This window comes from Propithecus coquereli, unplaced genomic scaffold, assembly GCF_000956105.1.
Source record: "Propithecus coquereli isolate 6110/MARCELLA unplaced genomic scaffold, Pcoq_1.0 Scaffold2, whole genome shotgun sequence".
Lineage (NCBI taxonomy): Eukaryota > Metazoa > Chordata > Mammalia > Primates > Indriidae > Propithecus > Propithecus coquereli.
This window is the reverse complement of record NW_012144966.1, coordinates 850,213-922,301: the sequence shown is the minus strand read 5'-3', so window position 1 is coordinate 922,301 and position 72,089 is coordinate 850,213. Positions and strand designations below refer to the sequence as shown.

Genomic DNA, 72,089 nt, shown 5'->3' with positions numbered 1-72,089 from the left:
CAACAAAATACTGAAATCTACCATCTTTGCAGAAGTGGAGGAGAAGGGAGAATTCTGAAGAAAAATCAAACTTGTGGAAGTGAAGCCATTAGGCAAGTAGATGTAGGAATAAAGAAAACCAACCTTTCTCCAATCCTGTGAAACATCAGGAGTGTCAAGTGGTCTCCATGATCATCAGATTCAATATAGTCCAGCCTTATGTCCATTAAATGCACTGTAGATTTCAGTATAGAGTGTATTTATGACAAAGCCCCAACATAATTTGCTCCATGAAGAATTCAGACATAAGACAACTGTGATGAGCTTTCATCTTCCTCAGCAGACTCACCCCAATCAGTTTACTAACCCCACAATAATGCAATCCTGCATTTTACATGACTGAAATTTTTGAACCCCACTTGTGGAACTATAGTGGAGATTTACGGGTATGTGTAATGAAAGTTACCTTTATATCAGTGGTTTTCAAACTTTAGTGTGTGTCAAAATCACCTGGGGGCTGGAGGGCTTCTTAAAACACAGCGTGCTGGACCCCAGCCCCAGAGTTTCTCATTCAGAAGGTCCTGGGCAAGGTCTGAGAACTTGAATTTCTAACAAGTTCCCAGGTGCTACTGATGCTGCTCGTCCAGGGACCACTTTTGAGAAAATTTGCTTTAGATTATGGTAACATAAGTGAAAGGAAACAACGGCAAAATATTCATCAGTTTTTTCCTTTGGTTTCTTGTGCTTTAGGTGTCATATCTAAGAAACCATTGCCTAACCCAAGTTCATAAAGATTTACTCCAGTGCTTTCTTCTAAGAGTTTTATGTCTTTAGCTCTAACACAGGTCTTTGATCCATTTTGAGTTAATTTTTATGTATGGTGTGAATAGGGGTCCAAATTCATTCTTTTGCATGTGGATATCCAGTTGTCAGTTTTTGCTTTATGTATTTTGATATTCTGTTGTTAGTTGAGTATGTTTATAATTATTGTAGCTTCTTAATAGATTGACCCTTTTATCATTATGTGATGTCCCCCTTTTTCTCTAATAATACTTTTTTGTTTTAAAGTCTATTTTGTCTAATAATAGTATAGCTAGCCACTCCAGTTCCTTTATGGTTGCTGTTTTCATGGTATATTTTTATCCTCATACTTTGAGCTATTTGTATCTTTGAATCTAGTGTGTGTGTCTCCCGTAGACAGAATATAGCTGTATATTGTTTTGTATTCAATCTGCCAATTTCTGCCTTTTTTTGGGGGGTCAGATTGTTTAATACATTCATGTTTTAATTTCTTTAATAATTTTTTTAGTTTCTTTCTAAAGTTGTGTTTTCAGCAGTTGTTTTATGGCTTACAATATATATCTTAACTTATCAGAATCTACTTTAAATTTATACTGACTTGATTCTAAGAAAATACAGATATTTTATTCAGATATAGCTCTAATCCTTGTCCATATTTTTGTGCTATTACTGTTATAACTATTATGTCTACATATGCTACAAATTCAACAATAAATCGGGGCCAGGCATAGTGGCTCACACTGTAATCCTAGCACTCTAGGAGGCTGAGGCAGGAGGATTGTTTGAGCTCAGGAGTTTGAGACCAGCCTGAGCACAGTGAGACCCTGTCTCTATCCAAAAGAAAGGGAAAAAAACCCAGCCGGGCATTGTGGCGAGTGCCTGTAGTCCCAGCTACCCGGGAGGCTGAGGCGGAGGATTGCTTGAGCCCACGAATTTGAGGTTGCTGTGAGCTACAATGACGCCACTGCACTCTACGCAGGGCAACAGAGGGAGACTTTGTCTCAACAAAAACAAACAAGGCAACTGAACACCCCTCCTCACAACCCTCCAGCCCTTAAAAAACATAATAAATGGGTATAATTATTACTATTTTAACTTTATGTTTTTTAAAGAAGCTGAGAGATGAAAAGAAAACAAGCATATCTTTATAGAGTTTGTTACCTTAACTTTCTTATTGCCCTGATTCTCTTCATTCTTTTCCCGTGTATTTGAGTTACTATCTGGTGCCATTGTCTTACTCCAATACAACTTTGTTCCTACCTGCCTTCTCTGTGCTGTAATTGCCATATATATTACATTTATGAATATTATAGTCCCCCAAATATAATTACATACAAATTGTTTTATGCAATTTCTTTTTAAGTCAGTCAAGAAAAAAGAGGAGATGAAATATGCAATTATACTATCTTTTGTAATTGACTACATAATTACCTTTATTGGAGACTTTTGCTTTTTTTCATGTGGATTTGAATTACTGTCTTGTGTCGCTTGATTTTAGCCGGAAGAAATTACTTATTTCTTGTATGGTGTATGTACTAGTAACAAATTCTCTCAGTTTTCATTTATCTGGGAATGTCTTTATTTCATCTTCATTTTTGAATAATAGTTTTGGTTGATACAAGATTTTTGGTTGACAGGAGATTTTTTTGTTGTTTTGGGAGGTTTTTTTGTTTGTTTGTTTTTACTTTCAGCATTTTGAATAATGTTGTCCCATTGCCTTCTGGTATCCATTGTTTTGGTGAAAAGTTGGCTGTTAATCTTATTAGAATTTCCTTGTATGTAATGAGTTATTTTTCTTATGCTGTTTGTAAGATTTTCTTTGTCTCTCCACATTTTAAAAGTGGAAAGTGATTGTGTTTATCTTACTTGGAATTCATTGACCTTTTTGAATCTGAATGTTTTCCATCAAACTTGGGACATTGTCAGCCATTATTTTTTAAAATATTTTTTCTGTCCTTTTCTTTCTCTCCTCTCATTCTTGGACTCACATTAATGTATATGTGAGTGTCTTTAATTTTGTCCCACATTTTTCTGAGGTTCTGTTTCTTTTTCTTTCTTCTCTCCATTCTTCAGATTGTATACTCTCAAAAGATATACCTTTAAGTTAAATGATTCTTTCTTCTATTAGCTCAAATCTACTGTTGAACTCCTCTACTAAATTTTTTTATTTCAGTTATTATAATTTTTGACTCCAGAATTTCCACTTAGTTCTTCTTAATAATGTCTACATTTTTATTGATATTCTCTATTTGAAAAGACATTGTCATCATACCTTCCTTTAATTCTTTAAAGGTATATTTTCCTTTAGCACTTTGAATATATTTATAATAACTGCTTTGAAGTCTTTGTTTAGTCTATCATCCGGGTCCCTTCAAAGGCAGTTTCTATTTCTGCTATTTTTTTTCCCTGTGTATGGGTAACACTTTCCTATGTCTTTGCATGTCTCATAATTTTTTGTTGCCCCATCAGTGCTTCCCACTGACACTGGAGTTTATTGAAAGAAAATCTTGTTTACAGTATCTAGAATTCAGCCCTGTCCAGTGGAATTTTCTGCAATGATGGAAATGTTCTATAATCTGTGTCATCTGATATAATAGCCATTAGTTACATAGGGACTATTGAGTATTTGAAATGAATCTGGGATGACTAACAAATGAATTGTAAATTTATTTAATTTTAAATTAGTTTAATTTGAAGATACACATGTAGCTAGTTGTTTCCATGTTGGACAGGAGAGATTTAGCACCTACAATGCATAGCAGATCATAGAAGGGCTAGATTGGAGCTAAAAGCATGCAGGCAATCCTCAAGCACATGATCAACGCTCAGACAGACTTGGTTCCCACCCTGGCTCTGTGACACACCAGCTTTGTCACCTTGAGCTAGTTACTCTATTTCTGGAAGCCATTTGTAAAAATTACAATGATAAGAAAACTTACCTCCTAGAGTTATAGAGTTATTGGCAGAACTAAATGAGATGATGCAACCATTCAGCAAATGCCTGACTCATGGTAACTGTTTAATAAATGTTCATTATAATTATCATCTAAAATAAATATTTTCAAACCTTTGTGGGGGGAGGAATAAGATGTAGGAAGTCTACGGAGAAATTGTAGTCCGATTTGTTTCTTTTAGCTATAATTCTGTGAATACATTTGCCAAACATTTTCTTTCTCCCTCTTTTCTATATTATTCTTTGTCTAGCAAGTGATTTCAGTGCCTCTTTATTCTTCTTATAGTACAGACTTTTTTTTTTTTACTTGACTTAACTATTATACTCTTATAGCCATACTATTATGGAAGACTTACTTAATTATCATATGCTGTGGAAGTTCAATTATGTCAAAATAATGTTTGTTTCACCTTATGCTGTGATACAAGTTTTTTTGCTATTTACTATTTTGTTCCCATGGTGATTTTTCTGATACCACTTTGACGTGCTAAGAGGCTTCAACCATAACATATTGCACTATATGTTTATGTCTGACTTTTCCTTATCATATTCTTAAAGACAAGAAAGACTTATAAATGTTTACAAATATTTTATAATACTTGTAATACTATGCAGAGGCTTAATTTATTATGAAATGTCATATTTTGTGCCAAACCTAGCCATCTCTCCCACAATCTCTTCTGCTGTCTCAATGGTTTAGGAGAGCAAACTAGCATCTGGAGACTTATCTCTTACACATATAATGTTGATACAGCCTATATATTGTTGGCTGCTTAAAGAACAATATTCCAATTGAAATGACAGGAATTTCACAAGACAGAACCATTCTTGCAACTGCATTGAAGGAGCATCTTATCTTGGTTCAAGTCAGAAACTGCTAATGAGACACACCTGGGAGTGAAATAATTCTCTCATGGGGATCAAAAAAACAACAACTAGATATTTTCATTGCTCAACTACATTGTTGGACATGGTACATTTCTTAGATAACTTATAAGGGAGCCTTTAGAGGAAAGTGTAAACATAAAAGAAATGCTGAGGCCAAGCGCAATGGCTCATGCCTATAATCGTGGCCTCACTCTGGGAAGCCGAGGTGGGAGGTTCACCTGAAGTCAGGAGTTTGAGGCCAGCCTGGGCAAGAGCAAGACCCCCATCTCTACCAAAAATAGAAAAAATTAGCCAGGCATGGCGGCTCGTGCTTGTAGTCCCAGCTACTCAGGAGACAGAGCCAGGAGAATCGCTTGAGCCCAGGAGTTCGAGGCCACAGTGAGCTATGATGACACCACTGCACTGCAGCCTGGGTGACAGAGTGAGATTGTTTCAAAAAAAAAAAAAAGAAATGCTGAGTCCTAAACAGAAAGGAACAGTAACAAGATTAGCCTGCACGTAGCTATAATGGGCTGCTGTTAGTAATGTGTGATGGCACATCAAATCTTTCACCAAAGCCAGGCAACGTCGTGTATTGCTCTGAATTTTTTCTGTGGATATGCTGTTAACACTAGTGGGAGCTCTTTACATTAAAAAAAAAAACAAACACACAAGGCCTATGATTGTTCTGCAATCCTCTCCCTTTCATATTAGATCTACTCATGTGTGGGGAGTTATCTTTAAGGGAATCATTTGCCAAGACTTGGATTAATTTTTTAAAAAACATTCTAAGGCACTAGAACATGGAAGTGAATAACTTGCTCCAATCTTCCTTTCCACTCCTGAACAATATTTATGTTGGTGAAAGGAAATAAGCCCCAGGTCATGAGTTAGTGCTTTCAAAAACAGACTATCCAGCTGCCTATCCTTTCAGTTACAGCTGCTATGAAGTCCCATACTCTAACACCATATAAAACTCCTGGCATAATACCTGGACAAAGAGGGCAATTTCTGCCCAACTTTGACTTTCTAGATAGTGAAACTTGATCATCTAGGACAAAGTGGCCTGGCATATTCTTGTGGAGCTGAGACTCTCACAATTATGGGATTATTTAATCTGGAAAGGCCTTGAATTTCCATTTTCATGCACATTCTACAGTCACTCCAACACTCTTACATAATCCCATTTCTGATAAAAGGAGTAAGGAAACAACTTAGAAAAAGTTGGAGTTAACTAATAATGTGTACACATGGAAGCAGAGTGTGGAACAATGGACAATGGAGACTCGGAGGGGTGGGGGTGGGCAGGAGGGGTGGATGATAGGAGGTTGCTTGGTGTGTACAATGTGTGTTGCTCCAGTGATGGATGCACTGAAGGCCCTGACTTCACCACAAGGCAATGTATCAATGCAGCAAAATAGCACTCGTACTCCATAAATATATACAAGTAAAAAATAAATGGGAAAAAAAGTAAAGAAAATTACTTTGTTAAAAGTGAAAAAAAAAATAAAAACACCAAATGAATAACAAATACATAATGTTTTGTTTTGCTCCAAAAGGTAGAACTGGGACAAATCAGTGGAAATTGCAGACTTTCTGTGGCTTCCTGTACAGGAATCTGGCTTCAAGAAGTCCATTGCCTGAATGACCTTCAGTTCTGTGATTCAAAGATTCTATGCGAGTCAGTGTCTCCACAGAAGCACAATAAGAACATTCCCACAATGAGAGTTGCCTAGTAAAACAACGACCTGCCTGTTTTTTAAGATGTTCCAGATACATGACCACCTGCTGGGAATGCTGCAGAAGAAATTATTAAATTGGGTAGTGTAGAAGATTGTTTGCAAAAATGGCTGCAGTTATTATTCCCTTCCCTTTATCCATTCCCCTTTGCAAGATGTCTTTGAAGCTCCTCCCATTGAGAGGTGACATTTCCCCACCACTTGAATCTGGGCTGGGCTGGTGACTTGCTTTGGCCAAAAGAATGCAGCAGAAGCAATATTGTCCCAGTTCTGAATCTAGGTTTCAAAGGGCCTTACATAGTTTGAATCTCCTTCCAGAAACCTTGAGACTACCAAATTAGTGAACCCTAGCTAGGCCAGCCTGCTGGAGGATGAGAAACAACATGGAGAAGAAGTATCCCAGCCAATAGCCAGCCAATTTCTAGAAGTAGAGCCCCCCAGCTGACCTGTAGCTGACCACGGATTCATAAGAGAGCTCAGCAGAGACCAGAAGAATCAACCAGTTGACCTGTAAGTTCATGCACAATAATAAATGGTTGCCATGTGATCTTCAAAAGCACCTCTGAGGGTAGAGATAGTGAATGCCTGATGTCCCAATCAGAATAGTTTATGTCACTGTCATCTGCCTGTATCCCAGAAGGCCTTCAGGATTTTCCTCAATGGACATATTAACAGCCAACATTAATTGGGCATCTTACTACTTGCCAGGTGATAGTCTTAATGCTTTACACAAATTAATTTTTAAACCTCACAACAACCAGTGAGAAATGTATTATTATTACTGAACTGATTTGACAGACATAGAAACCATGTGTAAACTAAAATAAAATCTTAAGCCCCTGAGCCAACCGAATGGACTCTCTCTTGGCCAAAGGGACCCTCCAAAAAACTTAAAGCTGAGTTGCCAGGGCCATGAGAAGGGATATCAGACTCACCTAGTTGCACCCTGTCCCTTCTGGAGTTACTCTTTCTAACAATAAGATAGAAAATCATTAACAGGCCTAAGGCCATATAAGACAAAAGTTAAACCACACCTGCAGGTCATCAATTTACTTAATAGATAACTTGAGTCTCATATATGTCTGGTGGCTTGTCTCTGATTAACAGACTTCCTCATCTTAAAACATTCCAGTCCTTTAGACAAAGCTTCATTTCTTTAACCAATTGCAAATCAAAGAATCTTTAAACCCATCTATAACCTGTAAGCCCCCGCTTCAAGATGTCCTGCCTTTTCGCACCAAACTGATGTATGCCTTCCATGTCTTGACTGATGATTTTACATGTAATTCCCAACTCCCTAAAATGTATAAAATCAAACTGTAACACAACCACGGCGGAACCACTTGCTCAAAGCTTCTTGGGCATGGCTCTCTGGGCCATGGTTGCCTGTATTTAGCTCAGAATAAACCTTTTAAAATTATTTTATAGAGTTTCATTTCTTTTCCATTTTCACTTGGCAGAGAACTTAAGGAACTTACCTAAGGTAAAGAGTTGGTAAATGTCCAACCCAGGATTGGAACCCAGAAAGTCTAAAGCTACAGCCCTTGCTGTTAACCACACTACAGTACCTCTTGCTGTCTTGCCTAAAAGGGAAGACTGTATGCAGGGACTTTATGTATAGGCACAAAACCTAGCAGTTGTAAGTATTTCCTGATGATTTTCACCTGGCTCCCTTTACAGAGCCTGGGATGTCACCAAATACCTCATTCATTTTCCAGGTTTCTCCACCTGAAAGTCATTTTTCTTACTGCCTATTTCTGGGGACTCTCACTATTAAGCTTGAAACGTAGAACCTATGATCAGGAGAAATGTTTTTAAAAACTCATTACCAGGCCAGGCGCGGTGGCTCACGCCTGTAATCCTAGCCCTCTGGGAGGCCGAGGTGGGCGGATTGTTTGAGCTCAGGAGTTCGAAACCAGCCTGAGCAAGAGCGAGACCCCGTCTCTACTAAAAAAAAATATAAACTAAAAATATATAGAAAAAATTAGCTGGGCATGGTGGCGCATGCCTGTAGTCCCAGCTACTTGGGAGGCTGAGGCAGTAGGATCGCTTGAGCCCAGGAGTTTGAGGTTGCTGTGAGCTAGGCTGACGCCACGGCACTCACTCTATCCAGGGCAACAGAGTGAGACTGTCTCAAAAAAAAAAAAAAAAAAAACCTCATTACCAAAAACATGGGAAAAAGTAGAAAAAACACTCCTTTTCCAAAAGAGAACCAATTCTTCAATATGAGTTTCCATCCTATCCAAAATTGGAAATATCTGTAAATCAAGTTTAGAAAAACATATGGCATGGGCTTATGCAAAAGGCTTAAGCATGGAATCAAATGCTAAATAAAATGATAAAAGCAGATTTAATAATCATGCCTAATGTCCGAGACGGGTCAGTTTTTTTCTCCTAGATTATAGTTTTCCTACAGCTCAAGATAGCTACAAAACGTCTAAAATCACTGTTTTTCTTATTTAATAAAAGGGGCTGCCAACACTTAAACCATAGTTAAACCAGTCCAACAGGAAAAAAGCCAAGGAATATGTCTGTTCCAACATTTTCTGCACAGTCTGGTAGTATAGAGCTCTCTGCTATGAGAGCTCTTAAATGGGAATTCCATTTGCCAAACTGTATGAAATATGACCAAATTTTTTCTAGAAATTTCTTCTGCCTTATCAATTTTCCCATTAGAGTAGGCAGTAATACTCATTTCCCTACCATTGCATTGTTGTTGTTGTTGTTTTCCAGATATCTGTTGGAGGTCCTGGTACAGTGCCCCCCCCACACACACCCATATACAGAGCATAGTTTAGTAATTATTGACTTAATTAATGTCAGACAGTGGGACCCCCCTGTCACTCCCACCTCCATCCCACTGCTATGGATTTGACAACTGCTTCTAGGCAGAGTAGTGTAAATGCCTGTGTATCTGCATACAGACCTTCCTTTTATTTCACCCATTGTCTAAATAATGTTTTAGGGCACTTCTGTCATCTCAACTCTTTGTTACCTATAGCTTTTTAAGGCCCTGGTGAGGACCCCCAACCCCACCCCACCCCCTTAAAATTAACCATTGGGCTCTCAAAAGCAAGATACCTGTCTTACTCTGGAAAGTTTTCACAGAACCCTTTTCTCCCTCCCTCCCTCCCTCCTTTCCTTCCTTCCTTCCTTTTTAATAGACTTTATTGTTTAGAGCAGTGTTAGGTTCACAGCAAAACTGAGCAGAAAATATGGAGATGTCCCATATCCCCCTTGACCTCACACATGTGCAGCCTCCCCCACTACACACCTCCCACCGGAGAGGTACATTTGTTACAATCAATGAACCTAAACTGACACAAAGTCCATAGTTTACATTAGGGTTCACTCTTGGTGTGTACGTCCTGTACATTCTGTGGGTTTTCCTTCACTTATCAGTCTATAATACATGCTTATCCCATTTGTGATTTTTTTTTGCATTTCTTTTCCCCTAGCTTTATTGAGGTAAAATTGACAAATAAAAATTGTGTATATTGAAGGTATACGATGTGACGATTTGATATACATATACATTGTGAAATGATTACTACGGTCACGTTAATTAACACATTCATCACCTTGTGTGGGGGAGAGGCAGTAAGGACACTTAGGAGCTACTCTCTTAGCAAATTTCAAGTATACAATACAGTATTATTAACTATTGTCAACATGCTATACATTAGATCCTCAGAACTTATTCATCTTATAACTGAAAGTTTGTACCCTTTGACGAACAACAGCCCATTTCCCTCCTCCCCCAGCCCTTGGCATGGCTGAACTTGGAGGACATTATTATAAGTGAAACAAGCCAGACACAAAAAGAAAAATTCTGTATAATCTCACTTATATTTGTAATCTAACAAAGGCAAACTCCTTGAAGCAGAGAGTAGAAATGAACTCATAAAACTTAATAGCAAAAACAAGCAAGCAAACAAACCCAAATAAAAATGGGCAAAGGACCTGAATAGATATTTTTCCATTATATACCTATACCACACATTTTCTTTATCCATTCATCAATCCACAAATGCTTAGGTTGTTTCCATACTTTGGCTCTTGTGAATAATGCTGCAATGAACATGAGAATGCATGTATCTTCTCAACATACTGATTTTATTTCCTTTGAATATACACCTAGCAATTAGATTGCTAGATCATATGGTAGTTCTATTTTTAATTTTTTGAAGAACCTCCACACTATGGCTCCACATATGGCTGTACAGGCATACCTTGGAGATATTGGGGGTATTGTTCCAGACCACCACAATAAAGGGAATTTTGCAATATAGCAAGTCATACAAATTTTCCCAATGCACATAAAAATTATGTTTACACTATACTATAGTCTATTAAGTGTACAATAGAATTATGGCTAAAAAACAAGGTTACATAGCTTATCTTACATATCATAATTTAAAAATACCTTATTGCTATCTGAGCCTTTAGCGAGTCATAATCTTTTTGCTAAGCAAGGTTCTTGCCTTGATGTGGATAGCTGCTGACTGATCAAGGTGGTGGTTGCTGAAGGTTGGGGTGGCTGTGGCAATTTCTTAAAATAAGACAACAATGAAGTTTGCTACATCTATTGACTTCCTTTCATGAAAGATACCTCTGTAGCATGCAGTGTTGTTTGACAGCATTTTACCCACAGTGGAACTTCTTTCAAAATTGGAGTTGATACCCTAAAATCGTGCCACTGCTTTATCGACTAAGTTTATGGAATATTCCAAATCCTTCGTTGTCATTTCAACAACATCACAGCATCTTTACCATAAATAGATTCCATCTTAAGAAACCATTTGCTTTGCTCATCCATAAGAAGCAACTCCTTATCTGTTCAAGTTTAATTACGAGATTGCAGCAATTCAGTCGCATCTTCAGGCTCCACTTCTAATTCTAGTTTTCTTGCTGTTTCCACCACATCTACAGTTACTTCCTCCACTGAAGTCTTGAACTTCTCAACTCCACAAGGGTTGGAATCAACTTCTTCCAAACTTTTGTTAATGTTGAAGTTTGACATCTGGTGAATCATGTATGTTCTTAATGGCTTCTAGAACGGCGAATTCCTTCCAGAAGGTTTTCAATTGACTTTGCCTGATCCATCAGAGGAATCACTATTTATGGCAGCTATAGCCTTACAAAATGCATTTCTTAAATAATAAGACTTGAAAGTCAAAATTACATCTAAATTCATGTGCTGCAACATAGATGTTGTGTTAGCAGGCAGGAAAACAACATTAATCTCCCTGTACATCTCCATCAGAGCTCTTGGGTGACCAGGTAAATTGTCAACGAGCAGTAATATTTTGAAAGGAATCTTTTTGTCTGAGAAGTAGGTCTCAACAGTGGGCTTAAAATATTCAGTAAACCATGCCGTAAACAGACATGCAGTCACTCAGGCTTTGTTGTTCCATTTATAGAGCATAGGCAGAGTAGATTTAGTATAATTCTTATGGATCCTAGAATTTTCAGAATGGTCATTGAGCATTGGCTTCAACTTGAAGACACTAGCTGTATCAGCCCCTGACAAGAGACTCAACCTGTCTTTGAAGCTTTGAAGTCAAGCACTGACTTCTCTTTTCTGGCTATGAAAGTCCTAGATGGCATCTTCTTCCAACATAAAGTTGTTTCATCTCCATTGAAAATCTGTTGTTTGGTGTAGCCAACTTCATCAATGATTCTAGCTAGATCTTCTGGATAACTTGCTGCAGCTCCATCAGTACTTGCTGCTTCACCTTGCACTTTTCTAGTAGGGAGAGAGCTTCTTTCCTTAAACTTCATGAACCAATTCTCTGCTAGCTCCCACTTTTCTCCTACAGCTTCCTCACTTCTCTCAGTCTCTCATGAATTAAAGTGAGATAGCGACTTGCTCTTGATTACGCTTTGGCTTAAAGGAATGTTGTGGCTGGATTTGATCTTCTATCCAAACCACTAAAACTTTCTCCATATCAGCAATAAGGCTGTTTTGCTTTCTTATTATTTGTGTGTTCACTGGAGTAGCACTTTTAATTTCCTTCAAGAACTTTTCCTTTGCATTCACAACTTGGTTAATCATTTGGTTCAAGAGGCCTAACATTCAACCTACCTTGGCTTTCAACATGCCTTGCTCACTAAACTTAATCATTTCTAGCTTTTTATTTAAAGTGAGAGACATGCCAGCCTTCCTTTCCCTTGAACACTTAGAGGCCACTGTAGGGTTATTAATTGGCCTAATTTCAATATTGTTGTGTCTCGGGGAATAGGGAGGCCCCAGGAAAGGGAGAGAGATAGGGGAATGGCCAGTCAATGGAGCCGTCAGAATACACTCAACATTTATCAATTAAGTGGCCACCTTCTATTGGCAGAGTTCATGGTGCCCCAAAACAATTAAATAGTAAGAACAAAGATCACTGATCACAGATCACCATAACAGATATAATAATAATGTAAAAGTTTGAAATATCATGAGAATTAACAAAATGTGACACAGAGACACAAAGTAAGCACAGATTGTTGGAAAATGGCACCGGTAGACTTGCTCAATGCAGGATTGTCACAAACCTTCAATTTGTAAAAAGCACAGTATCTTCAAAGCATAATAAAAACAATGTACAATAAAATGAGGTATGTCTGTCCTAATTTACATTCCCACAGTTTGCAAGGTTCCTTTTTGTCCACACTATTGCCAATATTTATATCTTGTCTTGTGATTAAAACCATCCTAAAAGGTATAAGGTGGTATCTCATTGTGGTTTTCATTTGCATTTCCCAGATGACTGGTGATGTTAAGTACATTTTCGTATATCTGTTGGCCATTTATATGTATTCTTTGGAAAAATTATCTATTTAGGTCCTTTGCCCATTTTTAATTTGGGTTATTTGGGTTTGCTTGTTTGCTTGTTTTTGTTATTAAGTTGTATGAGTACCTTATATATTTTAGATATTAACTCCATTTCAGACATATACTTTGCAAATATTTTCTCCCTATCTGTAGGTTGCCATTCTATTCTGCTAATTCCTTCCTTTGCTGTGCAGAAGCTTTTCAGTTTGATATAGTCTCACTTACTTATTTTTGCTTTTGTTGCCTGTGCTTTTGGTGTCATATCCCAAAAAAATCATCGCCAAGACCAATATCAAGGATCTTTTTCCCTATGTTTTCTTTTAGGATTTTTACAGACTTATATTTAAGTCTTTAATCAATTTGAAGTTGATTTTTACTGTAATCCTAGCAACTTGGGAGGATTGCTTGAGGCCAGGAGTTGGAGATCAGTCTGAGCAACATAGTGAGACCATTGTCTCTATGAAAAAAAAAATTTTCAAGTTCATTTTTATATGGTATAAGGATCCAGTTTTATTCCTTTGCATGTGGATATCCAGTTTTCCCAACATCATTTATTGAAAAAACTATCCTTTCCCCATTGTATATTCTTAGTGCCATTGTCAAAGATTAGTTGACTGTATATGGGTGGGCTTATTTCTGGGCTCTCTCTATTGTTCCTTTGGTGTATGTATCTGTTTGTATACCAGTATCACCCTGCTTTGATTACAATAGCTTTGCAATTCAGTTTGAAATCAGGAAGTGTGATGCCTCCAATTTTATTCCTTTTTCTCAAGATTGCTTTGGTTCTTCAGGGTCTTCCGTGGTTCCATATAACTTTTAAGATTATTTTTTCTATTTCTGTGAAAAATGCCATTGGAATTTTGATATCAATTGCATTGAATCTATAGATTGCTTTTGGTAGTATGGACATTTTAATAATATTAATTCTTCTAACCCATGAACTTATCTCATTTGTTTTTAATGCAATTTTTAAAATCACATGGTGTTATTAGCGGCTCATAATGTACAATTTGATGTAAAATTAGCTTTGCACATCAAATGGAATTAATTTAGTTATTGTCTAAATCACTAAATTTCTGGCAAGAATCCCTTTCTAGATGCTAAGCTAAAAGCTTTAGGAAAAAAATCCTATTTCTAATATTTGACTTAACATGGCCACTTTGCTAGAAAAAAAGGATAAGATATTAAATATGAAAGATGACCAGATGGTAAGTATTGAAGCCACTAAAAACAAAACTCAGCAGGATAGATTCATCGGCACAAAATGTGACTTAAAACATTAGTAGAGTTGAGGCTGTTTTTCTTTAGCATTATGAATCTTTTTATTTGCAATGATAATACCAGAGCTCCAGAGAGACAATCTTATACATCAAACTGTCATTAAAATATGTGGCTCTTTCCTGCAGTGTCATATTACTATTGCACTGAAAATTTTATTTTTCCAGTAATACTGGAGGTAACAATCAGAAGGTCTATTATTTCTGACCAACCATAACTGATACGAACCATAATGGACACAACCCAAAGGTTAATTGCTATGCCACAAACACTGCAGCAATTAGCTTTTAGAGCAGGGAGTGACAGGTAATGTACTTCAAGTGAAAATTAGTTTTTAAGTAGAGGTTATCTTCTATGTCATGTTCATAGATTCCCCTAAATTAAGTCAATGTGTGATCAAATTCGCAAATGTCACTTGGAGGGACTGTAGCCACGAGTAGAGCTTTTAAGGGTTAGGGAAAGAAGGATTTGACAGAGAACTTCAGGAGCAAAGGGGCCCATGCTGCTGTTCTAACTGCTTTCCTTCCAAATTCCTCTCTTTCCCTCTGTTCTCATCTATGCCTCTGCTCAGCCCAGCCTCCTTCAGTTGTGGTCCCCTTACTGCTGTTTGCCCCTCAAGCCCCTAATGTGTCAGCAGCAGGTCAGTGGTGCAGGCCTACCCCCAGTATGTGTGCGAGACCCAAATAAAACTAGAAAGGAGGACACCATGCTGTATGTCTACAAAGTTAAAAGTCATATATCAAACTAACCAAATGCTACATAAAATATGTTGTATCCTCCTGCCTTGAAAAAAATGTATCTTTATAAAAACAAAAAATATTTTTAAATTTGTAAAGCCATGGTTTAATGAGTAGGCAAAATATCGAACATGAATCAATTCAATTATAATTGCATATGTCTACATAGTCTGGTGATGGGCTAGAGATGTTTAGATAAGCAATAAAATAAAACCTTATACAATTCACAAACTATATATTTAGTCCATAAAATTTATTTTCTCCCTTTCATGTCAGCAAAATCATTTAATTATGTTGCTGTAATCAAAATTTTCAAATCAGTATTCTAAGAACAATATGGTGAATTCCATAACTTTCCTGAGGTGTTGTAGCTCTTGGGATTTTTCAATTTGATTTTAACTTGGAGAAACTTTGTTCTGCTTCAGCAATAGCAACTGAAATTGTCAATAAAATTCTTAAAGTAATACCTATTTTTAAAAATGAGAAATTAGGGTTTCCAGTCTTGCATGTAAGGAACTTAGAAGTTGTTACTTTGTCCTAACAAGTAAAACGTTGAACAAACTGAAAATCAACAACTCTTCTTAGATCTGTTAGAGAAGTGAGGTCACAGGGCAAGCCACTGTCCCAAAATTGGAGAGACAAAGAGGCAGATACAGAGATTTATAATGTACCAGAGCAGAAACCCACCAGCAGAAATCTCCAGGGAAATTAGTACAGGCTAGGAAAACCAGAACTACTGCCGATGATTCCTGGAGGCTCAATGTGGACAAGTCTGAGAGATTAAAATTCCATGAGGTCTGGAATTTGGGGGACACACCCACATTTTTGTGAGTTTTACCTCCAGGAGCTCTCCAGGTTCTCTAAATAAAGATTATAGAAAAATCACCTCCTATGTCCAGCAGGGAGAGAGGAAAAGTAACCATTTTGAAATTATCAAAACATTCTATTCTTCTTAACAAGGCTTGCCCTCAAGAGAAACTACTTTACCAGAGCCTAACCAACCTGGGGAAAGGGAAATATCCAACCCCAGGCCCCTCTAGGTATCCTTCCCTACCTAGAGGTGGGGGGGTAAAAACTGAGAGGCACTTGTAAAGTCCATAGCCCAGGGGCACAGTCTCACTACAACTGAGGCCTAATCACAGGTTTACAGAATGCTCTCCCTCCTGCCAAACTTTAACGCCACTCACTAAAGCCCTATTTACCCCAGCATATTCCACTCACTATATCATGTCTGGCTTTCAACAAAATATTATAAGTCACACTATAAAGCAAAAAACATAGTTTGAAGAGACAGAGCAAGCATAAGAAACGGACTTAGATATGGCAGGAGTGGAATTATCATACCAGAAGCTTAAAATAACTATGATTAATATGCAAAGGGCTATAAAGGGAAAAGTAGACAGCATGCAAAAACAGATGGGTAATGTAAGCAGAGACATGGAAATTCTAAGGAATAATAAATAATAATTACTAGAGATCAAAAAAACTGTAACAGAAATGAAAAATGCCTTTGACAGGTTCATTATTGGACATCACTGAGAAAAGAATCTCTGAGTTTAAGGATATGTCAATAGAAGCTTCCAAAACTGAAAAGCAAAGAGAAAAAAATACTGAAAAAAATGGAATATAATATACAAGAACTATGGGACAACTACAAAAGTATAACATATATATAATAGGAATACTACAAGGAGAAGAAAGAGAAGGAACAGAAAAAATATTTGAAGGAATGACTAGAATTTCCCCAAATTAATGTCAGACATCAACAATGTTAGATCAATTCTCTAAAATCTCTTCCAGATGATAGAAGCAGAGGGAATACTTCCTAGCAGCATTGCTCTAATGCCAAAAGCAGACAAAAACATTACAAGAAAACTACAGAACAAGTATCTCTCATGAACAAAGATGTAAAAATCCTCAACAAAATATTAGCAAATGAAATCCAACAATGTATAAAAAGTATTGTACACCATGACTAAGATTTATCCCAGATATGCAAAAATCCCAGATAGGCAAAGCTGGTTCAACATTTGAAAATCAATTCGGGCAATCCACTACATCAAAATCAATTCATGTAATCTGCCATATCAACTCATGCAGCATATATTTCCTCTAAAGAAAATATTTTTCTTCTAAAGAAGAAAATCACACAATCACATTGATAGATGCAGAAAAAGCATTTGACAAAATCCAACACCCATTCATGATACAAACTCTCAGCAAACTAGAAATAGAGAAGAACTTCCTCACTTGCTAAACAACATCTACAAAAAACCTACAGGTAACATCATACTTAATGGTGAGAAACTTATCTACAGAGGAACAAAGATAAGAATTATATCCAACTTCTTCTCAAAACCTTGCAAACAAGAAGAGAGCGGAGGGAAACACTTAAAGTGTTGAGAGAAAAAACTACCAACCTACAATTCTGTACCTTGCAAAATTATCCTTCAAAAGTAAAAGTGAGAGTCTGCTTCTTCTACTTTGGGTTACCACTATCCACTAGCATAATCCCAGAGGAAAAATGGAAAAGAAAGAGATGGGAAATGGGTAAGTCTAAGGTCAAGAGGGGCTGAGTAATTTGCTCAAGTTCACACAGCTAATAAGTGCTGGAGCTAGGCTTTGAACCCAGGGGTTTTGAACTCCAAAATTTGTGTCCTTAATCTCATACCATTGGGTTGAACTTTTTATATTGAAAGACAAGTGATGACATAGATAATTGCCTAAATGTTCCAAATCTACCCTGACAAAAAAATCATTCTAGTTCACTGCTCACTATATAATTAAATGCAATTAAAAATCAAATAGGCTTTACCTCTGTATAAATCAACTTGTACTATTTTCCCTCCAAATCACATAACATGTGTTCATTTGAATGTCAAAAGCATCATTTTAAAATGTCACTGCCTGGTATTCAAGCCTGATCATAGAAAGGTTCATTAAGTTTGTAAGAACTGGAGAGAAATAATCTTCCTACATAGAAACTTAGAAATTTAGGGGAAATTATTCTTCCTACACAGAAAATTCCTATATAGAAACTTATTCTGCAATACAGAAATTGTCCAGCTGTTAATGATGTTAATTTTTCTTCATCACTACCTCTCTCCCAACATCGGTCCTAAGCTTTTGATAAAACTGGGAAGGCATTCCCCTCTCCAAATTCAACTTTTTCCCCACAGATTTCAGTACTCTTACTCGGGTTATTCAGTGGTGTCCTTCATCCCAGGTACTGAAATCTGACATTCATTTTCTTCAACAGGATGATTTATCTAACGAATATCTCCATTTAAAAGTCACTTTGCATTTTTCAAATGCAACAAGAAACTTGTGCTTCTCCAAGTTCATTTGTTTCTCATATAATTCTGTCTATCTCATAGGAAGGTCCTACAGATTAGATGTAAATGCATGTAAAGAATTTGCATTATCTGACTCATAGCCCATGTGCAATAAAACGTTAACGATCATTGTAACTATTATCATTGCTGTACTGTGAAGAAAGTAAGCTCCTGAAAGATTAGGTAATTTATCTGAGATGTGTGGCAGAGTTGATACTAAAAACTAGATTGACTTCCAAACCAGTTCAATCTTCTGTTAAGTTTGCATCAATAAAACTGTAGGATCCGCCAGGGCTGAAATCCCACCTCCACCTGCGCTTCAAGTTGGTAACCAGATGCCCCGAATTAATGAAGGGGTTTTTTAGAACAGTTATCAAGGAAGCTATCCCCTTTCTAATTCAGATCTCTTGGGCAACTGAGTTTACAGAGCAAACTGGGCCCGTTTTAGGGTCCTTGGCTCCTGAAATCCGCAATGCAGTGGGTTCTTTTTAAAGAGAGTTTTATTTTGAGGATCATCCAGAGCTTCAAAAAATCCTTCTAGGGTGAACCCCTCAGGCCTGGATGAACGAGACAGGGCACAGCCCTGTGCCTCAGGTACCTTAACGGACTGCAAAGTGAGGGACCGGCCCCACGGCTGGACCTCAGCACCCCGACACGGTTCACCGGGCTGGTCCTGGCCTGCGGCGGAGCCAGGCTGGGCCGAGGGAGCACGGGCGGGGCCGGGCAGAGGGCCAGTCCCACCGCCGCCGCAGCCGCCGCGAGCCCAGACCTGCCCGCCCGACCTGGCGGCGCAGTCTCGCGGGATCGCTGAGTTCTCGCTCCCCGTGCGGCTCCGGCGGCGGCTCGAGTCCGGGACACTCCCCGGAGCCGTCTGAGGTCGCGGGGGGGACGGTAGGCTGAACAGGGACGGGGAGGTAAAGTGGCCTTCGACCGTCGCCCAAGGTGAGGCTCCCCCGGCCCCGACTGGGCAGGCGGCCGGGTGGGTCCCGGGGGCAGCGGAGCGGGCCTCGAGGTGTGCCGGGCGTGCTGGGGCCGCGCGCCGGGAGCCACAGGTGCGGGCAGGCGGCGTCGGGACAGTCCGCACCAGCCGAAGTTTCCTCCGGAGTAGAAGCCAGCTCCTGAAAGGCGATGCCAGGTCCCGGCGGCGCCGAGCAGGCCAGGGACGCTGCTGCCGGGATCTAGGCCTGGGGCAGGTGCCGGGGTGTTGGGCGCTGGAAGAAGACTGGGCACCGGTGTGGGCTGGGGCGGCGGGTGGTTTATTGTAATTCGGGGCCCACAGCCTTCCTCCCGCAGAGGACCTCCGTCGCCTTTCCGGGACGGATTTGCTCATTTTCCCTTTCGACGGCATCCCTACTCCTTCCAGCCCGTGAAAACTACGACTTTGTCCTCCGCTGGAGGAAATCCTAGAAGTCTCTCTCTAGTTGGCCTTTTGAAAAACAGGAAAAGTACATCCCCAGAAGACTGCAACAAAACCCGGCGCTCTAGAATCTTGCTTAAGAACTCTTCAGGTCTTAAGGAATTTCCCAGGGCCTCAGTATTCTGTGCGAAATAAGCTTTCCAACAAGGGCCCTTAGATTTTCAGATTGTACCAATCGTTTTTAACTTATTCCTAAGCACCGGCATTCCTATTTATCCTCCATTTTACCCATCTTATGCCAGCGGTCCCCAACCTTTTTGGCACCAGGGACCGGTTTCATGGAAGACAGTTTTTCCACGGACGTGGGAGGTCAGGGGGCGGCGGAGCTCTGCGGCCCGGTTCCCAACATGCAGCGACTGGTCCGCGGCCTGGGGTTTGGGGACCGCAGTCCTAGGCCCCCTTTTAACACTGCGTTCCATTCAGCATCTGCCTTCTATCATGAGTTCCCTAGAGATGAGACTTCCTCAGAAAGTGACATATTCTATGCCAAGGCAGGAGAAGAATATCTCGCTAGGACAGAATTTTCCATTGTTTTTCCAGTGTTAGTTACCTAGGGTGAAAATCTTAACTCTGCACTTTGACGTCTGCATTTGAGTTTATGACACATGTTGCTGATATACCCTCTTGATTGTTTTTACAGTAATTGACCCAGGACCCATTTTCAGGAAAACAGCTTCCTTCAAAATGATAAAATAATGAAATGAGGAATATGAACAGTTTATCTTTGGATGAAAATCTTCTGAGCATAAAAAGAGGGATTAAAACAAACCATGTGGTAAAATCAGAAATTTGAAGAACATGGAAATGTTTTCATTTTTGTTGACATGTATTTTTCTGCCCCTCATAAGAGGGCACAGTCTCTTCACCTGTGAACCAATTACTGTTCCCAGATGTATGAAAATGGCCTACAACATGACATTTTTCCCTAATCTGATGGGTCACTATGATCAGGGTATTGCTGCTGTGGAAATGGAGGTGAGTAATGCTTCATACCTTTACTGGAGAATAGTTTATGCTCTGTTCTAGAATAAACTGTAAATGTGACTTGTATTTTTAAAAACAGCAGGAGATTCCTTTAAGTTATATACAGTCATATTTTGAAAAATCCTTTTGAAAATTAACCCCCTCCCGCTGACTGACTTATGTTTTGTGTACATTTGGGGCCCTGTTTAGTGGATTTGCTTAAGATAGGGTTTGTCTTATGATGGAGTATGGTTACAAATGATTTGTAAGTATCTTGTACCTGAAAAATATTTTATTTTCCTGAATCAAGTATGGTAGTCCCCCTAGAAATTCTGAATTTTTAAAAATTCACTGAACATATAATCTGTTTTGCCTGGACTAAAAGTGAAAAAATCTGCGTGTTTTTATAAGTAGTTGTAATGTTTTCACTTGGCACAGTTCTCCTGAAGCAAATAAGTTATTGGAATATTTTGGGGCTATAGACGGTGTTGTACTAAAAAGGGACTTTGTTTTTTAAGCATAGCACTTAAATATTATTTATACTTGTTAAAAGAAACCACTTGTCAAGGGAGGAGTAGAGTGACACTAAAGATTGCCTTAGGTGCCTCAGTTACCTGCCTCTGGTTTAGAGATACGCAAATTGCTAGGGAGGTGTGGGAAGAAATAGCTACCTGTAGAGACAGGAACCTCCTTCCCATAAGATTTGTCAGGTTGATAAGTCTCTTGAAGGAAAGAAGACAAATGTGTCGTTTTTGTAGTTTTTCTCCAGAAAAACTGTCTGAAGATGATAAAAGCTTTTTTCCCTCAGATTGTTGCTAAGGGATGAAACCCCTACAAATTTAATATACATACAGTTTTTAAAACTGATTAGATTTGATTTTGTAGATTTCAAAGTCTTCCATTGTTTTCCAATTGAATAGTTGTTTGCGTCATTGTGGACTCACGTCTAGAATAGAAAAGCTTTTAAATACTAAGTAGATGTAATTTAAAAGGATATTACAAATTATATTATTGTAATCTTTTCTTTTTTTATTTCAGCATATTATGGGGGTACAGATGTTTAGGTTACGTATGTTGCCCTTGTCCCCCCCCATTGTAATCTTTTAGTGGTTTTTCAAACCAATGCAAGATTGAACACTGAACAGATAATACGGTAACACTTTCATTGTTTAATCAGAATCATTTTGATGGTTTAATCTGATTAAAATATATAGTGGGAATACCATCAAGCAATAATTACATCATTCATTCACATTTTCTCTGGTGATATGTTTTATAACTCATGTTTTAATAGTGTTCTTAAATTTTTTAAAAAATCTGGTTTCCTTTCTATGTAGTAGCTAAATACTTTTAAGTTTGAACGTTAACAATGACCTTATAAATTCATATTATTTAGACTTGAGTTCCGTATCATACAGTATTATTATAAATGTAAGTGAGAAATGCGTCCCTGCTATTAAATGCCTATAATTGTAAGATGGTAACCACTAGCTTTGTTCCACACACATCTTTTTAAAACCGATTGTTTCTGACTAAAAAAAATACATATATGTTTTTTATTTACCTAGCTTCTTTCCCAAGTAGTTTGTGTCTGGATATTATCAAGAATGTTTTTTGTTCTTACCTCCTTCATTTGATTGCTAACATTACCAGTCTCTTCATTATATATCTTTCTCGTATACTAAACGTTCTCATAGCCTTTACTAATGAAGTTTTGTTCTATAAATCATACTTCAGTAAGTTTAAGGATACAAAAGAAGAAAGCCATCAAGCAGTTGCATAATACCAGCATTAATCTAAGTCTACAAAATGGAAAAAGGGAAGGAAGGGGAAATGGAAAGGCAAAAATAATATCAACCTGGGTCAGACTTTTAATCTCTATGTATAATTTTTTTTAGTCTATAGTATTGTGCTTTTCCTACCGCCCCAATCCTATTTGTCCTTGTGGCTAAGCAACATTCTCTGTTAGTTCCTGGATTGAATATTCAAAATCCTGTAATTTGAGAATTGTAAGTGACCCTAAAGGTCGTAGCTAGTTTCTTAACCATTTTTGTGCCATTAACCCCTTCTCAGAATAAGAGAAATGTTTTAAAATTTAAGTAAATAAAATGGGTAAGATTACAAAGGAAACCATTGATATTGAAATATACTTCTGTGTATTGCTCAGGTTAAGAACCCCTAAAGCTGTTATTATACAGGTGAAAAAACTGAAGCCCAGACAAGATATGATTTGTCCAAGGTTTGAAAACTGTGATCTGACACAGTCTTATCATGATCGTCCATGTAGACAGAGAAGACTTTTTTTAAAACTTTTTTTTAAGGCCCTTGACCTCACTGGATAAACAAGATAATATTTCCTATGATCTGGAAGGCAACATGTAAATTTCAGTCCCTTGCTACCTCTTCATAAACTTCACTTAGATAAAACCAAATTGGGTGACTTTTTTATAACTCTGTTTAGCTCTACTTCTCTTTTTTCCTCTCATCAGTGCCTTGAATACAGAGTTTTGTTAGATCAAAAATAATATCCCTAACCTTCAGTCTCTCCCATCTAGTGGTGCCAAAGGATTTTGTTAAAGTGCAAATCCATGCAGTCTACCTTGGGGTTAAAATTCTTCACCATTTCCCTAAAGCTGGAGAAATAAAAGACCTGATTCTAGAGTAGCACCCAAAGCTCTTTATGTGGGACCCTGCCTTCTAGCCTCCCATCTTGTCCCTTCCCACATTGTACAGTCTGCTTCAGCCAGCTGACCTGTTTGTAGAACTGAAATCCGTATTACTCTTTCTCACCTCTGTACCTTTGCATATATTATATCCTCTGGTGGGCCCTCTGCTACCTTTCTGTTACTGCTCAATTCCTACAGGTCTCAGTTCAAGCAATAACTCTTGTTTTTAGTGAAACCTTCTTTCACCTTTCTCCCAAGCATATTTAATCAGCTCACTCTCTACACTCTTATAGTACTTAATATATATAACTGTTCTTACACTTATGCTGTATTATGATTACTTACATGTTTCTCTGACTAGGTTGTGAACTTATTAAAGGTAGGGATGGTGTTTATTCATCTGTATCCCTAATGCTTAGTACAGTGCCTCTGAGCATGGTAGATGCTCAATAAAAGCTAAATAAAGAAAAAGGTGATGTTTCCTGTCCCAATAAGTCAGCAAAGAGAATTTTCTCTTCCAATCTTTACATTCCACCTCTATCTTCTACAGTGTCCGAGTGAAAGGCATTCTGATATTTTTAGGTGGTTTACAGATCATCCTCTTTTGTTCTACCTGAGTAGAAATGTATCAGTTGACACCCTCTATTTTCTTTCCCATATTAGCTTTACACGTATTTGTTAGAATGTGTTTAAAGAATTTGATTTTTAACCATTCTATTTATTTGAAGTGAAGGGATTCTTTTGATTGGACTGCTGGATTATAAACTATAACTGTCATATTTTTTTCTAACATAATTTAGTACTTAAGTTTATAGTCCAGTCAAGCACTAAATTAAGCTGCATGTACCTTGGCTTTTACTAAAAACGTGTTTTATAGCTTCTCTAAAGAACAGATTGGGTTTTATACTTCCAACCCAACTGCCTTTGTTTCCTGCTGGTCCCTGTTGAGTTTCCAGTGTTCACTGAATTGAAGTGTTAGGATGAGAAGAATTGCCTGATGATTATGGCAACCAGTTATACTTTCTTAGCCATCAAGAATTCCGTGTAAGTCAAGAAATCGATCTCCTCATTTGTGCCTCAGTTTTTATTTTATGACAGCGTGTTTTATATAATTTAGGCATTTATGGTCATTGTCAATCTGTGATTATACGAGATGATTTAGAGCAGTGGTTCTCAAAGTTTAGTTCATAGACCAGCAGCTTGTGAGTTTGTTAGAAATGCAAATTTGTGGACTCCTCACCCCAACCTACTGAATCATGATTGCTGAAGAAGGAGCCCAGCTGTGTTTTAACAAGCTGTCCAGGTGTTTCTTGTGAATGTTAAAGTTCAAGACCTACTGGTTTAGAGTAGGGATTACAAACTTTTTCTGTAAAGGGCCAAATATTTTTGGCTTTGCAGACCATACAGTCTCTGTCGCAGCTATTGAACTCTAGAATTGTAGCACAAAAGCCATCATAGATAATATGTCAACAAATGAATGTGGCTGTGTTTCAATAAAACATTATTTACAAAAACAGTCAGTGGGTCATACTCGGCCCGTGGGCTGTTGTTTGCAGAACCTTGGTTTAAAGTACTTGAAAGTGTTTTAAGGATAGTATAGCATATAATAAACATTGTGCATTCTTCTTTGTATGTTACCCGAGTTATATGTTATTTACTTTCCATATACTTTTTTAAAGTCAAATTTACACAAACCAGAAGGATCTAACTGGGATATCCTGTTTTTTTGGTTTTGTCTCAGAGATTGCCTAAAATAAGGGACTTCAGTTTTTTCCTTATTTTATTACCTGAATCTGAAGTCATTTGTATTACAAAGAGTTAATTTACAATTCTGAATAGTAACTTGGGTTTATAATGAAAAGGATGTTGTACAGTCTCACTCTCCCAAATGGGGGGAAAAAAAACCACAAATGGCTGCTGGTTTTCCATTGTGTTCCTTTTGTTTCATGGCTAAACCATTGTTTCTCAAATTGTGAGGTTGATGTCCCTTGAGAGACTGATTTCATCCAGAAAGAGCTGAGACTGATCTAGGGAAAATCGAAACAGGAATATTGTATTTTTCTTTTTGAATTGCCTTCATTGAGATCTAGGCAAAGGCAAAGTCATATATTGTGTTTGGAACAGCATGTGGTCATTCCACTTTTAAATTGTCTAAAGGGAAGTGAGCCAAAAAAAACCTTTCCTTTCCACCTGTTAATATGTACTATTAAAATGTCTGTATTTAATTAAAAATAAGTGGATGGAGAAAAACTGGATAAACATACTTTTAAGAAAAAATCTATTTCTTTTGTGCAATAGTTTTTAACACATTAACTGTCATGTGAGTTGTATTTAATTCATGCTCGTTTTGAGCCTGGGGCCTCATGAAGCAAAACCGGGGAAAACTGTGAAAATCTTACTTGTTGATGTTCTTATTGTTACAATTAATATTGATCATTTATTTCTAAAAACATGGATTAGATGAATAAAGTCAATAAATTTTGTTTTTCACTAAATTAGAAAGAATCATTTTGTTTTTGAAGTTTTTATTCTGTTTTCATAATAAAACACTGTGGCCCCAAGGAACAAAAAAATTTTCTAGTGTGGCAGTCAATGTGTTAGACATTTTCATTTTTCTGCTTCTAGAAGAGTTCAGTGGACCCCTTCCTGCTATTACCTTTCCTCCATATTCTCTGCCTTTTATCCCTCATACACAAGGAAAGAAAATGTTTAGTGTGATTAATCTCTTTGTTTTTCAAGGAAGACTATCTGAAAGTAAGATATTAATCATATAAAATGAAATACATACTGAAAAGTGTTCCAAGTCAGTTGCATATATAGTGGCTACTATTGTGTTGTACATGTAGAAACCACAAGCTTACCTTCCTTTGTGATGTTGTGTTGAAGTAGAGAAAGTACCTTGACTGCTTCTGGATCTGCAGAATAAGGGCAGACTTGTATTTGAACAGAAAGGGTAATATTTCTCCTGGAAGGCTCTGCTGATAGGCACAAAGTTCCTATTCCATTCCTATTAGTTACGCTCTCAGAAGAGCCTGTCCACATGATTCTTTCAGACCATAGGAAGACTTGTGTTGTTGTTGTTTCCTTTCCTTGAAAATGTGGCATGTAGATAATGAAGCATTGTTTGTTAGTTTGTATATTTGGCATGTGTTCATTCATTAATGTTTGTCAAATGTGTACCTTTCCCAGACTTAACGTTTTTAAAGTTATAAGTTTTCATTTTTATTTTTAATTAGTGTATACATAATGGTTATATATCTTTACAGGGTACATGTGATGTTTTTTGATATAGGCATACTATGTGAATTAATCAAATCAGGGTGATTGGGGTATCCATCACCTCAGGCATTTATCAGTTCTTTGTGTTAGGACTGCAGTTCCCAACCACTGGCCTTCAGACCACAGGTTCCATAGCCTGTTAAGAGCTGGCTGCACAGCAGGAGGTGATCACCTGGCAAGCAAGGGAAGCTTCATCTGTATTTACAGCTGCTCCCCATCACTAGCATCACTGCATAAGCTGTGCCTCCTGTTAGACCAGCAGGGGCATTAGATTCTCATAGGAGTGCAAACCCGTAAACTACGCATGTGAAGGATCTAAGTTGCGTGTTCCTTATGAGAATCTAATGCCTGATGATCTGAGGTGGAGCTGAGGTGATGCTAGTGCTCAGGAGTGGCTGGAAATACAGATTATCATTAGCAGAGAGGTTTGACTGCACAATAATTGTAATGCATTTAATTCACCCTGAAACCATCCCCCATGAATCCTCTGGCCCTGGTCTGTGGAAAAATTGTCTTCCATGAAATCATTCGCTGGTGCCGAAAAGGTTGGGGACTGCCGCCCTAACGTATTATTGATTATAGTCACTTTGTTGTGCTATGAAATAGTGTTCATTCTATCTAACTATATTTTTGTACCCATTAACCATTCTCACTTTGTCCCTGCCTCCCTGCTGCCCTCCCCAGCCTCTGATAACCATCATCCTACTCTCTGTCTCCATGAGATCAATGGTTTTTAATATTTTGCTCCCATGTATGAGTGAGGATATGCGAGACTTGTCTTTCTACGCATGGCTTCCTTCACTTAACATAATGTTCTCCAGTTCTATCCACATTGTTGCAAATGCCAGGATTCCATTCTTTTTTGTGGCTATATAATATACCATTGTGTATATGTACCACAATTTCTTTATCCGTTCATCCATTGATGGACACTTAGGCTGATTCCAAATCTTGGGTGTTGTGAGCAGTGCTGCAGTAAACATGGAAGTGCAGGTATCTTTTCCATACACTGATTACACTCCTTTGGATATATATCCAGCAGTGGGATTGCTGGGTCGTATGGTAGTTCTATTTTTAGTTTTTGAGGAAACTCCATACTGTTCTCCATAGTGGTTGCACTAATTTACATTCCCACGAACAGTGTACAAGGGTTCCTTTTTCTCCACATCCTTGCCAGCATTCGTTATTGCCTGTCTTTTGGATAAAAGCCAATTTATCTGGGGTGAGATGATATCTTATAGTAGTTTTGATTTGCATTTCTCTGATGACTAATGATGTTGAGCATTTTTTCATATACCTGTTTGCCATTTGTGTGTCTTCTTTTGAGAAATATTTATTCAGATCCTTTGCCAATTTTTTAATCAGATTATTTGATTTTTTTCCTATTGAGTTGTTGGAGCTCCTTATGTATTCTAGTTATTTAATCCTTTGTCAGATGGGTAGTTTGCAAATATTTTCTACCATTCTGTGGGTTGTCTCTTCACTTTGTTGATTGTTTCCTTTGCTGTGCAGAAGCTTTTTAGTTTGATGTGATCCCATTTGTCCAAGTTTGCTTTGATTGCCTGTGCTTTGGGGGTTTTACTGAAGAAATCCTTGCCAAGACCAATACCCTGAAGCATTTCCTCAATGTTTTCTTTTAGTAGTTTCATAGTTTCAGATCTTAGTTTTAAGTCTTTAATCCATTTTGGTTTGATTTTTGTGTATGGCGAGACATATAGGTCTAGTTTCATTCTTCTGTATGTATATGTGCAGTTTTCCCAGCACCCTTTATTGAAGAGACTGTCCTTTCCACACTGTATGTTCTTGGCACCTTTGTTGAAGATAAGTTCACTACAGATGTGTGGATTTGTTTCTGGATTCTCTATTCTGTTCCATTGGTCTGTGTGTCTGTTTTTATGCCAGTACCATGCTGTTTGGGTTACTGCAGCTCTGTAGTATAAATTGAAGTCAGGTAATGTGATTCTTCCAGTTTTGTTCTTTTTGCGCAGGCTATTCTGGATCTTTTGTGGTTTCATATAAATTTTACTATTATTTTTTCTGTTTCTGTGAAGAGATTGCATTTAATCTGTAGATTGCTTTGGGTAGTATGGACATTTTAACAATATTGATTCTTCCAGTCCATGAGCATGGAATATCTTTCCATTTTTTTGTGTCCTCTTTGATTTCTTTCATCAATGTTTTATAGTTTTCATTATGGAGATCTTTCACTTCTTTGGTTAAATTTATTCCTAGGTATTATAGCTATTAAAAATGGGATTACTTTCTTGGTTTCTTTTTTAGATTGTTTACTGTTGACATACAGAAATGCTACTGATTTTTGTATGTTGATTTTGTATCCTGCAATTTTACTAAATTTGTTTATCAGTTCTAATAGTTATTTGTGGAGTTTTTAGGTTAAAGTTACAAGTTTTAAATTAAAAGATTAATTAATTCTTTACAGATCCTTTCTAGTATCTAGTTAATATGTACATTTGTATAATTTCCAAAGGAAAGCTCTTTTGGAGAAATAGTTTAAAATTTCTCATGCCTCTTGCCAAGACACAGTTTAAAAATAACAAGTTTTCCATTATGGAAATAATTCAAATTCCTGCTTTTTATTCTTGTATTCCAGGCTCCACTTTACATTTTTTAAAGAAGCTGACTTGCCCGAGATTGATCACGTTCATGAAAATAAGCAGTAAAATGTGCACCATTTTCTTATACAGTAGTCCAATGACATTCTCAAAGAATTTACTCAAGACCTTTGTAACCACTTTGACAGTATTTGCTCTGCAAGGTGTAATTGAAAACATTTATGGAGCCCTTTAGCCTTTAGTCTTATTTTGCTAAGGTCCATCCCTTTTTTTCCCAATCACTTTTTAGATTTCTTGACTTTCACTCAGTTTTCATCACTATCACTAGAAGTTGACTTTCTTTTTGGTGCCATTTTAAAGCAAGATATAAAGCTTGTATCACTTCATGGGAGTTAACTGTGTATGTTACCATGAGTAGAAAGCACAAATCCTGAGCCGAGAATCAGATGCTTGGCAGTCATTTGGTCTTGTTCACTGGTAAAGTAACTTACTTTCCTGTACCAGTGAGATTCTGATTTATGCTTCAGAAAAGTGACAAATGTTTATATATTCTGTATTTTCAGTACTAAGGGAAGCAAGGCATAGCCAAGATATTGCTATAGAACCACTCTGCTTAGGCTTAGCTTTATATATTTATTTAAAAAATCAAATAATTCTTTTGTTCTCTTTCAATTAAAATTCTGGCCCAGACGTTCTCTTCAGGATCTTACAGTGCCACCAGCCTCGGGCCCATATCATGGTTCCTTTCGTTATCATATCATTATAGCATGGGGAGCTAGCTGGTCCTTTCCCTATGTATTTTACTGAGACCAACTAGTGTTTGTTTATTCTACAAGTATTTAAGTACCTAAATAATTAGATATTTGAGGCACTAGTCAGGTACTAAGCATACAGTAATGAACCAAACAGAACTCTGTGTCCTCATGGAATTTATATTCTGGTGTAGAAATGTAAGACAACCCATCTGCTTTTGTCATTTTACTTTTAGTTCTAGTTTTTGGCAAAGGCTTGTTTTCTTAGATTACTTTTTTGCCCTTGCCTACTCATTTCCAAAAAACACTTTTAGACCTATCTTAATATTATTTTGCTTTGTTCATTCCTCCATTTATCTTATATAGTTCTTTAATTCTTTTAATTCTGAAAAAGGAGCTTCCTTTTTCAGACTAATTTTCTTCTTTTTCTGTGTCCTTTCCACCTCATATAGAGCACCCAGACTGGTTAAGCAGAAAAGGAATTGATTAGAAGAGTATCAGGTAGCTCACAGAATCAACAGGTAGGCTAGAATTCAAGCTCAGGCTCTAAGGAAACAAGCTACAGCTAAGACCATGACACAGGAACGGTCTACATGGGAGCGTTATAAGCAGGGAATTTCAGCAAGGACAAATCTTGGATGCAAGGGATATGGGGTACTTAACCTGACACAAGATGGATGATCCTTCTGGGATATGGTACCATATTGAAGGCTTAAGGTTGGTTGCTGCTTCTGGCAAATTAACTACTCAGCAACAGCCAGATCAGCCTCAGGGAGAAAAGGTCAATGCTGTTAAATCTGGGCACTCCTTTCTGCCACCCTGGCCCTTTTGTTTCTGAGCCTATTGAGCAAATACTGGTGTAGCTAGAGAAAAGGCTGATTGACATCCACACAGTGGATTATTTAGTCCACATGTTTAAGAGCTGCTTCTGTACTGGGGCCTTTTCGTTGTATTCACATACATCAAAGATATTTTCACATTATGGGCTCCTTTTGGAGAAGTCCAGCCACATACTCCTTTTTCAGATTCTTAATTGCCAGTTCTCCAGTCTTGCTCCTTATAGGTTCCTATCTGGTTCTACCATTAGCTATACCCAGTGAATCAATGTAACCTTGGATCATCTTTTCTATTGATAACCTAGACAAGACATAGTGATTAAAGTTCTGCCTACTAGGGCCACCTCTGAGTGGGGTTATAATCCTATAGCATTTTACTCTTGACTAAGACTAGCTCATGTAAATCAGGCTATAATTGTTTCCTCAGGAGTCATTTGCTCAGAGGGAACTCTCCATCAAGCTATAGGTGTGTTTTAAGGAAAGAATAGTAATATGGCAGAGGTAGGCATTCTAAAAGTGTGAGTAATATGCTCATGCCACTTTCCCATGTTTTTAAGATCTGCTCAGGCAACTCAAAGATGGAATGCTGTTGGTACAATGCTATTAGTAGGTGAGTTTGATAATACTCAGTTCATGAGAGGTAGTTTGGGTTGATGATCTCTAGATGTCCCCTCCTTACGTTCAGTCTTTCCCTAGAGCTAGTAGCAAAACCGAGATGAAAGGTCCCTTTCATTTTTTTATGTAGGGTTAATCTCATTTGTACTTGTGTTTTACTATGGCATCTAGGGTACAGGTAGATGGCTTCATCAGCTTTATGTCCTCAATATGATGGAGCACTGTGATGTCTTGTGAAATGGTGACATGGTTAGGGTCTCTGACAGTGAAATTGAGGCACAGATCTGAAGAGCTGATGTTGCTGTAAGGCATTGGTTCTCACAGTTTGGTGTGCACCAGAATTATCTGAAGGGCTTGATAAAACACAGATCACTGGCCTCACCCCAGAGTTCCTGAATCAATAGGTCTGGCATGAGATAGAGAATTTTCATTTCTAACAAGCTCGGAAACCACTGCTGCTGATTCAGGGATGACTCTTTGAGAACCACTGCTCTAAGGCAAGTTGGTGATGATGTGCTTCTGTCTCTGCTGGGTAAAAGCAAATTGCTTTTGGAGAAAAAAGAATTGACCAGATTAGAGCTACATACCAGGTGCCAAGGCTGTGCTGATTTGCTGCAGCAGAGAGACCACATCTTGAAAAGTACCTTAACCATTTGATGAAGGTTGCTTTAGACAATCTATTAAGAACACATCCAGGCCAGGCACAGTGGCTAATGCCTATAATCCTAGCACTCTGGGAGGCCGAAGAGGGAGGATTGCTTGAGGCTAGGAGTTCGAGACCAGCCAGAGCAAGAGTGAGACTCCATCTCTACAAAACACAGAAAAAATTAGCCGGGCATAGTGGCAAGTGCCTGTAGTTCCAGCTACTGGGGAAGCTGAGGCAGGAGAATTGCTTGAGCCCAGGAGTTTGAGGTTGCAGCGAGCTGTGGTGATGCCACTGCACTCTAGCCTGGATGACAGAGTGAGACTCTGTCTCAAAAAACAAACAAACAAACAAACAAAACCACATCCAGTTGCACTAGAAAGTTAAAATGGGAAAGTGGTAGGAATTACTACCCCTGAATATGTTTTTGATGGTGTCACTGATCTCTGAAAATGCCCTTGATCTGCAGTAGTGCTTTTGCTATTTTATCTTTGTAGGGAGGGAAACCTCTAATGGTTTTTGTTTGGCCCCTCCTACCATAATAAGGTTTATCCAGGAAACCAATATGGTGATTGTGCTTTTGCTAAACACAGTTATTTTAGATATATACACATAGACTTGGGAAATTACAGTGGGTTGGGTTTGGGGTCTCACCCATCAAAAGCCCGTTTATCATCTGATATCCAAAAGCCCAATCTCTGAAGCTAGCACTGAATCTAGAATTTCTTAGAAATAACCCCATATCAGTGTTCTTAGCCCCATCTAAAATTGTGTTATTTTCTCCTTAATCTAGAACCCTCAGAATCCAATATAAATTAAAGGTGCCGTGAAACTAATTTAAAAGCCTTTTTTTCCAGGTGTGATTTTGACTTGACCTTCCCAGGGCATGCTGGAGTAGAACTCTAGTTGTAGGTTGAGACGTTGAGGAGTGGTGGGGATAGAGCATGAGGCTATTTATTTTCTTCTTAAATAGCAAATCTCTGAGATGAAGATCTGCCTTGAGGGCTGCTGGTTCAGAGCACTGTGTGAGTACTCTGAACCTCATCACATATCCCCACTTCAGAGCTCTGGGTCCCACTGCTTCCTAATGACAGTATCACCAGGTCTCTTATATGAAAGGGAAGTGAATTAAACTGATATAATTTGGCAATTTACAGCATCAAACTTTGGGTTTCAACTTCTTGAGCCTTAAGTCCTTTTCGTCCTGTGTTTCACTCCACATCTTGAGTCAAGAATTCAGAGATGCCTGTTATTCCGTTTCTAAACCAAACAGTGCTATTAGAAGCCCTCACCTCACCCCACAGTCTTTGAATAACTCATGCTCTTTGTACTATTGTTTGGTTGTCTGGCAGCAGCCATTTTATCTCTCCATACCTTTGCTGGATACATCTTTCTAAGATATACTTAGAATCTAAGCGATTACAAGGATAACTCTGCCGTTTTCCTGCCATATGCCATGGATTGCCAGATTTCCATCTCCAAACACTAATAGGATATTCACTGCTTTTGGCCAGAAACCCAGTTCTAGAATTCCTCGCATTTTGCTTAGGTCACTTGGAACCCATTCTTTGTGTAATTTCTGTACTAGTCAGTCTTCTTAGTTATAAACAACAGAAACCAACTCTGACTAAGCAGAAAATGTGTGGATATTGGACAGCTTGTAGAATCAATGGGGAGGCTAGAGAACCAGGTTTAGAATAGAGGGAGGAGCAAAGGGAACCAGGGCCTAGCTAAGATCATATCACAGGATCAGTATGTTACCAGTGCTGATGCCATTGGACACATCCTGAGCTATTGTCAATGGAGACTTAATTTGGCACTACAAGGATTATTGATCCCACTGCAGCTGCCTCATATATTCTGACTATATTTGTTCTTTTGCACAACCCTCTCTCCAAGAATCACATTACCTGGAACATCCAAATGGCCGAGCTTAGATTAGGTGCCTATGTTTTTGTTGCCAGGTTGCATCCCTGCATCCCTCCTTAGCTTCTGTAGCATGTCAGTTACCTTGGGATTCCCAAAAATAGGACTCCTGGGCAGATGAAAACAGTAAATATTCACTGCAGAGCTCAATGCAAGACAGAGTTACCTACCAAGGAGAAAATTTCACTGTAGTAGCTACAGTTGTTTTGAAATTTATCTCCAAATCTGTTACTCAAGTCTTTATTATCCTCTTTATAAACTTTTGACCCGTAAGTTCCTTAGAGATCATTCAGTAGTGCATTGCTCTCATTTTACTTATGGATACTGAGACTCAGAGGCAGAGGTGGCACAGGTAGTTAATTAAATAGAGTTAAACTATTAGAATTAAATAGCAGTTAAAATTTAGTTAGAATTAAAATGCTGGCATTATTTCCAGCAAAGGATTATATAAAATACTACAAGTATTTTGGTTCCCATTATCCATGTATCTTACGATTTGGCTCCAGGCTGTTTTTCAGAATAGAGGTGTGAATTGCCTTCTTAATTGTCCTCTTCTTCCAGTACTAATGTACTGCTATTAATATTTCTAGGCATTTTTGCCAGAGACTGACCATTTCCTTAAAGGACCCTACCTTTTATTTTTCTGAGTGTTAAAACTATAATTAACTATTTTGATTATTATTGAATGGTAGAATCTCAAAAGCATTACCGATACTTTGTTGTGGTTATTAGATGAGTTTTTTGGGAATGACATTTGAAAAGGAAAAATGCATGATGAGATCTGAATGCATTCAGTTACTAAGAGACTTGAAGAAAGTGTGTGACTGAGGCGGAGGAAAGGGAACAGACTGAACAGACCAGGAAGTTGGAATATTTGCTCAATTCACGGATTTACACTTTAATTCATGAGTTTAATTCACAGGTTTGGCACATACTGCACTTAGTTTAACAATGTGATGGGATTTAGAGTATAAAATTAAGGATATAAGAAATATCACAGTGGATCAGATTAGTAGTTTTTCCATCTCAAAGTTTGGTTTCTGGGAATGGTACCCAGGACATTTTGTAGAACATAAAAGATTCCTATCAAGATTTTTATTTCATAAGATGAGGGAAATATGCTCATCCCATTTATGTTCTCAACTGATAGGTATGAGTTCATTAATAGGCTTTTTTTTTTTTTTTTTAGAGATGGGATCTCACTATATTGCCCAGGCTGATGTCAAACTCCTGGCCTCAGCTTCCCAAAGTGGGATTATAGGCATGAGCCACCATGCCTGACTGACTACCCATTATTTAAAGTGCTATTATTTGTTCTAAAATTACCTGCTTCAGGAGGTACATACATCATCTGGAATTTGATAAACATAGCTTGAGGTTTTACAGTCTTTGATATGTGTCCTGTGAACATTTTTTTTTTTCAAACTGAAGAGTTTCTTTCATGTAGAAGAGTCCTAGTCCTCTTCTGATATCTTTTCTTCCTTTTATCCTTGTCAGCATTTTTGCCTGTCTGAGTGCTTTGGGAAATGGTAATTTTCAGGGAGAATTGGATAGCAGCATGAGGACATACTCTGGAGTCACAGGGACCCAGGTTCATATCCTAATTCTGCTTCTTACTATTGTTGTGACTATACAAATTGCTTAATCTCTCAAAGCCTCAGTTACCTCATCTGTAAGGTAGAGATGAGAACAGGGTTGTTGTAAAGGTCAATGGTATATGGAAGTATATGAAAAAGCACAGTGCTTAGCTTATGGTAAGTGCTGAATAAATCAAAGCTCTGGTTTATTATCAGTAGCTATAATTGGTAAAAGTAGCATTTAATCAAGAATAAGGACACCTAGATTCTAATCCAGAGCAGATTTTAGAATTTCAGTAACAATTTCTATAAGAAATTGGCTTCAGTTTTCTCACTTGTGTGCTCAGGGTTTGGATCAGGTCAGTGGTTGTCAAACTGTGATCTCTGGAGGTCACAGTAGTGAAGGGGAGCTATGCAAGGTATCTCAGCAGGGAGGGCTTCCTTTTCCACCAGAGAGGCTGTGCCTTCATTTATTTCATACATCGAGCTTCTTCGTAACCTCCTATCTAAAGAAAATGTTGCTTGGCAAAATGTACATAGGTGCGTGCACAGGCACACACACGTACACTTTGAAAATAATTAACTTAAAAAGGTTCTCTCAGGTCCCTTCCGAATCTAAAATTCTTTGAGTCTATTAGGCTGTAACAGAACTTGGAAATTGGTGGCCCACGCTGGATCTGACCTGAAGACGTTTGTTTGTCCTACACAGTGTTTTAAATGTATATATTAAAGTGTTACAATCTAAAATTTGGGAGATTTCACACAAAAATCTAGGTTCTCTTTTCTTGTGAAAAATTGATATACTTGACAATTCTTTGTCCACATTTGCAAATAATAGTCTGCTGGAGTTGAGTGGCAGCTGCTACCCAACTACTTCCTATTGTCTTGAATTTACCTCTCTGGCCTCTGAAAGTATTTGAGTTTTCGACATTTGGTTTATTCTTTACGCAGTACAGGAACATCAGCATTATTGCATTAAGCATCGTTGGCGCTATAGAAGAATTAAATGAGAGAAGTGACTTGTCGTGTTTGCCCTGTAAGAAAAGAAAATTGTTTTTGTATAGCAAAAGTACATGTATTACTTACATTTTGCCTGCCCTTGAACTGGACAATTAGTTCTTAAGCGCTGACCATCAGTTTATCATGGCTATTGCAAAATGGCTTCTGAGTTAGAACTAAACACAATGATTTTAATTCTTTCTCTGAAAGGTTCTGATTACCAGACACTCAAAAAATATAGGAGCTAGGTTTTTGAGGGGTAGTCAACAAAGAAGTAAACACTACCAGTTGTCTGTGGCTCCCCTTCTCTCACCTTAGTCTCAGAGGAGGATTCTCCCACGGTCTGGGCATTCTCCCTCTCAGGATAGAGGAAATTTTGGAAAGTACTGTGCCATTTGCTCTCCAACAAGTTCCTGTTAGGTGGCAAAGGGTCAGGCATCATTCAAATAAGAGAGATACAGTATACCACCTGTGGCAGCCCTGTCTTTGCTCAGCCACATTGCCCCATCAGGGCAGGGTGAACTTTCCACTGGCCCAACATCCTCCAAAGCTACCATCTAATTGTTGGGTGTGGGTTCTGTATGTGCCCTTTAAATAGGACTTACTAATTGTGGTGCTCTAATCAAATCTTATATTTACTTACTAATTTGCTTGACCTTTCATTTACTAAGAAAGATGTATTGATATTTCTCAATATTACCATGGAATCGTATGTTTCTCCTTGTAGTTTTGTCGCTTTTTGCTTTATATATTTTAAGGTGATTTTATGCCGTGTATGCAGTGCTCAACAATGCATTTTAAAGTATGTTTGTTGCAGTTTATCCAGAACTTGAATGTGTTGTGGCAGGAGATATTTAGTTGGCCATACTGCTGAAAGAAGTCCTATTCCTTCTTATCTTCCAGAAATTTCTGAAAGTTGATAGTTCACTAATGAGAACTTCCCTTGGGTTTTTTTTTTTTAATGCAGCTATCGATTTTTTTTTTTTTTAATTTTAAAAGCTTTTCTCTCATTTCAGTGCCATCTGGAAAGGAAGGAGATGCTAATAATATATAGTAGCAGTCCCCAGCCTTTTTGGCACCAGGGACCAGTTTCATCGAGGGGGTGGGGGAGCCAGAGCTCAGGCAGTGATGCCTGCTATGGGTAGCAGCTGTAAATACAGATGAAGCTTAGCTGGCCCACCGCTCACCGCCTGCTGTGTGCCACCACCCCCAACCCCCGCTTGCTAAGTTTCATGGAAGATAATTTTTCCACGGGTGGGGTGGGGGGGTGAGGGTTGGGGGGTGTGGTGCAGAACTCTGCAGCCAGATCCCTAACAGGCCACGGACCGCAGCTATGTGGATTCAGCTCACTCCCCTTGAATCAGAATTTTCTTCTCTTATGCTACATGTTTTCTTTAGGTGATTTCAATCAGTTATTTCAGTGACCATTCTTATACTGATGACTTTCTAATTCATATCCTTAACCTAAGGTCTCTCACCTGCATAGCTCTGTTTATTTAACCTCCTAGTAGTAGATATTCACACTCAGATGTCCCATGGGCTCTTCAGACTGTCCATTAATTAGTGAATGGATAAACAGATACTACTCAGCAATTAAAAGGAACTAACTACTGATATGTGGAATAATGTGGATGAATCCCAAAATAATAATGTTGATTGAAAGAAGCCAGACAAAAAAGAAAACATATTATGTGATTCCACTTACACAGAATTACTAGTAGAAAATACTACTCTGTAATGACAGAAAGCAGATCGGTGGTTGCCAGCGGGTGAGAGGTTACTGAGGAAATGAAGAAGAGGATGGAAGAGAGGGAGGAATTACAAAGAGGCAAGAGGAAACTTTTGGTGGTGATGGGTATTACCTTAATTGTGGTAATGATTTCAAAACTTGTCAAAATGTACATTTTGTACATATTCAGTTTGGTGGATATCAAAAAAGCCCTTAGTACTAAAAGGCTTTTATAGAAACACAATAGGCCTTGCCCACCCTGCATCCCCTTCCCAGTCCTGCTCCTCTGAGGCAGCCACTTTGAACTCTTTTAGGTGTTCTTTTGGTACGTATGTAAGCCATACTCTAAGCCATGCTTACTCTGTCATTTATTGATGCATCAATTTGAACTTCAGGCAGTATCTGTTTAGTTTTTCCTGTTATCCTGGTAGTTGATCATTCATTTCTCTTATTCTGCCACTTTTACTTCTCCTCCTAACCTCCTAATACGATTTTTGGTTAAATCAATAGTCAATGCTAGCATTGCTAGGATTATTAAATATTGTTCACTGCTGAGTGGTGTACTTTGATTATATTTGTTTCTATAATACCTTCCCCCCAACAGTTAGTGCAGTAATTGCATTTTCCCCATTTGCTTTGTTTTTTATGTACCTATAGCTTTTTTCAGATGTGCTAACAGACTTTTCAGGCACCTAGCAGCAATTTTCCCAGATGATCAAAGTATCATATAATCTGTATGTTCCAATCCCCCACTTCCATCTCCTGGAGACCTCTTTCAGCCATTTGTCCTTCTATCAAGTATGTTCTGATTGCTTTCTAAACTAGATTCTTAGTTGTCATGCTGAGGATTTCTCTTGCATTCTCCAATGTTGAAGCAACTAATTCCATTGTCCCATATCATTACCCTTTCTGGCTTATTCATATATTCCTTCAGTATATTTCAGGAATACTATATCTTCTAGTTGCTTCCTAAAAAGAGATGCTCGAAAGTTAAACTTTTTTATTCCTTACAGGGCCCAAAATGTCATTATTTTACCCTCAATTAAATATTTGGCTGGGTATAGAATTCTAGGTTGAAAGTAATTTTCCTTCATTAGCTGGGTGTGGTGGTGGGTGCCTGTAGTCCTAGCTACTAGGGAGGCTGAGTCAGGAGGATGGCTTCTCTTGAGCCCAGCATTTCAAGGTTGCATTGAGCTATGATCATGTCACTGTACTTTTCCAGCCTGGGTGACAGAGACTCTAAAAAATAAAAAAAATAAAAAAAAAAAATTATCCTTCAGAATTTTATAGTTATTTCTTCATTGTCTTCTAGCATCTGATATTATCACATATTCAGAATGTAATATCTTTGCATATGTCCAGAGTTTTTTTCCCCCTCTGGAAACATTTATGTTAGCACTCTGAAATTTTTTATTGACACGACATGTCATTGTTTATTCATTGTTCTGGGAGCCATTCATTTATTCTATAAATATTTATAGAGAAATCGCTATGTAGCAGACACTGTTTTAGACACTGGAGATATAACAGTAAATAAAATAGACAAAGTCCCTTCCCTCATGGAATTTACATTCTAGTGGTAAAGACAGAAATTAAATAAACTAATGTATAATGAAATGTCAGATAGTGATAAGGGCTTAAAAGAAATATAAACCAGAGTAAAGGGAGAAAGAATGACAGGATAATTTTTGGACAGGGTGGGCAGAGACTGCCTCTCTGAGGTGACAGTTGAATGGAGACACAAGTAAATGAGGACATAAGCCATGTGGCTGTCTGGGAGAAAAGCTGAGGGGAACAGAAAATGCAAAGATTCTGAGACAGAAACATATGTGGAATGATGAGAAGCAAAAGTCCCCTTTAGTGGCAATGGAGTGAAAAAGAGAAAGAGTGGTAGGAAATGAAATTGGAGATATAGTCAGGGGCTAAGAAATTTAAGGCCTCCCAGAAGTTGGTAAAGACTTTGGAATTTATTTTATTGAAGTCTTTGAACAAGGACAAACTTACTGGGGAGAGTATAGATTGATACGGAAAATTAACTGTAAGATCAGCAAGAGTGGGAAATAGGAAGACCCGTTAGGAGACCGTTTCCGTAGTCTAGGTGAGAGGTACAGTGGCTTAGACTGAGTGGTAATAGTGGGAAATGGTCAGATTTGGAATATATTTTGAAGGGAAAGCCAACAGGATTTCCTAATGGATTGGAAATGGGGTGGAAGAGGAAAGGAGTAAAGAATGAATCTTAAGATTCTTGTCCTGAGTGACTTGATGAGGATGGCATCACTTACTGAGATGGGGGAGACTGAGGGAGTGTTTGGGGATAGGGATGCAGTGGAACTGAGTTGTGTTTTGGATACGTTGATTTGAGATGCCAGGAAGCAGATGTTCATTCAAGTCTAGGGGTCACTGGAGCATTGGGGTCAGACAAGTTTCCTCTGAGCAGTGAGTGTTGATAGAGGAGAGGTCTGGGGCCTGAGCTCTAAAGCATTTCAATACTTAGAATTGGGAAATGGAAGAGCATCAGAAAAGGAACAGCTGGTGAGATAGATAGAAATCTGGGAGAATTCATGTCCTAGAAGACAAGTGAAAAAAATACCTCAAGAGGAAGATAGGATCCACTGTGTCAGTTGTTTTGTTAAAAGCTGAGTAGAAGGAAGACTTAGAATATACCATCAGATGTGACAGTGTGGAGTTTATCGGTGACTCTGACAAGTTGTTTCACTGGAGTAATCCATGGCTCCTGGAAAAATGTATAATTGAATAAAATAATGGTATTCCACTGTGTATGAAGGGTTCATTATTAGTCTGATAGAGGGAGATTTAAAGATTCTTTTAGAGTATAATAGCATTAAGTGAATTAATTTTCTTCATTTGTTATTAAAATGTTTTCTAACCTTATCTTTCTGTTTTTTCTTAATAGCATTTTCTTCCTCTTGCGAATCTGGAATGTTCACCAAATGTTGAAACTTTCCTTTGCAAAGCTTTTGTACCAGCCTGCACAGAGCAAATTCATGTGGTTCAACCTTGTCGTAAATTTTGTGAGAAAGTATATTCTGATTGCAAGAAAATAATTGACACTTTTGGGATCCGATGGCCTGAGGAACTTGAATGTGACAGGTATGTTATGTTTTTCACAGAAAGCTACTCGTGGTATTTTAATATTGGCATTAGGTCTTCAGAATATTAGCAACAGGCTTTCATTATTTAATTCAGTAAATTTTTATTGCATACTTAATATGTGCTGGGCATTGTGGTGGTAAATTATTACAGACAGAGGTGAGCAAAAAAGAGACTTGATTCTTGCTCTCAGGGAACTTGCAGTAAGGTGGGACAGACAGCTACTCATCAAATAAATGCGAAATTACCACTGTGGTAGATACAACAAAGGGGAAGTACGGTGCTTTTGACCTAAACTGGGGGAAAGGGAAGGAAATGGCTATTGAGCTAAAGTATGAAGGGTAAGACAGAGGTAATTAGGCAAGGAGAGGAGGGAAGGACATTTTGGGTAGTGGGAATAGCTTGTTTGGAGAAATTGTGACATGAGGGCACTTGGCACATTCACGGAATTAAAAAGCCCGTGTGGCTGGATTGATGAGAGTTAGAAAGAATGTGGTAAGATAAGAAAGGAGAGAGAAGCAGCAGACCATTCAGGGCTCATCTTGCATGTTTTTATGCTAAAAGCAATGAGAAGGTCTTCAGGTATTTTAAGATAGGAATGGGTGGCATGATCCTGTCAGCTTCTGTATGGAGCTTGGCACTCGTGTCACGGTCTATTGAGGGGGGCGGTGCTCCTTGGAAGTTCCTTTTAGGAATCCAGGCTGCTTCCGTTGCGCAACTCTGACAGCCGTGTAGATGGCGGGGAGAGATGGTAGAGAACCCACACCTTTTCTTGACTACCTCAAACTGGAAGTATCATACCTTTTCCATTTTCATTTCTGTTGGCAAGATGTCAGTTATGTGGTCACAGTGGAACTAAGAGAGAAAATGGGAAATGTGTGTCCAAAAGAGATGTGTGTCAAGACAGAGAATGTGTCAGGTGCTGCCAGTCGGAAAGAACATCTCATACAGTGTCACTGGAGTGATTGAGGCAAAGGACAGATTGGTAAAGGAGTTAGGTGGAAATTGAAGCAAGACACATAGAGTGTTCTCAGGAAATTTGGCTATAGAGGAGGAAAGTTTACGAGTTTAATGGGAAAGAACTGAATACTTTTTAAACTCCTAGGAAAAAGGAAGAGGCAAGCATTTATGAGGTAGAAGAGAAATAATCAAAGGAAGTTTTCTGAGAAAGAGGTAGGATCCCAAGCACAGATAAAATGTTGGCTGTGGGTAGGAGGAGCCTCCATTATTAGAGTGGGAAAGAGGATGGGATTGCTGTGGATGTAGGTGGGTTTGTATGTTTGGTAATGGTTGTTGCAAGAATTTCTGTCTGATGGTTTCTGTTTCCTTTGTGAGGTAGTAAGAGTCAAGGTCCTCTGGTGAGAGTCTGGGAGCAAGGGTGTAAGTTTGAGAGAAGTGGTAGTTATGGAGAGTGAGTAGACTGGAGAGGCTTCGTAACATATTAGGTAAATCGCGTGAGCCTGAATCGGTAGTGGATCTCATGTGACCCATTGGGACCTTCTCCAGCAGTGGTGGGATGCTTAGGGCTAGGCAGAGAAAGCAGATCTTTGCATCTGTGTTTGGGGTTTTGTCAGATAGATTCAGTCCAAATATAAAGGAGCAGTAAAAAAATGAAGGGTAATGACAAGAAGAGTGTTACTGAAACAATAGCCTATGGAAGTCTAAATGGATGAGGACTAAAATGAAGAAAGGAAAGGACTAGTATATGGAGATAAGCTGGAAGAGATCTCAATGAGGTTTTAAAAAAAGGCATAGGCCAGGAGGCACAGTGGCTCAAATCTATAATTCCAGCACTTTGGGAAGCCAAAGCAGGAGGTTCCCTTGAGCCCAGGAGTTTGAGACCAGCCTGGGCAACATAACAAGACCCTGTCTCTTAAAAAAAAAAAAAAAAAAAAAAATAGGTATGGTGGAGCATGCCTGTAGTCTCAGCTACTCAGGAGGCGGAGGCACAGGGATCACTTGAGCTCAGGAGTTCATGATTACAGCAAGCTTTGATTGGGCCACTGCACTGTAGCCTGGTCAATAGAGCAAGACCCTGTCTCTTTAAAAAAAAAAAGGCATAGTGAGAATGTTTTAATAAATGAGCTGCAAAGACAGGAATTTGCAGACCAAGGGCAAAATGCTTGAGTTGATTTTTCTTTTCTTTTTTTTTTTTTTTTAATGCCCAGGCTGGTCTCAAGTAATCTTCCTACCTCAGCCTCCCAACATGCTGGGATTACAGGCATGAGCCTCTGCACCCGGCCCTGAGTTGATTGTTGTACATTTACAGGTTGTGGCAGTGTTACAGGTGACCAAAGTATGTGGAGGATAGTCATTGGAGATGAGGAGGTTATGGAGCTGAGAAGCCAGAGTATCAATGGCTTGTCCTTGGCCAAGTCACCAAGGAAGGTGACAGCAAAAACTGGTGACCCATTCAACAAATTTTTATTGCACTCTTACCATGTGCCAGGACTGTTCTAGGCACTAGAGCTGTAACAGGCGAAAATTCCTGCTTCTGTGGATCTTATGGTGGAGAGAGAGAGAAGATGAAATAAATAAGTTATATTTGTATTAGAAGATGATAAGACCTGTGGAGAAAATACTTGCTCTTTCTTATGGGATTGCCTACTAGGTTTCAGAGTAGAGGAGGTTATAACTCACAAAAATTTATACTGGCAACTGTGCAGTAATTCTCAACACTTTTGGTGTTTGATCTTTGTAGTTTGATTTTTTTGAGAAACTAATACTTTTTTATAATTAAACCAAATCAGATTTATTTTATGTTTGAGAATGCTCAATACATTGAATTGGGGTGTAGAATCTATTGTTTTAAATCATTTAAGCCATATATTAAACTGAATCCCACTGATATAAAGCAAATTCATAAACATCCCTTTGTAAAATGTTAATTGACTCAATTGCACATAAGAATAATTCTGGGCCAGGTATGGTGGTGCATGCGTGTAGTCCCAGCTACTCAAGAGGCTGAGGAGGGAGGATTGCTTGAGCTCAGATTTTGAGGTCAACCCAGGCAACATAGTGAGACACCATCTTTAAAAAATAATAATAATTCTGGTGTGTTCTATACCAGATAAATTTTCTTTATGGCATCTTATTTACTTTGAAAACACACACAAAGTGGCAAACACAAATTCTAGTTTGTCAAAAGGTTTCTAGCATAATGAAAGGTTTAATATGTTTAGCTTTGTGGTAAAAGCATGAAGGCAGCTTATATTATTTGAGAAATGGCAGTGTGGTTATGGTGTGGTTATGGCATACATTAGGGCAGCTCTTGGTTACCCAGGAAAATGACTTTGCCATTCCACTGCCTTTGCCTTGAAAGTAAGGTAGAAAGGTGCATTCGTTCTTTGAGGCCTCTAAGTTCCTCAGCTTGTCAGAGCACAGGCACACTTCTGTAGGTGAGGAGTTTTGTGGGAAGCCCGGCTTTCTTCTCAGCTCTGGCTCCAGCCATCCTCTGGTAGTTTGCCAATAGATTAATCCCTCTCATAATGACCAGTTGCACTTCTTCCCTTTCCGTTTCTCACTCTTCTTTTCCCACGGCAGTGCCTATCCACCATGCCACCTGAGCATCTGTGGAATCTTACCGTCTTCTGTTATACTGTTTTTCTTTTACTCATTTTCTTGTCTTTATTGTGATAGTCCAACTTTTTCCCTTCAAAGGTATACCTGCCTTGCTTTCATGAAAGCATACTTTTTAAATAATTAAGCCAAATTTATTTCATGTTTGAGATTGCTCGATACATTGAATTGGGAAGTAGAATCTTTTTCAAAATTATTTAAGCCCTGTATTAAATTTGTATCCCTGTATAAAACTGACGTGATTTATCATAAGGCCTTTCCACACCTCGCCCTCTCAACTGTGACGGATTTTTACATTAATAAGTGCAGTTCAAAATGAAAATGATGCAAAAGTGCTTAACAGATATTTTTATAACATCAGATATTCTGTGGTAAGGCCAAAATGCTAATTACACTTTTTACATATACCTTCAGACCAGTGTTAGTGTAATGTTTTGGCAAGGTGAATGGTCTTTATCGGATATAAGAATCCCAGGTTGTAAGCTAGGCTCAGTGGCACATGCCTGTGGATCCAGCTACTCAGGAGGCTCTCTTGAGCCCAGGAGTTTGAGACTAGCCCAAGTAACATAGGGAGACCCCCATCTCCAAAGGGGAAAAGATAAGGCTCAGGCATATACTTATTTTCTCTTAAAAGAAGTATTTTTTCCATCGGGACCTTTCTGTGATAGTGAATAAGCATGGTAAATACTGGTTGGCTTGATCATTTGCAATTACAGTATATATGGATAAAATAGGATTTTAGGCTCAGTTGACTCATGAATTAATGTTATCAATTCTCTCACCTTTTGCACATTAGTGTTAATTAATTACTTCCCCCCATATTCCCTGGATAGTGGGGGGTTGTAATTTTAAATATTCTACTGATACAGTGAGACCTCATACAGTAATGGCGAAAGGAAGCTGGCTAGCTTTTTGATTTTATAGAACCTTTTTGGAATTTACATAGTGGAGCATGCCTGTAGTCTCAGCTACTCAGGAGGCGGAGGCACAGGGATCACTTGAGCTCAGGAGTTCATGATTACAGCAAGCTTTGATTGGGCCACTGCACTGTAGCCTGGTCAATAGAGCAAGACCCTGTCTCTTTAAAAAAAAAAAGGCATAGTGAGAATGTTTTAATAAATGAGCTGCAAAGACAGGAATTTGCAGACCAAGGGCAAAATGCTTGAGTTGATTTTTCTTTTCTTTTTTTTTTTTTTTTTAATGCCCAGGCTGGTCTCAAGTAATCTTCCTACCTCAGCCTCCCAACATGCTGGGATTACAGGCATGAGCCTCTGCACCCGGCCCTGAGTTGATTGTTGTACATTTACAGGTTGTGGCAGTGTTACAGGTGACCAAAGTATGTGGAGGATAGTCATTGGAGATGAGGAGGTTATGGAGCTGAGAAGCCAGAGTATCAATGGCTTGTCCTTGGCCAAGTCACCAAGGAAGGTGACAGCAAAAACTGGTGACCCATTCAACAAATTTTTATTGCACTCTTACCATGTGCCAGGACTGTTCTAGGCACTAGAGCTGTAACAGGCGAAAATTCCTGCTTCTGTGGATCTTATGGTGGAGAGAGAGAGAAGATGAAATAAATAAGTTATATTTGTATTAGAAGATGATAAGACCTGTGGAGAAAATACTTGCTCTTTCTTATGGGATTGCCTACTATAACTCACAAAAATTTATACTGGCAACTGTGCAGTAATTCTCAACACTTTTGGTGTTTGATCTTTGTAGTTTGATTTTTTTGAGAAACTAATACTTTTTTATAATTAAACCAAATCAGATTTATTTTATGTTTGAGAATGCTCAATACATTGAATTGGGGTGTAGAATCTATTGTTTTAAATCATTTAAGCCATATATTAAACTGAATCCCACTGATATAAAGCAAATTCATAAACATCCCTTTGTAAAATGTTAATTGACTCAATTGCACATAAGAATAATTCTGGGCCAGGTATGGTGGTGCATGCGTGTAGTCCCAGCTACTCAAGAGGCTGAGGAGGGAGGATTGCTTGAGCTCAGATTTTGAGGTCAACCCAGGCAACATAGTGAGACACCATCTTTAAAAAATAATAATAATTCTGGTGTGTTCTATACCAGATAAATTTTCTTCATTTCTATAAATAAGACCTTCAGGCTTTATGGCATCTTATTTACTTTGAAAACACACACAAAGTGGCAAACACAAATTCTAGTTTGTCAAAAGGTTTCTAGCATAATGAAAGGTTTAATATGTTTAGCTTTGTGGTAAAAGCATGAAGGCAGCTTATATTATTTGAGAAATGGCAGTGTGGTTATGGTGTGGTTATGGCATACATTAGGGCAGCTCTTGGTTACCCAGGAAAATGACTTTGCCATTCCACTGCCTTTGCCTTGAAAGTAAGGTAGAAAGGTGCATTCGTTCTTTGAGGCCTCTAAGTTCCTCAGCTTGTCAGAGCACAGGCACACTTCTGTAGGTGAGGAGTTTTGTGGGAAGCCCGGCTTTCTTCTCAGCTCTGGCTCCAGCCATCCTCTGGTAGTTTGCCAATAGATTAATCCCTCTCATAATGACCAGTTGCACTTCTTCCCTTTCCGTTTCTCACTCTTCTTTTCCCACGGCAGTGCCTATCCACCATGCCACCTGAGCATCTGTGGAATCTTACCGTCTTCTGTTATACTGTTTTTCTTTTACTCATTTTCTTGTCTTTATTGTGATAGTCCAACTTTTTCCCTTCAAAGGTATACCTGCCTTGCTTTCATGAAAGCATACTTTTTAAATAATTAAGCCAAATTTATTTCATGTTTGAGATTGCTCGATACATTGAATTGGGAAGTAGAATCTTTTTCAAAATTATTTAAGCCCTGTATTAAATTTGTATCCCTGTATAAAACTGACGTGATTTATCATAAGGCCTTTCCACACCTCGCCCTCTCAACTGTGACGGATTTTTACATTAATAAGTGCAGTTCAAAATGAAAATGATGCAAAAGTGCTTAACAGATATTTTTATAACATCAGATATTCTGTGGTAAGGCCAAAATGCTAATTACACTTTTTACATATACCTTCAGACCAGTGTTAGTGTAATGTTTTGGCAAGGTGAATGGTCTTTATCGGATATAAGAATCCCAGGTTGTAAGCTAGGCTCAGTGGCACATGCCTGTGGATCCAGCTACTCAGGAGGCTCTCTTGAGCCCAGGAGTTTGAGACTAGCCCAAGTAACATAGGGAGACCCCCATCTCCAAAGGGGAAAAGATAAGGCTCAGGCATATACTTATTTTCTCTTAAAAGAAGTATTTTTTCCATTGGGACCTTTCTGTGATAGTGAATAAGCATGGTAAATACTGGTTGGCTTGATCATTTGCAATTACAGTATATATGGATAAAATAGGATTTTAGGCTCAGTTGACTCATGAATTAATGTTATCAATTCTCTCACCTTTTGCACATTAGTGTTAATTAATTACTTCCCCCCATATTCCCTGGATAGTGGGGGGTTGTAATTTTAAATATTCTACTGATACAGTGAGACCTCATACAGTAATGGCGAAAGGAAGCTGGCTAGCTTTTTGATTTTATAGAACCTTTTTGGAATTTACATACTTCTGGTAGATGCATAATCATTTTTAGGAAGAATTGATACATAATAAATTGAGTGGTATGTAATAAAGATGCAGATGCTAATACCTACATCCTACAATCCTACCCTATAATCCCTTTCTTTAGAAACTTACACAAATAAGGAGGCATGCACAAGAATATTGATTGTAGATTATTTCTAATTTTAAATAGGAAAAAGTCTAAAAGCCCATCATAGAAGGACGATTAGTAAATTGTGATATACTTACACACTGGAATACTACCGTACAGTTGATAAAATGAATGCAGTTGACCCACATCTACCAACATGGATAAATCTAAAAAACATAGTGTTGAGTTAAAAAATGAAAGTTACAGCATGATATATACAGCATGGTGTCATTTATATAAAGTTCAAAACCTGTGAAACAATGGTATGTAAGGTTATGGTTAACAAAAACCATAGTAAAAATATTTTTTAAATGCTTGAGAATAAAAACTGAATTTGTAGTAATGAATACTTCTAAGGAGAGGAAAAGGAATAAGACCAGAAAGGGATTCCAACTGTATTTGTGGTGTTCTATTGCTTTATTTTAAACGATATAAAGCAAAACTGACATAATATTATGTTTTAATAAAGCTGGTAAATATATGATTTTATATATTTCATTTTATGGATATATATTTGTCTCTATTCTTATCTAAGGTATATTTAAAATGCTTTATTAAAAACCACTACTTTATAAACTACTTAGATCCTCCAGAATAATACTGGTATATTCAAACTCAACTGAGTGATACAGTTCTGCAAAAGACAGAAACATACCTGTGTACCACTCAGGTCTATCCATAAACAAGGGAGGCAAACAGCCAAACCTAAACACAGTGGTGATGTGAGTTCAGCTGGTCCTCAGCCTACCTCTTGGGTGGTATTGTTGCCCTTCTTTAAAAACTTAAACTCTACCCTATCAATCAAGAAGGATCTCATTTCAGTCATTGTAATTGCAATCACCTTAGGCATATGTTTGATTTACTTTTCTTATGGGCATTAGAAAATAAAAGTTAACTTCTCCAAGACTTACATTTCATATACTATAAACAGACAAGCCAGCACTTTTTTTGTGTGTAGCCTACCAATTAAGATAAATTCATTCTTAAATATTGAGTCTTAAAAGTAGAAATTATTCTGAAATTATTAATTGACTGTTTTCCAAATAAGTGAATTTTCATGTTTAACTGCCTTGTATTTAACATATATTATTGTGTCAGGGCTCATTAACAGCTACAAGTTTTTAGTCAACTTCAAAAATTTCTACTCAACTGGAACCTGTAATCCATTTAGGTTTGTATGTCTTTCCATCAGGTATGAATGCATAAGGTAATATTTTATAGTTGGAAAGCATAGCATTAAAATAGTGAACCAATAAAAGTGTTGACTTCATATATTTTTTATAATCTTTACAGATTAAAAAACTGTGATGAGTCTGTTCCTGTAACTTTTGATCCACACACAGAGTTTCTTGGTCCTCAGAAGAAAACAGAACAAGTCCAAAGAGACATTGGATTTTGGTGTCCAAGGCATCTAAAGACTTCTGGGGGACAAGGCTATAAGTTTCTGGGAATTGATCAATGTGCACCTCCATGCCCCAACATGTATTTTAGAAGTGATGAGCTAGAGTTTGCAAAAAGTTTTATTGGAATAGTTTCAATATTTTGTCTTTGTGCAACTCTGTTCACATTCCTTACTTTTTTAATTGATGTTAAAAGATTCAGATACCCAGAGAGACCGATTATATATTACTCTGTCTGTTACAGCATTGTATCACTTATGTACTTTATTGGATTTTTGCTAGGCAATAGCACAGCCTGCAATAAGGCAGATGATAAGCTAGAACTTGGTGACACAGTTGTTCTAGGTTCTCAAAATAAGGCTTGCACTGTTTTGTTTATGTTTTTGTATTTTTTCACAATGGCTGGCACTGTGTGGTGGGTGATTCTTACCATTACGTGGTTCTTAGCTGCAGGAAGAAAATGGAGTTGTGAAGCCATTGAACAAAAAGCAGTGTGGTTTCATGCTGTGGCATGGGGAATACCAGGCTTTCTGACGGTTATGCTTCTTGCTATGAACAAAGTTGAAGGAGACAACATTAGTGGAGTTTGCTTTGTCGGCCTTTATGACCTAGATGCTTCTCGCTACTTTGTACTCTTGCCACTGTGCCTCTGTGTGTTTGTTGGGCTGTCTCTTCTTTTAGCAGGCATTATTTCCTTAAATCACGTTCGACAAGTGATACAACATGATGGCCGGAACCAAGAAAAACTAAAGAAATTTATGATTCGAATTGGAGTCTTCAGTGGCCTGTATCTCATGCCATTAGTGATACTTCTTGGATGTTACGTCTATGAGCAAGTGAACAGGATTACCTGGGAGATAACGTGGGTCTCTGATCATTGTCGTCAGTACCATATCCCATGTCCTTATCAGGTAAAAGCTATCATTTGGATTATGTCACTACTTTTAACGTAGAAAACGTTTCCTAGAAATATACTTGCATTAGTCATAGACATAAAATTAGATTTCAGGGGAGAAAATCCGACAGACATAGGGAATGATTTCCTACACATCAGTTGAAACTGGGGTAAATGTCCCAAGAGTTCTTTCCTCAAGCTTTAGCTTCAGTTACAATAGTAAAGTGCCTCCTTTATTCTTACAGAAATTAAATTGAGTTGCAAAGGCAGATTAATAGTAATGAAGAGCAGAGTCAAAAGAACAGGCCTTCTCATAGGGAGAAAAAGAGAAGTAATTTCTGCTGAATTGGGGATTGTTTTTTATTTCTTCAATTAGTAGGAAAAAAACGTTAGTTGGGTACATTTAATTTGATCATATTATAACTTTTCGTATAAACTATACTTATAAAAATAGAATTTGATTCTTTGTGAACTCATCCTGTAATTTCTTAACTGAAAAAGAGACTATTGAAACAAAATATGGTTTTTTTGTTTCTGATGCTTATGATCAATATAATGGTAGTGTTTTTAAGATTAAAAAAATGTAAACTTCTGAAAATATAAAATTTAAAGCATTTTAGTTGAAGATTTTTTAATAGGAAGTTTGTTTTATTTTAATAGATGTATACACTATTCTTGACTACAGAATAGTATTAACTGTGTGGAACATGAGTGCTACCATCAAATCAGTGTATCAAATCAAGCAAGTGAGGACTGAACTATTTTACATAATTTATATTCTAGAAATTACTGCTATATAACATGGTGGGACCTCTTTTTTATACTGATATGTGGGGATAATAGTTTTACTTGTCTTACACGTTGTCCATAGTCTTTTATCCATATTTTACTAAACACTTAATAAAGAAGCTGCGTCTTAACGTGATCCTGTTTTATTAAATGTCTCCTAGAGTCGTCCTCAGTCTTTTTGGCAACAGGGCGGGGAACAACTATTACATACTGCTAAAAAGCTAAAGATCTGTGGTTTTTAGAAATTATGTTTCATGTAATCATGTAAGAAACTATAAAATATTAGAAGATAGAATGAGGAAATTATAATCTTCAAGTAAAGAAGGACTTCATAAGTATGATATAAAATTCAGTAAATATAAAAGAAAATATTGCTAATTTGATTAAGTAAAAAATTTTTTCAAGATTCTGCATGGTAAAGAAAAACCCATAATCAAAGTCAAAAGACCAACTGAGAAAGTTTATTTGCATGTCACATTGTAGTTCAAGGGCTAATTTTTTAATTTATAAAGAGTTCCTATAGACCAATAGGAACAAAACCAACAATCTGATATAAAAATGAGAAAGGAAAGAAAGAGTTCACAGAAAATAAAAATGAAAGAACTATTCTTAAACGTGGAAAATGTTACAGTAAGAAAATATAAATTAAAATTATATTTCTGTTTATGACATGGCAAACATCTGAAGGTTTTATAACCACTGCGTTGGTGAAACTGGCCAAATACACATTTCCAGACTTTGCTATTAAGAGTTTCAATTAGTTCAACCTGTTGTGGAAAGCAATTTGACAATACATATCAGATTTAAAATACACATACCTATTGATCCTGCCCTTCTGGGAATTTATAGACAGATCTGCTCACAAATGTGATAAAGATAGTCACTGCAGCATTATTTGCAAATGGCAATAGGTTGGAAGTAAATCTATTAATAGGGGTAGTTGAATAACTTACAGTTCATCCACACAATGGAACAGCCTTTAAAAAGAATGAAGAGCTCTATTTGTACTGATAGAGAATGGTCTCCAAGAAACAGTAAGTGCAAAAAGCAAGATATGCAGAATATATAATATTTTGACACTTGTGCAACTTTTAAAGATAGTTATTTGAAAGTTTATGCTTAAAAGTATAATTTTTATAAAATTTCTACATTTTCACATTTTACTGATATTTATTTTACTATAACCAGCCAAGTTTTTATAACATATAAACATTAACAGTGCATAAAGACCGTAAAATATGTGTTGCTGTTAGGAGTTTAAATGTATTTTTGTGGTAGATTATAGGGAAGGAAAATAGGTAAATATTTGGAAGCAAATATTTTATTAATACCAGTTGTTAGAGGCTACTGTACCTATAGGGAAAAAGAAATCATGAAGATTTAGGAGATTGTTTCTAAATATATTTAATAGTTCAGTATTTTCCCTTTCTAGACATTTGATACACGGATAAAGTTTCTTTGTTTAGAACTTAGGTAAAAAATATGTTGCACTTAAAGCAATATTCATTTTATTATGTTATTTCAAACCTTTTATGATAAAAGTTGAAGATTAATCATTTTTGCTCAAATTTTATGTACACAATACAGACTTTTCTCTCCATTTAAATGTATCACTGAAAATTCACTCTTTCTTTGTAGGCAAAAACAGATGCTCGACCAGAATTGGCTTTATTTATGATAAAATACCTTATGACTTTAATTGTTGGCATCTCTGCTGTCTTCTGGGTTGGAAGCAAAAAGACATGCACAGAATGGGCTGGGTTTTTTAAACGAAATCGCAAGAGAGAGTAAGAACCTATTGAATTATCTCACATTGTTTTGAAATAAATAGATCAAAATACCAAGCAACTATTCAAATCATCACTGTACTGGAGTTTCATTATATCAACTATTATTTCGATTTGATGAGCCAAGTGAAGTTTGGAAATCTTTTTATGAAAGACACTTGCTTTATTTTGGCATTTGCTATAATAGTCTTTGATGTATACTATTCGACGTATACTATTCTATTTGAAATAAGAATGAAAGATATATGAAATGCACATTTTATTTCCATGATTTATTATATATCCAATATTATTACTGTTACCATTGGATTCATTATTTTGGGTGCAGCATTTTTAATAATTTTATCCTTTTTTATCAATGATAAAAGATGAAATGAGATCAAATATATGTAAGGAAATCTAGAAGTGTGATTCAAATATAAGTGATCTGTTATCATTATTAACTATGTTTAAATTTTATTACACACAGTTCTGACCTAAAATTTCACTTATTTGCCTTGCCTGAGATGGTAAACATTCAAACTTACGGAGTATTCTATAACAATAAAGATTTACATTTATGAATAATCATTTTAGTTATATATATATTGAATACAACATACTAAAACAATTTTAAAAATTGTTTCCTATTGATTTGATTAGTGAACTCTTTGTGGTACAAATTTCAGAACTGTAGACCTTTTCACAAATAAGTTGTTGAAATCTGAAGAATTGTATTTAACTAGACTTTATTTTGCACTATTATTGTGTGTCTATCCCATATTTATATACTCATGGTAACTGCTAACTTTAATGTTAGAAAAGAATTAATACATTTAAACAAAAACCATTAATTATATTCTATATTCTTTTTTTTCTGGTTTACTTTTCTGTTTGACATATTTATATGTGATACAAATATAGCTAGTCCCTTACTTTAAGCTGATTTGACTTTCCTTGTCCTTATCCTTTGATTTTTGCCTATTTAATTTATTACCAGTTTACTATTTATGCTGACAAAAGCAACTAAGAGTGTATGTATAAAAGATTTCACTTTATGGTATCTACTTGTATCATAGTATTTATAATCCCAGATTTTATAAATAATATAAATCATAGAATTTTTAACTTTAATGAATGAAGATTTTTGGCAAAAGATGTGTGATTTTTTTATGGCTTCTGCTACAATACTTAAAATTTATTAAGAATCCTCTCTTGGATTTTTTTTTACAGTCCAATCAGTGAAAGTCGAAGAGTGCTACAGGAGTCATGTGAGTTTTTCTTAAAGCACAATTCTAAAGTTAAACACAAAAAGAAGCACTGCAAACCAAGTTCACACAAGCTGAAGGTCATTTCCAAATCCATGGGAACCAGCACCGGAGCTACCACAAATCATGGCACTTCTGCAGTAGCAATCACTAACCATGATTACTTAGGACAAGAAACTTTGACAGAAATCCAAACCTCTCCAGAAACGTCAGTGAGAGAGGTGAGAGCAGACAGAGCAAGCACCCCCAAGTTAAGAGAACAGGACTGTGGTGAACCTGCCTTCCCAGCAGCATCCAGCTCCAAACTGTCTGGGGAACAGGCTGATAGGAAAGGCCAGGCAGGCAGTGTGAACGACAGGAACAGTGTGTCTGAAAGTGCTCGGAGTGAAGGAAGGTGAGATTTACCTTTGTTATCTAAAATCACTATTTTAAATACTGCACTATGCATTTCTTATTAAAGCATAACACATCTGGAAAGAAAGCATTTTATGATGTATCTATACATTTAACCCAAGGAAGTTTGGGTTCAGCCTATAAATGTGCTATTTAGTAGTTTAATTCTTAGCTTTGAAAAGAGCCTTAATATATGTTGTTCAAGTACAAAAGTATGCTCATGTCTATGGTAATTGTAAAGAGTTGCTTGTACATTTAGGTAAATGCAGTTCATCTGAAATATGGGCTAAGTTTTAATTAATACTACATTATGGTACTGTCTAAAAAGTGTTATTTTAAACAAAGATAAGTATAAAATTATTCTATTTTCTGAACACGAAAGGATATTGGCATTATCTTTAATGAATTTTCCCAGATGGTCATAGGTGACCAAAACACAGGTAAACATCCAATTAACCAGAATGCTATGAAGCTGATTACTTTAAGGTCCCAAGGCTACCTTACCTAGCCCTCTCAAACTAGGCTAAGTGCACTCTCTGTATTCTCTCGTTAGCTTTCATATATCTGGATTGTAATTAGATACATGCTTTTATCCTCCACTACATTTGTAAACTCCTCAGAGATCGGAGCTGAAGTCTTACATTGTGTTCCCAACCTCTTACACAGTGTCTGATCCATGGTAGGAAATCAATAAAATATTTGCTAAACTGAGGGCAGGAATCCTGCCTTATTAATTGTATTCCTCACAAGATACCATGCTTAGCCCCAAAATGGGTAGTGCTTGATGAATTTTCTGAAGTCAGCAAAAATTGTGTTACAAAAAATTGTCTTCGGAGTGTTAAAGTATACCAAAAGAGTTTTACTTAATTATTCTCTTCTGATAAGGGTGGACACTGGTTGGGGGTAAAACTCATGAAAAATGGGTACCAATTCTAAGGACATCTGGCATCATTTGTGCTTGTGGATGTATGTACATCAACTTTTTTTCTTTTACCTAGGGTAAGTCCAAAGAGTGATACTGCTGAAACTGGCCTGGTGCAGAACAACAACTTGCAGGTCCCCAGTTCTTCAGAGCCAAGCAGCCTCAAAGGTTCCACATCTCTACTTGTCCACTCAATTTCAGGAGTGAGAAAAGAACAGGGAGGTGGTAGTCATTCAGATACTTGAAAAACATTTTATCCTGTTACTTAGAATCAAATCTGCATTACACTGGAGATGACCAATGCACTGTTTTATAAGAATCACTGTTACCTTCTTTTGCACTTAAAGCTGCATTGCCTACTATTATACTGGAAAAAATAGATTTCATGAATAATACAATTCATTTCACACAAAGGTTAATGACAGCAGCATACCTGAAAACAGAAATGTGTAGGTTAATAATATTTTTTAAATTGTGTGGGAGGAGACACTTAGAGGAATCTTCCTTCTCTATTTATGAAGATTCTACTCTTGTTAAAAGTATTTTGAGATATACTATACTATTTTACTTTTTTGATATAAAATCAAGATTTTTCTTTGAAGTATTTAAAACATCATTATATCTTTTTATATATATTTGAAAATAAGCTTATATGTATTTGAACTTTTTTGGGAAATCCTGGAAAATCTCAAATATTTTTATTATGTTACTCTGATATTTTAGCCTGCTTTGGTAGCTTTCACACTGAATTTCTAAGAAAATTGGAAAATCGTATTCTTTTACAGTATAAAAAATATTTGACACACCAAAACATTGTATAATAGAAATTCAACTTTAAAAACCTTCTTACTCCTACCTTACCGTCCAACATGTGTGAATTTTATAAAGTCTTACTGTTTTAGGAATTTCACAGATTATGCGGCTGAAATAAGGTGCTTACTGGAAGTGTCCAATATTGATTGTATTGTGCTGCTCACTGATTCTTCTGCATTTTAAAAATAGAATGTCCTGAAGGATTAGTAGATGAAATGTTAGTCTTTTGTAAATTAAGCCAAGTGCAATTGATTTCCTTTTTTTAATGTTTCATAACCACCCAAGATTGTATTGTAACCACTTACAGTTGATTACACTTTCCCTTTGTTTTGACTTTTGTTTTTTTAGAATACTACAACACTTTGTATTGTACAGTATCTTTCTCAAACATTATGTAGAATTTATTTCTGCAGCTTAGTAGGATTTTGCTGAACATTCAAAAGTATGATGGCAATATTAGTGCCAATGAAATAGAAAAAAATGTAGTCTTGATAAACAAAACAATATATATTTTTTACAACATACTTTTAAATATTAACGAATTTTCTTAATTTTGTTTCCCATTAAGTATTATTCCTTGAACAAGGTTTTCTAACACTTTGGGCTTTTTCTCTATTTAGTATCTTGCTTCCCCCCCCCCCACTATCTGTTACAGCATAAAAAGAAAATTATCATGTACTGTATGGAAAATGTTGTAAATATTAACTTTTCCACATTTTTAAGCAGATAACTTTATATACAAAAATGTTTTGTGTTATCTTTTTATTAATAAAATTTTCTTTGTATAAAAGATTTTGGAGTATTATATGGTTAGTTATAGTAGTCCTGGCACAAGAAGTAGTATAATTTTTCAGACAAGTAATTTCATGACTAATCAGTCGGGAGCTTCTCTTTAACTGGGGAAAGGGAAGACAGGACTCTGTTTTTTGTCACAGTGTCTTCTCAAAAGTGTAAATTATACAGCCATATTTATTGTACCTTTTTAAAGCCACTGGAAGACCTGGGGTTTGGGGGGGTGGATGATAAAGCAGGATCCTGGGTTCCCTTTGCTTCTACTCCTGGCAGTGGATTAGGTAATTTAGACAAACCTCCCAAAAAATTAAACTGAAATACATGGATAAAATAAAACAATATCATCTCCTAAACATTTTTTATGGTGAGGAATTTCCAGGTTGAGACCTGAAAGGAGAGAAATTGATGCTGCTAAGCCCAACATCTGGAAACTCTTTTGCCCATGGAGCATTTGATGATTTGGAAAAGGCAGCTGAGAAGTTGACCAGTGCTGTTGACAGCCTCAAAGGTCTGGAGAATAAGGGTAGGGGAGTCTGCAACCATCCTACATTTAGAATTGTTACCTCAAAGGTTTGCATCCTAGGAATAAGTTTGAACTGTAAATAAAGCAACCCTACTTCAAGTTATCTGGCTGGACTAGAAAAAACCCAGACCTTGAAATTCGATGAAGGTAGATGTGAACTAGTAATACCCTCAGGCACCAGACAGAAGCAAATGAAAATCTCTGGAGGAAGAAAATGTTATTTTATATAATCTACAACTACTTTTTAAAATACAATGTCCATCATATAATCAAACAATCAGACATGCCAAAAAGATAATTTTTTTTGCTCATGATAAAATGAACAAGATTGGCACAAACAAGAGAAAAAGATCCACAGGTACTCCTGACTTACCACACATCATGTAATTTAAAAACATCTGCAAGGAAGACAACAATAAGATACTACACACCTATTAAAATAGTTAAAATCCAAAAAGCAAACAATACAATTTTCAGTGAGAATGCAGAGCAACAGGAACTCATTCACTGCTGGTGGGAATGCAAAATGGTACAGCCACTTTGGAAAACAGTTTGGCACCTTCTTACACAGCTAAACACCTTACCATATGACCCAGCAATCGTGCTCCTAGGTATTTATCCACTTGGTTTATGTAGATAATCTGCTTTCAGTGTGGAGCATAACTTTCCATTCCATGTTTCTGGGTAGCACATAGAGCCTTTCTTACAATGAATACAGTACAGGGGTGTGTGGAGAAGCCTGACAAACACTACCTCAGCCAGAGTTAAAGTCAACAGTGCATGTTGCGATTATGCACCCTTCATATGATCTGATGAAAATGGCAGATTACCTCCGTGATCTTCCCCAAACTCATAACCTCACTCTAGTCGGAGGGAAATACCAGGTAAATCCCAACACACGAACATACAAAATACCTGGCCAGTATTCCTCAAAAGTAGTCAAAAATCATCAAAAACAAGGAAAGGCTAAGAAACTGTCACAACAAGAGGAGCCGAAGAAAATATGACAACTAAATGTAATGTAGTATCATGGAAAAGAAAAAACACATTCAATAAAAACTAAAGAGATCTGAATAAAGCTTGGGCTTAAGTTTGTTTAGCCTAGTCATTCAATTCAGTGAAATGCTCTTTAATTATGTGTGTGGTAATTTTCTTCCTTCTGCTTGCTTTTTCTCACTGGAACTCCTTTTAGTCAGATATTGAAATTCCTGAATGGATCCTTTAATTTTCTTAGCTCTCCTCTCTTTGAATTTTTCTTCTCTTAGAAAATTTATCAAACTTATTTTTTAAATTTCTATTGAATTTTTGTTTTGCCTATCATTTTTTAATTTCACACAGCATTTTTATGTCTTTTTTATAGTATCTTCTGTCCTATGATTCTTTTATATATATGGTATTTGAAAATATATAATTTACTTTTTAAAGGTCATATATAAAACATTAGTTTTTAGTATTACTTCGTAGCAGATGACTTTATTAAAGTCCCTTAGTCACTGTAATAATTTTGCCATTGATTTTTCCTGGATTTTCTAGGTAGATGATCTTTTTATCTTAAATAATGTAATTTCATTTCTCATCTATTAGCTAAAACTTCTGGCCAGGTATTTTGTGTGCGTGTGTGTGTGTGTGTGTGTGTGTGTGTGTGAGAGAGAGAGAGAGAGAGAGAGAAAGAAGGATTTTTTTTCTGTCACCTGGGTTATATAGTACAGTGGCATGATCATAGTTCTCTTCAACCTCAAACTCCTAGGCTCAAGCCATCCTCCTGCCTCAGCCTCCCGAGCTGGGACTATAGGAGTATGCCACTATGTTCAACTAATTTTTAAAAATTTTTTGTAAAAAAAAAAAAAAATTTTTTTTGTAGAGATGGGGTCTTGCTGTATTGCCCCAGGCCAGTCTTGAACTCGCAGCCTCAAGCAGTCCTCCTGCCTCAGCCTCCCACAGGCATGAGCCATTGTGCCTGGCCCTGTTTGAGGCAGGAGGATCTGTCTCAAAAAAAAAAAAAAATCCTATAGTACTTCATCGGGAAGAACAATGTTGGTATTTGATAGAAGATAGGTATTTTTAATTAATAAAGAATCCTGTTCCATATTATAATTTTTTAAGAATTCACAATAGGTATTGAATTTATCAAATGCCTTTTTTGCTATCAGGATTAGGATGCAGCTAACTGTTGTAACAATCCCCTAAATCTTGGTAGCTTAAGAAACTTATCATTCGTGTGACAGGTGCACATGTTCTTGAGGTAGTCTTCCAAATTCAAGCAACCTCCACTTCCAGCTTGTAGCTCTGTCATGTCTCTCACAGAGGAAGAGAGAGTAAATTACTGCACAGGAAAAAGTTTCATGGGCCAGAGTTGGAAGTGACACACAACATTTCCAGCTACATTCCATTTGCCAGAACTCAGGCACAAATCCATACCTAACAGCAAGGGAGGCTGAGAAATGTAGTCTAGATGTCTGCCTGGCAGGGAGAAGAAATTAAAATGGTTTAGTGAGCCACTGGCTAGCATTTCAATCTACTAATGTGTTAAATAACTTTCCTAATACAATGCCATCCTTTAGTTCTTGAACTACTTTACTGGATCATGATGTATCATTTAATGTACTGCTAGATTGTTAGTGCTTTATTTAGGATAAAAATTTACATTATGTCTACATATTCTAAATGATTTGTCCACCCTGGACATAATATTTGTGATCAATAAATGTGAATTTTAAAAGTATTTTCAATAGCAAACTTCAAAAGCATTATCTAATTCAAAAGAAAACAGCAGCCTGCTGTCTCAGAAGAGGTGACATTAATTTTCATAAGCATTACATAGCATTTTTCAACCAAGAAAGTTGACTTAAATTACATAATATATTTACATCTACAATAACAAGGTTGGCACGAGCCAAACCCAACAGCAGTGAAGTCTGCCACGAACTCTCACTTTGAAAGTCTGCTACAAACCCTCAACAGAATTTTATGGAATGCCTTTCTTCAAAAAGACGCAGAATGCCCATTAGAATCCATCACTGCTATGCGATTCATGGTTCTGAAGAGATCTTCCCTAAACTTTCCTGGTAAATCAGGACCAAAAATAGATCCTAATTGCTACCCATCATCAAAATCACAGCTTCAATGCTTCCTTACTCTCATCTTCTCAGAAATGGACCCTTGGTGTGCACTTCCAGGTACTACTGCTGGAAAGTTTTAACATTGCCAAGGCAGGCGCTGGTGCTCTCAGGAAATGAAAGGTGTAATTTGCAGTAACCACAAGAAGTCCCACTGTTACTTTTCTGCATGGAAAGCATAATCTTTAAATCGCCAATGCCCACACAGCACAAGTCACAGACTTAAATTCCAGATGGCAAAGGCTTAAATAGTGGCCTCTGTGATCTGTCAAGTGCAAAAGAAACAAACTTTCATTAACTCACAGTTGCAATGTGTCCACAAAAGGAGCAAGAAAAGATTAAAAGGCTAATCCAAAATTATCAAAGACATTGGGACCCGGAGCTAGGAGGCAGTGGGAAGTGCTGTAGTAAAGTTCATTATGAATATTACTGGAGGAGGGAACCAAAAGGGAGCAATGTGAAAAGAAATACAGTGAAGTGAAAGGAAGGAAAAACGTCTAGTGGTAAATACTACTTAGAAATAAAAATAAATGGAAAATTATTGCTAAGATGAGTAAATTTAGTAGCTCCATTCTGAGGTTTTTATTTTCCATCCCTAGAAGGAAAAAAGGGAAAAACCAGGAAACATTTTGAAGAGTAGGTTTTCTAATTTTCCACCATAAAAGGAAAATGTGAGGGAGGGTGAACCTATTTAAGTCTTGATAGAAACGTCTCTGCTTTTTGAATAAATTATTTTCCGAAAGCATGTCATAGTTCATCATTTATTAAATATATTAGACACACTTAAAATATTTCCTACTTATTTGTTTTCACTTACACTGTGTTTTAATATAACTAGTGTAAAGAGTCTGTTAAACCCTACATTTAATACCTATATTTATAAATATACTATTATACTATTACATTTAGAATATGTTGAGAGGAGAGACACAAAACCAATAGAGATTAAGAAAAAAATCTTCTAAAGTCAGAAGGAAATGAAATATATTAATATCTTCTTCATCTTTTTTCCAAAGTGCTAACTAGGGTAAAACTATCTAGTTTGTGAGCTTATTTCCTCTGGGGACTATTCCAGGATCTAATTAGTTTTGCTGCCAGGAAATACATAAATATGAGTATATACAGACTCTACACTATCTAGAAAAATTCACCAGCAAACTAAGAGCTTCCCTAGTGGTTTTAGTCCTTCCTAATGGCCAGTCCAGTGGCCCCCATGAAAACATTCATAAAACAGAAACCTCCAGGCCTGTAAACACAGTTGACCACTGGCAAAATCCCTGCTGGCATTTCCAGCCCCTTAACTGCCACCTCCATTAGTACAGACTCCATGCGAAAAAGAATGGCCCTCTGTGTTTCTAGAGCTGGCCTTGTTGGCAGGCTGCAGGCAAATAAAAAGTACAGTAAGACAAAACAGGAGGACTGTGTTTCCTCAACTGACAGCCATCACTGCCTCTTTGTCGCAGGTCCTCAGACTCTGGGCTTTCCAGACTTACTGCACAGACACTGAGCCCCCCAAAGGTGTTCTTTTACGAAAGCAAAGACCACGGAAGTGGTGTTCAACACATCCCAAACTGGTAGGAGGTTGTCTCAGGGCTTTGAGGCAGTGCAGAGTCTGAACCCTCCGAAGAGACCAAACACAATATAAAAATATGCTGTCTCCAATCCACAAGTTACAGGGTGATAGAAGATCCTGAATTCATGCTTGCAAAGGGTAAGTACATTTAAGGAATTAGCAGTTAAACAGTATGAAATCCTACACTGACATGAAGGCCTTCCAAGGGATTTTTAAGTGCAAAAAAAAAGTTGCAAAATTATACTTACAGAATAATGACACATATGTAAACAACCCCCACCCCACAGAACCATACTATATATATTCTTTGTTACATATACATGTATCTAGATGCATAATAATACCATGTGTGTTAACAACACTCACCCCACAAAACAATACTACATGTTTTCTATAGTTACGTATATATGTACGTAAATGCATAGAAGAAGAAAATGCAATAGCGTTGATTATCTCTGTTGAGGGGATCAACATTGTAGGTGATGATCAAAGCACACTTTAGCCTGATCTGTCATATTTAAATTTTTATAAGAAGAATCTACTAATATATCACATGAAGTAATTAAGAAATCATTTTTTAAAAAAGAAAATCTGCTAAGCACCTATCTAGCTAATGGTGACACTTTGGATCCAGCCACATCTGCCTGAGAGAGGCTGGGCCTGAATGCGGCGGCCATGGCATCAGTGGGGGTGAGCCCCACATCTGCAGGCCAGGGAGGAGCAGCCCACACCACCGAGGCTGGAAAGTGACACCAGTTCATCCAATTCAAACTCCTCTAGGTCCTTGTTCCTGCATGTCTCTTCCTTCCCTGAAACCACATTCTCTTTAGCTGACAACCACCACATGTTTATTACAAACTTCTTCAGTTCCTTCCCCAGACTCCACTCCCATCACTACAAATAAAGCCTACACCTGCTGACTTGATCCCAGCACGAGGAAAGAGGAGCCTCCCAGGGTGTGCTATTGGGGACGCAAGCAAAGGAAGCAAGGCTGCAGTAGGCTGCATTCAGCAGAACACCAGCGATGGCAAATTCTTCCTATCACCCCTCTCCCGACGCTAGCAACATCTCAATTTGCTTCTATATTCTGCAACCATAAGTTGAAAATCTGCTCAAAAGTGAATGCAAGGGTCTGAGATCTGAAGTCAGGGAGAGTCTAAGACATTCATGTCTTTCTGCAGAAGGCAGACCGCTGTTCTCTAGAAACTCCACCAGCATATTCACCCAGACCCCTTAGAGCCATGCAGCTGGCCCAGGCCCTTCAGTTCTGGATGAGGGCATAGGAGCCCATGGAGCTAAGAAGAAAATTAGCTGTTTACAGTTGGCTCTCTCCTTGTAGCCATGCTGGGTGTTTTTGGGGACCACCCAGTTTTGATCAGCAGTTCCCAACTTGCTGGATAGTTCCAAACATAAACTGAACTGCTGAACTGTGAAGGGAGTAAACTTCTTGTCTGTACCTGCCTACTGCCTAAGCTGCCAGGAGATTAGGATTTGATTTTAGAATTTGACCTGGTCCTTTCCCACCAGAACAGGTGAGTCAACTTTTCCTCTTAAATGTTTGCCAAGGGCAAAAATAACATTCTTAACCACCTTACGTTTTAACCAAAAAGTCATTGTTTTTAACCAAGAAGACAAAATGTTCCAATAGGAATGCTATATATATACATCAGCCAAAGACAAGGCCCAGTTGTGGCCTGGGAGACTACTAGAGCCTCCTAAAGAAATTCTCCTGTTGCTGCTGGATCTGCCATTCTACCTCTATAACACAGCCAAGAAGAAAATGTACATTATATTTTGTCAAGATAACATACACATTATGGACCTTGGATCTAGTGACTCTCAATACTTTTGTTTTTTCTTTTGACATATTTTGAGTTGGTTTTACAGTTTCTGCAGAACTAGAGGCCGGTGTTCAAATTGGATTGTCTTCCTCCTATGAGCTAAGGGATGTACTGTGATCTCTCCTCATTGTTTTTTAGGGGTGGGAGGAGGTGATAAAGTTAGCTGTGTCTGTACTTCAAGCTGTAGGCGTGGAATTGAAGATATACCAAGGAGTTAAAATAATGTGTCCCATATGAAAACAGAGACCCATGGGAATAATACAACCTTATGGGGTTTTTTATATTTTACTAAGACACTTATGGCCATATTGCTTTGGACTTGGAAACAGGGCTATTTCCTGGTTATAAAGGCCTATTTACTAAGATAAACTGAAAGCTGTAATTGGCATCCTAGGTTTTAAAATTGATAAATATCAAGTGCATATTTGTGTGTGTGTGTGTGTGTGTGTGTGTGTGTGTGTTAGTTAAGCTTTTGGAACACCGCTTAAGAACTTCTAAGAAAACCCCACATCAAGCCTCTGTAATACACACCCAACTAAATGGGTCTGTTCTGCAGACCCCAGATTTTCCTGTAGGTGACCTGATCTAAGGTCTAATCACGGGAAGATTAGGAGGCTGGCAGCACAAGCAAGTCCATTGGACTCTCACAATAGCCACATTCTCCAGTAAGAGGTTTAACATCAACAAAAGTAAGATTTTTATCTGCATCTGTCTGACTCCTATGTCAATCTCTCAAATGCTTTCAAACATGGGTTTCATTTATTAGGGACTCTCAAACACAAATATTTAGCATACAGTCTCAAAAGTCAAGGGAGGTGTAACTAAATGAGGACTCACTCAGACAAGCCATAGAGGTATTTGGTAAACCTATTGGGAAATCAAAAAGAGAAGTTATGCTTTCTTCTCCGTCCTGTGTTGCTAATCACAATTGGTTGGGGAAAAGTAAAGATTGAAAGAGTTCACATACATGGTCTTGTGTCAAAATAAGAATTCCTGGCTGAGCGTGGTGGCTCACGCCTATAATCCTAGCACTTTGGGAGGCTGAGGCCGGAGGATCGCTTGAGATCAAGAGCTCGAGACCAGCCTAAGCAAGAGCAAGTCCTGGTCTCTACAAAAACTAAAATAATTAGCCGGGCATGGTGGTGTGCGCCTGTAGTCCCAGCTACTCAGGAGGCTAAGGCAGGAGGATTGCTTGAGCCCAGGAGTTTGAGGTTGCAGTGAGCTATGATTAGCCCAGGCAACAGAGCAAGACTCAGTCTCAAAAAAAAAAAAAAAAAAAGAAGGAAGAAAAAAGAATTCCTGTTAACCTGAAACCATACTGTGGCTTCTCACTCATATGAACTCTTACAAATAGTTGGTCCAGAAACAATTCAGCTCATCAAAAAATAAGTAGCAATTTTAAAGTGGAATTAACCCAGAAGCTATAGACTGAAGCTACAAGAAAAAAAAAAAAAGAAACAAGACAAATGGCAGACATAGAATATTCCCCAGAAAACATTGCTACAGAGCAGATAAAATTTTTGACAAAATGTATCATTTTTACAAGTTTTAAAAATCAGTGAAACAACACTATAAAGGAAATATGCAAAAGACATTTTTTTAAAAAGCTCAGGAGGAAAGATACAACCAGACAAAATATGAATTGCTGCCAAAACTCATGAAAGAAATAGAGGAAAAAAAAAAACAGAAGCAGCGCAGAAGGTAACAAATGCTGCCCATAACACAGTAAAAGACACAGAGACACACTGAAAACAGTACTGAAAACAGTAAGTAAAACAAAAATAAATAAAAGCTAAAAGGGTTGAAAGAGAACCTGACAGTTATAGAAGACAAAGGAAATTAGCATTTGCATAACTAGAGTCCCCAAAGAAAATCCCCAAAATAATGGAACATACGAAATATCTAATAAGAGAACTCCCTTATTCAGTAGTCCTGTCATTGGAAAACTGTGGCAACCCAATAAAGACAGGGCCACCAGGAACTCAAAACAGGTAGGAATGACAGTTTGGGTCACCCCCTGGGAAAAAAGCTGCAACCCGATGAAGGGCTGGCGGAGGGCGAGGGCGTCGCAGACAGGGTGAGGGAAGAAGGCAGCCAGGACATCAGCTTAGGCCTCAGAACTTTCCCTGCTTCCCACCACTATGTAGATAAAAAGCACTGGTCGTGGCTGTTTTAAGCTTTAGGTTTGGGAGTTTAGGCATTACTACAATAGTAATGGTGATAGTTAAAGAATCTTCGTTACTCTTATCTAAAAGGAAAATGACTATTTTAAAGTATTTTTTTTATCAAGTAGTCCTTCTCGCTGTGCAGCTCCCGACACACTGGATCAATCAAGGGCATTGGTCCCATCAGGGGAACATCAGATACAGCCAAGAGCAAAGGAGTCAGGGGAAGCCAGTGACCAAATGTGTCCTGGCTCCCCACCCACCCCACACAGCCAGAGAAGTTGCAAGAGAAAAGGAGCCAGGGTGGGGAATTCCTAAGACCTGAATGGCTCCTAGGGTTCAGCCTGGGAAGATTCCACAGCATCCGAGAAGCAGACACTCCAAGGGGACCTTCCTAGTCAGGAAGGAGCTGTAAGGGCTGAGAGAGGGGACGAGGGGACGAGAGGACGAGGCCAGATGCAGCCCCCTGCCCCCAAGTGTCCTTGACTCCCTGCATCATTTACAGGATCTATAAATACCCAAGTGCTCCCAGTAACAACAACAAATGACAGTATCTGCCAGGCACTGTCCTAGGGCTAAGGATATAATGGGGAATACGGGACAGGACCCTGCTTTCATGAAGCTTGTAGTCCAGGTGATGTCCAGCAATAAAGAAGTTACTGAATAAACAAGCAAGATAAATTCAGATAGGGATTGACATCATACTAGAATATTATTTATCAGTATTAATGGAAGCATCTAAAATATGTGACTAATTATATAATTTATTCCATTCGATGAAATACTGTGAAAATATTCTAAAAACACAAGGAGAAACCACAAGTGTTCATAGGGAAAGGTGTCCAGGATGCATTGTTAGTGAATAAAAGCAGGTTATGGTATAATATGTATATGATAATCCTATTTAGTTTATATTCAAATACTGTCATGTGTGTATGTATAATGACTAGAAATATATATATACCAAACTATGTAGACAACTATTATTTTAGAGGAGTGGGGTTATGGTAGAGGTTTATAGCAGGGAAAACTTTTACTTTCTGCCTTATACATTTCTATATTGTTTGATTTCAAAATGAACATATGTTATTCCCCACCCACCCCAAAATTGGGGCAAAGAAGGAGGGTGGTAGCTCAAAGGGGTGAGAAAGAACAGCCTGTTCTGCAAATTTCTATTACTTGTTTAATTTGACATTTCAAGTAAATCAAGACATAGTACAGTTCAAGATATATATCAAGATATAAATGAACATAAGCAGCTTTATGAATTTCATTATCTTCATTATTCTAGAATTTTCAAAATTATTTCTTGCCAGATAAACATTTCAATTTTTTCAATTTTGTAAAAGACAAAATTGTTTCTGGAACATGACATGTAAAATTTCATTCATTCCATATATGATCTTAACGTACAAAATACATAGTTGGTTTTACCTTCTACTGTGACTTGGTTTAGAACTTAACTTCGATGAGTGCCCTATGTCTCTGGATAGAGATCTTAGAAATATTTGACATATTTTAGACCTATACTGAATTCTAAGTTAAATATTTCAAGATGGCTTTGGTCAGCCAAGCCTGACTGCTGGTATGCAGACATGAGCAAATCACTAAGAAAAATAATTAAAACCCTTACTTTGGATAGGCAGCTTGGAAAACAGCATATCTGTTGAACGTATTAACAATGACTCATAACCACATGAGTTAAATATGCTGAGGAATTAAGTGTTTAGCTCATAGTTCTGGGTGTGCTGAGGTCTAGGATTACTGTAATTCCAGCAGAAAATTGGGATTGAATTGGATATACTGGACCTGACTCCTAACTTCAAGGCCAAGATTTTGCTAATAATGTACCCTATAGGTCTCAGACAGGAGGGGAACCTCCCTGTCTCTCTCTGCCTTCTGTTTTCCAGGACTCTCTCAGGCAGGAGGGGAAAATATCTTTGTAGCAGCCCATGATGTGATCTGGACTCTTACTTCAGATGAAAAGTCCAAAAATCTCAGAACAAAAGAAGCCCTTAGCCAGGCTCAGTGGCGCACGCCTGTAGTCCCAGCTACTTTGGAGGCTGGGGTAGGAGGATTGCTTTTGCCCAGGAGTTTGAGGCTGCAGTACACAATAATGGCACCTGTGAATAGCCACTGCACTCCAGCCTGGGAAACAGAGTGAGACCCTGTTTCCAAAAAAAAATAAATGAAAGAGTCTTGATGACAAGTTGTAAGGGGAGAAAAAGCTAAGCTTTCTTGCCTTCTTAGGGAATCCCCAAGCCTCCCGAGGACAATCCAACTTGTATCTGGGCTTCCTCCAGCAGTGGAAGCAGCAGAGGGGTGCCCACTGGCACATTGTCATTTTCTCTCAGCATTTCCTGACCGTAGGAGTCACCGCTCTGCAGTGGGAGCACTCCAGAGTTCCAGGCCCCCAGGGCCAAACCCTACTCTCTGGAAAGGAGCTGATACACTCACTCACCTTAAACCATAAATGCTGATAGGGTGTGATCTTCTCAGATACACAGATAAACAAACTACGGAATTTTGTTCAGTGATAAAAAGAAACAAACTACTGATATATGCAATAATGGATGAATCTCAAAAATATTATGCTAAGCAAATGAAACCAGACACAAACGAGTATACACAAAGTACATGGTCTAGAAGTGGGCGAGTAATGGGTAAGCCTGCTAAGGGCCCAGCGGTTGTATGGACATGTCTAGCATCTCTATGTAGGATGTATGGGTATACGCCACCTATGTGGGCTTCATCCAAAACTCTGAGGAAAAAGGAACAGTTATCTTTAACATATGTGCGTCCTCAACTGGAAGCTGTTGGTTGCCAACTCAATGTCCATTCCCACTTCCTTTTTCATTGCAAATTTACTCAAGTAGCAATTCTATTCTACATGGGGAAATTGTTCCCTGGAGTTTCTTCTTGATTTGCCTAAGTTTATTCTGGTTCTCTCATTCCCCTAGTTAAGGATTATTTTAAAGTCGAATATGTGATCACCTTCTTGCCAATAAAATGTGAAGAGGGCAGGAGGCTTCTGGGAAAGATTCTCTTGCTCTTATGAAAGAGACAATGCAAGAGATGGACATTATTGCACCCAGGAGGGACACCTGGACTGGCTGTCTCCCCAGATAGGATGATGACATGAGGACACAGGCCAAATCCTAAGAATGGCAGAACATAATGATGGGGGAAAAAAATCTGAACCCTCGATGATGAGGTTGAGTTCTCAATTAACTAATCCTGGAGCAACCCCTCTTCTGAACTTCTTGTTAAGAGAGAAAATAAATTTCCTTATTGCTTAAGCCACATTGAGTTGGATTTTCTATTACTTGCTGTTGAAGGCATCTTAACTGAATTAACAATCAGCTCCTTGAAGGTGATACATATCCCCTAATACAGAGCAGAATGTCTATCACATAAAAGACAATCAATATTTGTTGAAATAGTATAAGAATGTATATATCAGACCCTCTGATGACCTCAAATACAGGTACATCATTCCATCCAAGCAAGCCTGAATGTCAGCTTATTTATACTGCAAGATGAGTAGCAAAGTAAAAGGACATGGTAGGATTTATGTGGAGTGAGGACATCTGGGGAGGTCAAGAGTAGCAGGGAAAGCAACAGTAGCCACCTGGCTGGGGAAACATGATTCATAACTACAGGAACTTCAACCCTCCAAATGAAATCCTGGAAAATTCTGCTATAAACATGGCAAAGCAGGGTGTAAGTGATAAGCTGAAAGCTTTTCCCAATCTGAGGGCTGGTGAAGACAATAAAACAGACACTGAGCCTCTAGAACAAAAGGTTGAAAGCTTTTTTGTTATGCTGAATTCCTTTACTCTTTGCCGCTTAGAGAAATGCCACCCTCTGCTTTGCATACCGCCACAGCCAAAGTGGTTTTTGCAATGGGGGAAATGGCAATTCCAGGAAGTCTTTTCAGAAGATAACCCAGAGTCATGGTTCCATGGGAACCTTAGTCATCACCATACTCTGCCACCTAATCCAATCACACCCACTGTTTTTTTTCTTTTTTTAACATTGTACAGAGACACGTTATTCCTTTTTATGTGTGATACATTTTTTTTATTTCAGCATATTATAGGGGCACACCCACTGTTTTTAAATAGACTTTATTTTTAGAGCAGTTTTAGGTTCACAGAAAAATCCAGCAGAAGATGCAAAGAGTTCGCATGCGCTCCCTGCTCCCACATGTGCAGCCTGCCTTCCAACACCCCCCGGCGGAGTGCTGCATTTGTTACCATCGATGAACTGACATTGACACTAATCACCCAAAGTACATCGTGTATATCAGGGTTTACTCTTGATGTACATTCTGTGGCTGTGGTCCCCAACCCTGGGCCACAGACTGGTACCAGTCCATGGCCTGGTAGGAACCGGGCTGCACAGCAGGGGGTGAGCAGCAAGTAAGCCAAGCTTCATCTGTATTTACAGCCGCTCCCCATCGCTTGCATCACCGCATAAACTCCACCTCCTGTCAGATTGTCAGGCATTAGAGTCTCATAGTAGCGAGAACCCTACTACAAACTGCACATGTAAGGGATCTGGGTTGTGCTCTCCTTATGAGAATCTAATGCCTGATGACCTGAGGTGGTGATGCTAGCGCTGGGGAGCGGCTGCAAATACAGATTATCATTAGCAAAGAGGTTTGACTACACAATAAATGTAATGCACTTGAATCATCCCAAAAGCATCCCCCCATCACTGTCCATGGAAAAATTGTCTTCCACGAAACCAGTCCCTGGTGCCAAAAATGTTGGAGACTGCTGTTCTTTGGGTTGAACAAATGTACGATCATATATATCTACCATTATAGTATCACACAGAGAAGTTTCATACAGAATAGTTTCATGCCCTGAAAATCCTCTGAGCTCTGCCTGTTCATCCATCCCTTCCCTCCTCTACCCCTCAACCAACCAC

The 72,089-nt window shown here is 37.8% G+C and overlaps 1 protein-coding gene across 2 annotated transcripts; it reads left to right on the top strand.

The window, feature by feature from the left end:
* Positions 1-19,291: 19,291 nt before the first annotated feature.
* Positions 19,292-57,929, top strand: FZD6 (frizzled class receptor 6). Of its 2 annotated transcripts, XM_012643652.1 has the most exons (8): positions 19,292-19,454; positions 20,570-20,704; positions 20,820-20,904; positions 41,402-41,598; positions 50,189-51,206; positions 53,618-53,766; positions 54,979-55,407; positions 56,405-57,929. In XM_012643652.1, exons 3-8 carry the CDS (start codon positions 20,824-20,826, stop codon positions 56,571-56,573), a joined length of 2,043 nt encoding a protein of 680 aa, XP_012499106.1. In that variant the 5' UTR covers positions 19,292-19,454; positions 20,570-20,704; positions 20,820-20,823; the 3' UTR covers positions 56,574-57,929. The 2 variants fall into 2 exon arrangements, with proteins under 2 accessions (XP_012499106.1, XP_012499105.1); XM_012643651.1 differs by having other exon boundaries at positions 20,570-20,904.
* The last annotated feature ends 14,160 nt before the right edge of the window (positions 57,930-72,089 follow it).

Bases quoted from the DNA above. Each gene is read 5' to 3' on its own strand.
- FZD6 (XM_012643651.1), top strand. From the start codon at position 20,728: ATGGAAATGTTTTCATTTTTGTTGACATGTATTTTTCTGCCCCTCATA. The intron at 20,905-41,401 runs GTGAGTAATGCT...TTTTCTTAATAG, and splicing joins TTGCTGCTGTGGAAATGGAG to CATTTTCTTCCTCTTGCGAA. The intron at 41,599-50,188 runs GTATGTTATGTT...TAATCTTTACAG, and splicing joins GAGGAACTTGAATGTGACAG to ATTAAAAAACTGTGATGAGT.